Genomic DNA, 72089 nt, shown 5'->3' on the forward strand with positions numbered 1-72089 from the left:
GCAGTTAGGAATGGAAGCTGCTAAAAGGAGTCTAAAGTATTATATTGTTTGTAAGATGTATGTTTTTAGTCTTGCACCATAAGAGTGTGTCAATAAAGAAGATTGCACAAGATATTGTTCTTTCGGTATACTTGTAAGCAAAAATGAGGTCTTAGAAGTGTTTAAACACTATATGAATGATATGCTACATTTTTTAACAAGATGCCTCACTTGAAAAACATACGTCTAAATATTTTACCAATTTATTGACTTTGTCATGAGAAATTGGAAAATGTGGGGGATTATGTATCTCCTTGAATTAATCAATTCAAAATTAGAAATTTGTTTAAGCATTACTCAAAAAACATCAAATGTGGTGTTTTACTCTAGGAGAGATGCATAAATTATTTCAAGGATTTGTGGGTTGTTAGGAACCACAACTCAATTATATTTACACGCACTTTACCAATTACCACAATAGTACAAACCTCTCTCTTATGTACCAAGTACGAAAATTTCAATCCGAGCCTATTGAAGATTCACTGTGTCATTAAGACAGATTTTCCCCCTCACAATGCTTCAAGGTTGGATGGGAAATTGTCTCCCAAGATAGAATGGATCTTTCCTTTTATGGAAAGCAACACGTCAAATCCACAAAATCAGTGAACACAACGTTGTGTTTTGACTAAGAATATAGAGGAGAATAAAGGTTTTTCAAGAGATATCTCTTCATGCAAAAACGTTCAATATTTATATGAGAGTGGTGCCTTTTCGAAACAACACAATGACTTTTCAAACCAACACAGTATCTTTCCGAAACAACACAGTTACTTTTCGAACCAACACAGTGTCTTTTCGAACCGAACCAACACAGTGACTTTTCGAACCAACATAGTGTCTTTTCGAACCAACACAGTGACTGTTCGAGACAACATAGTGACTTTTCAAAAGGATGCACCTTTTTGACATAAAGCAATGTTTCGAACCATTGCCTTTTTCTAAAAGTCGCACATTTTCGGCATAATACAACATTTCGAACCACTGCACTATTTCGGAAAAGGTTTTTCTCTCTTTATTGTTTCAACTCAAGTGGGGTAACTTGGGAGATAAATTTATCATTCATTTCTCAATGGATTTGTGCAATTCCAAGTCCTATATGTTCACAACACTATAGACTTTCAATTGCAGCCCATTTTTCTAACACAAATAACTTATTCAAGAGATTTTATACCTATGAGACTCTGCTAGCCAAGATTATAACACTGTTAAGTATGTTATTTCAAATGTACAAGTATATGCTAAGAATGGTTATAGAAGATTCGTCCCCTCTATTTGTTGCATTTGATAAGGAGGTTGAATACCTAATTCAAAAGCCGGTTAAAGAATTGGTGGACTCCTATAAAAATGTAACAACCAACAGTTTTTCAGATCTTAGTTATTTTTTAAAAAATAATCTAAATCTTGCCAATTATAATAAATTCTTCAAACTTATAGGAAAACGGCCCCTAAATTGTTCAGAGTGAACTGCAACAAGTTGCTTGCAAAGAATGTATTTTCCAAGTGAAAATAAATTACTATGGTTAGAAGAAGGAAACCCAATCTTTTGTTATCTACAAAATTTTCCCAACTAATGTGGATGTTCATGACACAATGACAAGAAATAATTGATAAGGCGTTCCTCTGTTCCCTTTGTTAAAATTAGTATTATTTCAACTTCTTTAAACTAATAGTGGTTAAATATACAAGACAAAAAAGGTGGGAGAGCACTGATTTAGATGCTGCAATTACTGGAAAAGAGGTGCCAAGCCAAGATATGGAATCTGAACTCCACCGAGTAAAAAAATCAAGGGTACTGTAGTGGGTAAGCACTTATTCAACCATTATTGGTTTAACTAATGTGAATGACATTTTTGGTTTATCATTTAAAAATGAATCATCAAAATAACTAATAACTGTCTTCTCCCTAATGTAGGACAAGTGTGCTAGGAAGCTACCCAATCATATGTCATTTTCTTCCTACTCCACGATTTTTTATTTTGTCTGTGCTTGAAACTCCTTTTGTTTATTAAGTAGTATGCATTTCAATTTACTATTTGCTTGAGTCATCTACATTTCAGTTTACTTTGTGTTTTAAGACATTTTGATTATTACATGATCGATAAGACGGAATGTAGTGTTGAAGTTGTCCATTTAACTTAAACAGGAATGAATGTTTAACTATAGATTTTTTTTTCACTTCCAAGCTTACTGCGTAGTTGCCACAAATAGTTTTCCAACTTTAAAAAAAATACAAATAAAATAAAACCATTATTGCACTTCAAATTCAAGTACCTTACATGTGTGTAGAAACAACTTGAGATTGTTTCTTTTGTCTTTTTAACTGCAAAGAATGTCATCACCAGTGCAGTAGAGAAAACATAATTAGTGGGAACTTGGGGGAAAAATATGGATTATTTCTGACTCCACGGTTGTAGTGTAGGACTTTTATTCAAATCAAGTGCAGTGGAGTGACACACAAAGGTGAAACCAATACAAGATCTAGCTAAATGGCTCCCTCTTCCTCACATTAGATTGCACAAACAACAATTTCGCACATAAATAATCGCAAACCACAGGAATGCCAGTACACCACTACCTAATTAAGGCCACTAGCGTGTACTCTTTTTTTGCAGGAAAGTTGTGAATATATTAATATAATACCACTGCGTGTACGGTGGGAAACTTGATTGGAACAACCAGGAATAATTGTTTGCTTTTCGAATAATTTTGTACATTACATTTCCCTACTCTAAATATTAAATGCTATTAACCTACAAACACAAAAAAATCCATGAATTTTTTAAATAATTTATCAAAATTAACTAATCTACATCATTGAATAAATGTTATTTTTTAGCGCATTATACTTTTCCAGTTGCATACTTCTCAAATCTCTTTTTCCATTACAATAAATGTCGGTGTAATTTTAAATCATGCTATCCAGATACCCCCTTATGAAATCTGTGTCGAAGACATATGCATTAACTAGTATATATAAATATAGGGTGGTTTAAGTTTGATGGCAATATCTCCTTTTTGAAATACGGCAAAGAAGGGAAAACGGATGGGTGACCCGATTGGTTCAAGCCCGTTGAAGTAACATTATTGACGAGTGTGGATTAAGTGCTCTGGAAAGCAAACCATAGTTGATAATTTTCAATAACACTAATTACTAAAATTGTTGATGATTTTTCCTTTCTCAAAGCAAACCATCAGAGTTAACACACTATTGTTGTTGGCAAAGGGTTTGTTTCCTCTCCATGCCACCAAATATGTTGGTTCACCTAAATAGGAGTGTGGAGAGATGAATAGGAGTGTGGAGAGATGTGTACTCCCACATGGTAATGGTAAGAGTGTCAATGGTTCGGTTTTTAGTGTTGTAAGAACCAAGAACCATTTAATTTTACGGTTTCGGTTCTGGTTCTGGTTTTTCGCGGTTCCTAAAATTGTGGAACCATACCCATAACTATCGGTTCCAAGCGGGTATTCCTGGTTCCAGTTCTTCATTTCGGTTCGTAAGAGATTCATTATTTACACACAACTTTTTATTGGTCTTATTAAAAAAAAGTATACTAAAAATACAAAAATACCACACGAACGAGTCGTTTTTTAAATATTGATATAAGTAATGATGTTATTCAATAATAAGTTAAATAAAACCATATATTTCAGGTTGTAAACTATATTTTTATATTATTTATTGTAGAGGCCATATTCCTGACATATGAGATTATAGGTGGTAAGTGGGCCAGAGGCAATTTAAGGAGGAGACATGCTGCAGTAGATCAAGTTTGCGGAACCCTAACTGCAAGAAAACCGCCACGACATGTGGGGGGACAGGGGACGCTGGATTAAAAAGAGATCAATGGACAACAAGAGGCGGTTGGGAGAAGTGAAAGAAGAGGAGAGATAAAAGAGTGAGAGAGAGAGGAAAAAAAGAAATGAGAGAGAGAAAAACATTATTACCAGTAAGTTTATAGGTTGTAATCTTTGATAATACATTTGGCGCCGTCTGTGGGGACCTAGCGAAAATGGCCACCATAACGAAAATAGCAGTAGGAAGACCTAGGAAAGAAGTGGTTCGAGAGGCGGAAGAAGAAGCAGCGAGCGTAGAGATAAAAGGAGTAGGGGAAGAAGAGACATCGGATGTGGCGGCGGATGCCACCAGACTCCTTCAAGAGGAGATAGTCAGGTTACATAATGAGAATGATGGGCTGAGAAGAGAAAGGGAGTCCACTGACAAGCTTCTTTTTGTGTTATGAGATGATATATGGATGATGTAGATAGATGATGGTCATTGAACAAAATAGAAGCGTATCAAAACCTAATTATCCCTCAATAAGTAAAGGATGAGTAGGGTATCGTTCCACTTTTAAGTGTATGTTTATATGGAAGACAGGACTGGAAAGGGGGTTTGAGGGATTAAAAACTATGATTATAAATATTATAGATTCTAATGCTAAACTAAACTAAACTAAACTATTGAGAATTTATAAGATAGGGAATTCAAGAGAGTGGAATCCACCAATACTTTTGATCTATGACCTCCTGCTTCATGGTTGTTCTCACAAGTTGACTACAATTAGGCAATCGAGCGAGTGCCGATGCCCTCTTGGACGAAACATTGTTAACAAATAACTCTACTTAAGGTTAATCCTATGTTCATGTTACTAGTATCTTCTTTCCTTTTTTGTGAGCTTGGGCAGCTATTCAATGAATCACCATCTAAGGCAAACACAAGGAATACTTCTCTTACTCTAAAACACTACACAACTAGAAGAAAAGTAGAGAATAATAGTATAATATTTAATTACAATAAATAAAATCCTATTCTAGCATTGTATTCAATTGCAATAAATAAAAGCATGTTACTAACAAATATTCAATTGCAATAAATACAACCCTAAACTAGCATGATATTCGATTGCAATAAATAAAAATCTTAATCTATACTTCCATCCCCTGGTTTGGGCAATGGAACTAAAACTAAAAACATAAAGAACTAACTTGATTGAAGAACACCATGAACCAGAAGAATTATTAAACCTTAAGCACTAGCTTCATCTCCTCCCTTGAAGGAGAAGATTAGCCTTCCATAAAGAAGGAAGAACACGAAGAACGAGAAGAAGAAGAGTCGAAGAACATAAGACTAGAAAGACTAATTTATTAAGACTCAACTAGTTAAAACCGATCTTTTATTATTAATCTCTCTCTACCTCAAGTTCTGGAGACAAGAGTATAAGTGAATTGGCCAATTACATGAGGCACTTAGGTCCTCTATTTATAGAGGTTGCAATGAGCTCTAGAAGCATTCCAAACCGTCATTTGTTTCCTAATACAAATAGACTTCTTTCAAAGTCCAACTTTGTCTCTAAAACTGAGAAGAAATTGGCTACAGTGTCGATCCATGCGTCTGGACTCATGATCCATGCGTCTCAGACGCAATCAATGCATCTGGACGCTCGATCCATGCGTCCTAGATGCGTAAGCCTATTTTGTCTCTTCTGCTCTATCCTTCTATCCTCTTTTGTGGGCTTTGATCCAAACAACGAATCCTTTGGCCTTGGGCTTCCAAATAGGCTTTAAAATAGGTCCAAGTCGCATCTTTAATAGCTTCAATTCCTTGGCCTTCTCCATGATTGTCCACGGGCTTCCCATGTGATCCTTAATGCTCTGAATTACTCCGTTTTACCCCTTTTTCTCTAATATTCCACAAAACTCTCTCTTTCACCTGTAGAATCATAAAACATAACTTACAAACACTATTAGTCCATTAAGATGGCTAAACAAGAGGCATAATCGAGGGTTAAATTGCACTTTTTGAGCACTTATCATCCACCTAGGCAGAAACAGAGCGGAGGGATCTGCAAGGCAGTGAAATGGAGGGGGAGAATGAAGAATTTCCACCCGTGGGCATGGAACAAACAGCGAGCATCACGCTAGAGGTTGTACAGGCGATGATTGAGAAAGATAGGGAAGCGAATCGTGGAGCAGAAAAAGTGAACTAGAGTGCAGCGCAGAAAGAGGTTGCGAGTCTCAATAAGAATCCATTTGCAGATTCAATTTGGAATTCTGAAGTGCCTAAGAAGTTTAGCCAACCACGGTTTGAAAGGTATGATGGGAAAGGAGACCGGACAGATCATCTGCATCACTTTCGGCAACAGATGCCGTTATGGCAGGAAGGCAAGTATGATGGACTCCGATACATGATGTTCCCAGCAAGTCTTAAGGGAGGAGCCTCAAACTGGTATTACAGGTTAGCATTGAGGAGCATCAGCAGATTTGAAGAGTTAGAGCATGCCTTTGTCGATCACTTCATACACAATAAGCGGAGAGTGGTCGATATCGCGGCTCTATTCAATATCAAGCAGAGGTCCACGGAATCATTGAGGGAGTTTTTGTGTAGATTCAAGGAAGAGACACATTAAGAGTGGAAAATTTGGATGAACATACAACGGTCATAGCCTTCCAGCATGGTTTGAGGCAAGGAACTAGAGTCCACGAGTCAGTTTCCAAGATTGAAATCACCACTTTGCATGCTCTGTACCCGAAGGTAGAAAAATACATACGATATGAGAACATAATGCAGAGAAACGCAAAGGAACAGAAAAGATCGGGGAAGGCAATACAGGCTGTGGACAAAGATAACCGGACGGATAAGAATAGTAGAGAGAAAAGAGAAAAGATTTCATACAGAGGGCAGAGCCGGGGACCAGAGAAAACTGGTGATCGTGGTAGGAGGGATATTCGGGAAAGAAAATCGTACCGCGAGATAGAGCAAACTCTGCTTAACAGGCCTCTAGAGGAGATCTTGCTGCTAATTTAGGGGCTGCGGTACTATGAAGGTCCGCGGAACACGCCAGGAGAGATAGAAGGGAAACCATTTTGCGTATATCATCAGATCTAGAACCACGCAACAAATGAATGCTATGCATTGAAGTGGTTGATGGAGAGGATGATTGAAAAAGGAATGCTTAAAGAATTCATCACTGAGGTGCATCAAGCTGAGAGGTTGCCGGCACCTACAAGAATCTTAGGTACTATCAACGTTATTTTTAGCGGGGAAACACTTGGGAGAAATGTACACCGCGAAATGATCAGAAATACAGCAAGTCTGCAGCAGGTCAATGAAGTGGTAAGTATACCGCGGTTAGTCAGTGGAACCGTGAAGGATGATGAAGCCATAATGTTCACCCCAAAGGACCTGGAGTCAGTAATTTCACCGCATGAATGTGCATTGGTAATCACTATAGCAATGGGAAACTATCTGGTAAAGAGGGTGTTGATAGACTGTGGAAGTTCGACGGATATGCTATTCAAAGGAGCCATGGAGGAAATGAACATCGATAGAGACCAGATGAAAGCACCACAAACAAATTTGTTTGGGTTCAACGGCAGTATGACCAAGCCCATGAGGGAACTAGTTTTACCAGTGACTGTTGGTTCGACGACTGTATTTACCAGGTTCATGGTGGTGGACACAAACTCCCAGTATATTGCAATCCTAGGGAGGCGATGGATTCATGAGATGAGGGCAATTCCATCGACATATTACCAGGTAATCCGGTTCCCCACAAATGGAGGGATGTATGAAATAAGAGGGGATCAAGTGGCCACACAAAATATCCACCAGGTGACAGTAAAAAATATGATTCGTGGAATGAAGGGGGAGGGCGCAGCTCAGGAGCTTGGAGCGGCATAGCAATTGCAGGAAGCGACTTTAACGGTAATATACGAGCCTCCACCTGGACCGAAAACTTTAGATGAGATTGAGATAGTGAACCTAGGGGTAGGAGACGAGGAGAAATTTACTTCGGTGGGGTCTGAGTTGCCAGATATATGGAAGAGTAAGCTAGTACAGTTTTTGACAGAGAATAAAGATATATTTGCATGGGTAATTGAGGATATTATGGGGTTAGATCCAGAGTTTGCCTGTCATCGCTTGCATATGAATGAAAATGCTAAGCCAATGAGACAGAAAATGAGAAGCGTGAGGCCGAAGTATGCTGAAGATATTCGCGAAGAGGTTACAAGATTGAAAGGGGCTGGGATAATTAGAGATGCTGAGTTCACGGAATGGTTGTCGAATGTGGTCACGGTACCGAAGAAGAATGGCAAGGTTAGGATGTGTGTTGACTTTACGGACGTCAACAGAGAATGTCCTAAAGATTGTTACCCAATGCCTTGGGTAGATGAGCTAGTAGACAGAACGACATGGTTCAAGATATTCTCTTTTATGGACGCATCCATGGGATACAATTAGGTCGCAACGTACAGGCCAGATTAGGAGAAGACAACCTTCGTGGTGGAAGGTGGTACCTACTGCTAGAAGAGGATGCCATTTGGGTTAAAGAATGCTGGGGCCACATTTCAGCGGTTAGGAGAAAAAATGTTTGAGGGTAAGATTCGAAAGGGGATGGAAATTTGTATTGACGATATGGTGGAAAAAAGCATGTCAGAATAAGAGCACTTAGAGGGACTCCAGGAGATTTTCCATATACTGCGGAGGTATAAACTGAAGCTCAACCCCGAGAAATGCACCATCGGGGTAACTTCTGGAAAATTCTTGGGATACATAGTAACATATCATGGAATAGAAGTGAATCCCGAATAGATTAGATCACTGATAGATATGTCGTCCCCTCAGAACGTGAAAGAAGTGCAACGGCTGGCTGGCAGGGTCGCGACATTGAACATATTTATTTCAAAATCATCGGATAAATGCCGCTGCTTTATCGTTTGTTGAGAAAAACTCCGGATTTCCAGTGGACAACGAAGTGTGAAGAGGCCTTTCAAGAGTTGAAAAGTTATTTGGGAAAACACCTTTACTATCACGGCCAGAACAGAGGGAGAAGCTGTTTTTGTATCTGGGAGTTTTATAGTACGCAGTGAGTTCAGTCATACTCCGAGTGGTGGAAAAGCCAGTTTACTTCCAGAGTAAAACCATGCTGGACGCGGAAACCCGATACAGCAGAATCAAAAAGTATGCTTTGGCCTTGATATTTTCGGCCTTAAAGTTGAAGCCCTACTTTGAGTCCCATTCAGTGGTGGTGATAACTAATTTGTAATTAAAGCAAGCGTTGAAAGCAGACAAATCAGGCAGAATGCTAAATTGGGCGGTGATGCTTAGTTGCTATGAGATTCAATACCAGATTTGAACTGCAGAAAGGGCACAAGCCATGGCAGAATTTCCAGCCGAGGACCCAACTTGGGGAGAGGAAATGGTCATGGAACAGGAAGGGGAGCTGAGCCGCGATCCTTTGGATCCTTGGGACCCAAGGAATGGATGAAGAGTTTTCGCTGATGGATCCGCAACAGATACAGGGAACGGAATTGGAGTCATACTGGTGACGCCGGAGAACAATCGGCTAGAGTTGTCAATTAAATTGGGATTCGTGGCTTCTAATAATGAGTCTGAATATGAGGTAGTGATAGCAGGTTTAGATCTTGCTAAAGATCTGGGGGTGAGTGAATTGTCGGTTTACTCGGATTCAAACTTAGTAATTTGTCAGATGAATGGAGGATTTATGGCTCGTTGCCCAAGGATGGCGAAGTACCTGGAAGTCCTACAAAGAAAAGCAAACAAGTTTGACAAGATCAGGTTTGCACATCTTGCCCGCGGTGAAAACAGACATGCCGATGCATTAGCTTATGTGGCCGCAGTACTTCCTGGAACAGAGGGTCGATCAATTGAAGTGAGGGTGCTAAGCAGACCAAGTACTTCAGAGGAGGAAGGCGTTCGGCTTACTACCAAGAAAGAGTAGGGATGGATGACACCCATTAAAACATTCCGGATGGGAGTACAAATAGAAGACAAACACGAGAGACGAAGGATGGAACAAACGAGTGAAAGATACACATTGCTCGAAGGGGATTTGTATAAAAGGAACTTCAATGGACCGATGTTGAAATGCATAGGGCCGCAGCAGATATAGGAAGTTTTGGCTGAGATACACGAAGGGGACTGTGCAGTCATTCGGCGGGACGTACAACGACCCACAGATTGATATCACAGGGTACTTTTGGCCACATATGAAGAGAGATGCCACAACGTATGCCAAGAAATGTGAGAAGTGCCAGAGATTTGCACCGCTCATACATTCGCCAGCAGAGCCGTTACATAACGTGTTCAGTCCTTAGCCATTCGCCATGTGGGCATTGGATATAGTTGGGCCGCTGCCCATGGCGAGTGGCAAAAGAAGGTTCATGTTGGCCGCTACTGATTATTTCACCAAGTTGGTAGAGGGAGTAGCGTTACAACAAGTTAAGGAAGAAAATGTGAAGAAGTTTCTATGGGAGAACATCATATGTAGGTTCGGGTTGCCGCACACAATCATCGCGGATAATGGAACCCAATTTACTGGGGGAAAGGTGCCAGAGTTCCTTCAAGCATTGAGGGTGAAACAGGGATTCTCAGCACCATATAATCTAGAAGGAAATGGGCAAGGAGAATCTTCAAACAAAATCATAATGGATAATATAAAGAGAAAACTAGAGGAGGGGAAAGGAGCATGGGCTGACGAACTAAATCACGTACTCTAGGCATACCACACCACACTGCGAACCTCGACTAATGAGTCACCGTTTGCAATGACGTATGGGGTAGAGGCATTCATACCAGTGGAAATGATAGTATCTATGACCAGAACCAAAGCTGTAAAATGGGAAAGAATGAGAGGATATTAGCCAGTGAGCTGAATCTCATAGAAGAAAAAAGAGAAATAGCCCGCATACGGTTGGAGGAATATCATCGGAGGTTACAACGACAATATGACAAGAGAGTGAAGTCGCGCACCTTCGAAGTTGGAAAGTTAGTTCTACGGCGCGTTACACCAGCCACAAGAAAGGAGAATGAGGGTAAACTGGGGCCCAACTAGGAAGGACCCTATGTGGTGATGGAAAGGTTTACCTTTGGAACTTATCGATTGCAAACTTCAGCTGGGGTGAAGATTGAGAAACCTTGGAATATTAGAATATTGAAAAAATTCCATGTATGAGATGAGGATTGTTAATTTTGTTTACTTATCATATAATAAAGCGCACTTCTTCCATATGTCTTATGAATATGAACAAAGGAACACAACTAGCTTGGGGGCAAACTGAGCTGCCCCCACAGCGAAGGGGATGAGCCCGTCACGGACGAGGGTCCGAAACAAACTGGGGGAAAACTGAGCTGCCACCACAGGCTTCACAGCGGAGGGGATGATCCTTTCGCAGATGCTGGTCTGAATCAAACTAGGGCAAACTGAGCTGCCCCACAGGCTTCACAGCCATCTAAAGATAGCGGGGGGGATGAGCCCTTCGCGGAATGTAGTCTGAATCAAACTGGGGCAAACTAAGCTGCCCCACAGGCTTCACAGCCATCTAAGGACAGCGAGGGGGATGAGCCCTTCGCGGACTGTAGTCCGAATCAAACTGGGGCAAACTGAGCTGTCCCATAAGCTTCACAGCCATCCAAGGACGGCCGGGGGGATGAGCCCTTCGCGGACTGCGATCTGAATCAAACTGGGGCAAACTGAGCTGCCCCCACAAGGCTTCACAGCTATCAAAGGACAGCGGGCGGGGGGGGGGGTTGAGCCCTTCGCGGACTACGGTCCGAATCAAACTGGGGGCAAACTGAGCTGCCCAACAGGCCTCACAGCCATCCAAGGACAGCAGGGGGGATGCGCCCTTCGCGGACTGCGGTCCGAATCAAACTGGGGGTAAACTGAGCAGTCCCCACAAGGCTTCACAGCCACCCAAAGACAGCGGGGGGGATGAGCCCTTCGCGGAGGGCGAACTAAGCTGCCCTATCAAGCTTCCCAGCCGAACAAAAATGGATAAAATGAAGTAAAAAGATATAGGACATCTTGCACTACTAAGTGAGTTAAAGCTTTCCATTGCGAAATTATGGGAAATATAGTAAAATTTGAAGTTCAAAGGATCATGAGTTGTAACCTGTTGGGCTTACCCAGAAATCCAGGCGAAATTTATATACATAACGCAAAATGAGTAATAGTCAAAGTATATCAAGTGCAAAGAACAAAATTACATGTTCATTCAACATTTTAATCTTCAAGGTCATGCTCATGCTCTCCCATCGGCTGGCCTTCAGACACATCCTTCTGTGAAGAGACCTCAGTCACATCCCCCGCAATTGTAAGATCATCATCCTCAGCAATGGGGGAAGTGACTACGCTGTTAGTAGAGATGGGTAGCACAGGCATAGCAGAATCGGATGGCACCAACGTTTGAGTATCAATGACTGGAGGTGGAATTTCCGGAGGGGGCCAGGGAAGAAGGCGACCAGCAGCAGTAAGCTCTTCAAGTTGCTGCTTCAGTGCACGACCAATCCTTTTCTCCGCTAGGACTCGAAAGCGGTCAGCGGCATCCTTCACAGCTTTGTCCACAACAGCCTGAGTGGAAAGCCTTTCCACCTCCCTTTGACTCTCCATTTTGGAAGCGACCCCCAGTACATAATCGCGGTGCTTATCCTCACTTCTTGTCGGAGCTTCGAGAGCCTAACGCCCGCCATCGCGCGCAGATCATCTCGATCTTTCTCCAGCTTGTTATACTTCATTTTCCAGCCATCAGGACCATAAATCTCCTGCTTCGTGATCTCCAGAGAGTCCAATGTACTAGTCAAGCCGCGCACCACATACCCAATGTCCAGGCTCAGCTGAAAAACAATATTCCTTAGCAACGAATGTAGCGGATTTGAGAGAGAAATAAATAAGAGGAACCTACCTTTTCCCAACCGGTATAAATAGCCGATCTGTGAGAGGCGAAAGAGCCAGAATCGCCATATGCTTGATCTTTGGGAAGATGTGAGTTAAAAAAAGAGACGATGCAACAGCTGGGTCGTCCAAGGCTGAGCCGCGGATAGTTATATCGCGATCTTTAGCCTTAAATCTAGGTTGCCATATTTCAACTGTATCGGAGGGCAGGGAACCCGAGGCAGTAGGTTCCTTCCCATAACGCCACCTTGGAGCTAGTGGACGTGGCGGTGCAATTGGGGGGACAGAGACGCCCAGAGGTGTAGTCCTTTCCTATTTCGCAGGCAGACTCTTGGCCACCACTTCAACAGCCTCGTCACCATCGAAGTCGTTGTCCCACAATTTGAGCTTATTTGTTGCCATAATAGCGGCAGACTTAGTAGAAGGAAGAGGAACAATATCGTCTTCCCAGTCCGCTAACTCAGAATACGAAGAGAGGGCGGTATGGGGAGTAGAGGAGTGGGATTGAGTGGCAGCGGCTTGATAACCGTAAAATATATAGTCTACCTACGAAATGAACGATGAATTCAAATGCGTAAGTAAACTAAAACTATTCTTTTACTATCTCAATTATCAAAGCTTCTACTCTCGATGCGAATTGCACTAAGTGGAGTAGGAAGTTCGTTCCACTCCTAGTTCCCTAGCATGGATTGTCTTCTAACTCTAAGAAATCAGTCTTAAGTCAATGAGAGCTTTACGAAATGTTATGCTAACAAGACACGTTAATTTAAATATCCTAAGATATAATAAATAACAAGATAAAATATAAACTAAAGTTAATCTACGAAGCTACGAAAATACGATTGTTTGAATCTAGATAAATAAATTAGAGGGGAATTGAATCCACCTCGAATCCAACTTAATAACCTAGTATAGATTGTCGATATCTCGATTCTTACGTTTTCCGCGGCAAGAATTTCAAGTCTAATCCCTAGTGTTCATGGCATTTCTACCGGATACTAACTAGCATGTGAGGTCGTCCACCCATTCTCATGGTGAAACACGACCTTCTAGAGTGGAATAGATTCTACAACCAATTCTATACTAACCACTAAGTTTTCATCAAGGCTTCATCAACCCCTCTAATGGAGGTTTTAGCCTTGATTCATCAAACTAACATTTTCCATTGAATCTAAACTAAACATAATGTAAGAAATTGAGATTTACTTAATTAAACAATAATGAATCTAATTTAATGGTTGGAATGGAATAAGAACAAGAATTTAAATTAGATCTAGAATGGAAATGACAAGAGCTTAAATTGAATAATAACTATTTTATTTATCTAATCAATCAAGAACAATCATTCAAGAATTTAATCTAAAACAAGAATTGTAATGGAACTAAAACTTAATTAATTAATTAAAACAGATCTAGAATTCTATATATTAATTTAGGTCTAACTAGCTACCATTAACAAAGAGCTAAGCTTTTGTTTTTATACATCCAGATCCAAAAATCGTGCATGGGCTTGGAGCCATATTTTGGGCCAGAGAATCAGGCCCAAAACCCAATTCTTTCGGTCCAAAAAAACCTCTTCAGCTGCAGTTCGCTTCAACAGACTTTTCGTCCACTTCTGCTCCTCTGATTGGGTCAAGGCTTGGACCATTGGAAATCTCTTTCCGAGCCGGTCGTTTTGACATAAGGTAGGCCTAATTCTGAGGTCTGAGTCTAAAGATATGGTCTTCGGAAGTTTTGTTGACTTTGTGCATTTGTTTACCTTTGCGTGGACTTTGACTTTTCATCTTTTTTGACCAGGCTTTACAAAGGCTTCGCGTCTTCTTGAATCTTGGCCTTTAATCACGAACTCCTTAGTAACCAACCATTGCTCCTTTATCTCATCAAAGTGGCACATTCCCGCATAATTGACTTTGAAGCTGAAATACATAAAAAACACATAATCAAGATTAACTCTTACTTATTACTCACATAATTGGTCTAAAAGTATGACTGCTAAGGGGTTAAAACTAGAGTTTTGGGCTCTTATCAACCACCCCAAACAGCATTTTGCTTGTCCTCAAGCAAATATGAGAAATTAGCATAAGTGACCAAAATGGAGTTCTATCTACTCGTCCTCATTTGAGTGCGACATTGCATTGACCATATGCAACAAGGCCTTAAACCACTAGGAATTCCCTAGTGGACGAGTTATAGCCTCATGAGAGTTTTTCCAGTGAAGGTACTCACAAACTTCATCTATACTACAAAACGACTAAGAAATAAAACTATTTTTTCTCCTTCATGTCTCAACTATCTATACATCTCACTAGCAAATACATAAGAATAACCGGTCAGAACCCTAAGCTAATATATGCATAATAATCAATCATCTAAAATAAACATATAACAATGAGTAATACTATGAAATGTAATAGCAGGTCCATTTTGAAAACTTCGAATAAGCGTCCTTAAGTAGGTCCTCACATAAATGTCAAGACAAAACCACTCGATTTTTCCACTCAAGTTCATTTTGCTCGATTAATGCGGTGGGCACACTTTACCTTACAATCTCAATGACAACAAAGGAAGCGGAGTCGATCAAACACATCTGCCACTTACTATCACACTAACCTATTCCTAATTGAGCTAGAGGTCTTTATTAGGTGTTGCGGGGATTAGGAGATGGTTTAAGAAGGAAGGAAATGGATATACAAAAGGACAAGTCCGAGAGATAATAGAGTCTTCATATTATGTAACTTAGAAAACCTTGTTATTTTCTTTTGCTTCTATACTTTGTTTCCATCCTTAGCCATATTTTTCTTTTTCTTTTTTCTTTGGCTTTTTGACTCCCTTTTATTCTATTTTTAGAGTTTTGATTTATTTCTATTTTTCTTTTTCTTTGGATGGAAACTTCTTTTCTTTATTTCCTGAAGCAACTAACTAATTTTTGTTTACACAGGTTTTTCTCTTTTTCTTTCTTCCTCATTCTATTCTCAGACTTATTCTAAAATGGGTAGGTTGATTTATTCTCTTTTTTTTTTTTTTTTTTATTTTATTTTGTTTTGTTTTTGTAACAGGGTAAAGGAATTGTGGTTTATGGAAGGCTAAAGGAAGGCTCGAGAGGGACTAAGCGGAAAATAATTCATAGGTTTGAATTTCTGGCTATATCGATCCAAAGAGGGCCTAAATTCTCGCTTAGGATATGGCATAGTGATCAAGCAAGTGGACGTGTGATTTCTCTATCCGGATTTTACTTCTCCCTTGTGTCATTTCTCTAATGTTTCGCTCATATACGGCTTTAGGCTATATTCTCACAGGATTTGTAGATTAAGTACTCTAGCCTAGATTTCAGAAACTTACTGCTAACAATCATAGATACTCATGTAATATATTTATAGATAGATGCAAAGATTATTACCTACATATTAACCTAAGTTTCTAACAATTATTCTGATGCGAAAGCTATGTGAGACTTCTAAATTGTTAAGAGCATAGAGAAAGAAAACAATACCAATATTCCTAAGTGTATAGCACACTTTTTTATTTATATTTTTGAATTTTTGAAATTTTAACTAGAAAACAAGTGCATATTATACATATCTATATCCTAACAGATGTCTTAATTACACGTGTTTCTATGCCCCCAAACAAGAAGCATGCTTTGTCCTCAAAGCATTTAAATAAAGAGGGTAGGAAAAATACCATTGAAGCGCGCGGAAATTCAGGGAACATCGCAAAACAAGGTTAAAACATACAAATATAGTAATATAAAAAACCGACGCAACTCTATAAGAGTTCCACCCATTATGGGGTTAACAGAATGAAATTGCTTGGGACATAAGCAGACACTAACTTAACTAAAAACTTACCTGCACCCCAGCATTTACCCGTCATCCTCCTCTTCTATATGAGGTTCTTTCGCATCCTGCCATGCCATAACAACTTGCCACGCCTTCCGTCGTGTATCATCAACTAGTGCTAACCTCTCTAGTGTTACTTGGTCTGATGGGGTGTAAGGGGCAACCAAATGTGGTTGCACCTGCCATCCCGGCCAAGTCATGGCTCGGAATGATCTTACCACGCGATTGGTGGGTCTCATGGTTTCGACCCTTTCCCAATCTGTGGTAATCGCGGTACGAGAATATGGGTAGGCAAAGCGGCGATAATCGCGGCAAACCAAGGCAGGCATAAGAAGGTACTTATGCCTCAAGGTATGGCCTCGCCGAGTAGCAACTAAAACTCGGGAATGTCATACCGACGACGTCCCCGGCCTAAAGCAAGGAAAACGTCATCGGCGATATTATTGGCGTAAAAACCGCCGTTCCCTAGAATGTTCATCATGATGAACAACATGGTTGTGCCTACATTCACCGATAGGCTACTCGTAGGCGATGTTATATTGGTCTTGGTCCATGATCTGAAACACCCTCCCCATAATACTCATGGAAATAGGCATATTCATATAGGTATGAGTTATCTGTCATATATCCCCACGTGTGCATAGGGTTAGGTAATGGCAACCCCGAAACCAAAGCTATCAATTGCTTATTGAATTCCATAGTCGTGCCATGAATAGCAAGGGAAAATTTTTGTTCTCCTTCTTGGGTACAAAAAAAAAGTAATATTATTATAGAAGAATTCAGTTAGTTTAGGTGAAAAAGAATCATCATCACTCACCAGAAGATGCCGCCATCCTAACTGCACGATCCGCTCGCGGAACGATGCTCCATAGGTATCGGTTCCCATCAAGTCTTCAAATGACTGTTCGGGAATCACTATAGGAGGTGTCATCTCAAAACTACTCTGTAGAACAGCTGCGAAAACCTGGAAGAAACCTCAGAAAATTGGAATTTCCTGTGCTTACGGGAGGGAGGGCTGACGCTGGCCAGATAGAGCGCGAAGTCGCCGCTCTTAGGTTTTGGAATTACAAAGTGTTTGGCTGGTCGCGACTCGCTTGGCTTGCTGGCGCTCTGAGATTTTTCGATTTATGTTTTTTAGGGCGAAGTCACGCTCTGCTTGAAGCCTTGGCCTCGACAAAAAAAATTTATGGAAGTGTATAGGCAGCGCAGCGTAAATCTGAAGTGCTTGATGTTTACAAGAAAAACAAGCAGAAAAAGCTTGGAGTGAAAGGTGAGAGATGATTTGTGGGGTGTAGTATGGGTTGTGAGTGTAGATTGATGGAAGTTTAAATAGGTTACGGGTTTCCAAAACGAATCGGCAAGTTGCCAAATTGTTTTAAGGCAATTTCGAAAATAGAAAAACTGCCAAACCCAAAAATGGAAACTAACCATAGTTTTGATTTCCTAACAACCCTGGTATCTTTTAAACTTGGTTTAGAATAGTAACTTCTAAACTCTACTACATATCATGCTACCACTACAAAAAAATCATAGATATGCCGATATCGGCCTAATTTTCAACTTTGACTCCAAGACAACTTTACGAAAGATGATCAAAATAAATTATATTAAAATAATATGAAATCCAAGCAATCGAAAACAAACAACTTAATATTCCAATCTAACTACTGAAATAAAATTCCACTAACAAAATAATAAAAAATAAAAACAATGAAATAACAGGACACAACTGATGGTGAACACCTAAGTGTGAAGAAGATGGTCAGGAGATGGAGACCGGTTCGTGGTGAAGAATGGCTTGAGCCATCGGCTCAAGGGCGACGACGCTCATGCCTCTCAGACTCAGCTGAGACAGACTCATCCATGAGTGGCATGCGTCGTAGCATCTCTATCCTGAACAAGCGATGTGCTTCCATCTCAGTCTTGAGTACTGCATACTGGGCTTGGTGATTCTGGTGCATAATCTCCAAGTTAGACAAGATATCTTCCTGACCCCTTTCGAGCATTTCAACTCTCGTCTGAAAGTTCGTTTGCTTATTTCGATTTACAATTTGTCTATGTCGGATATCTTCACAGATACGATAACCGCATCGCAAACCAGTTTGCAGTATTATCATTCGTTCTAAATTAGAAGTATGACTATCGAAATTATCCTCAACCAACCATGTCATATCTTCGCCTTCATTATCCGACTCAACTTCATTCTCTGCAGACAACGGCCAAGTCTCTTTGATGCATTCCTTATAAATACTTGCATTAGAATGCAATTTGATCTTAATAGGAGCAGATTTAGCGACAGCTCTAAATGAGAGCATAATCTTAGTGATCAATACGGAAGAGGCCATGCTCTTTTCCCACTCCTCTAATCACATTCAAAATTAAATCGAGGATGCAGAAATTACACTCATTCGTTTGCAAAATCCAGAGAACGTGCAGACACTGAAGTCCGATGTCGCTGACTTTGTCTTTCCCGAGGACGTTCCTACCAATCCACTGAGCTACAGCCAGTTGATTGGTTCTCGTGGGTCCGCTTAACGCGAATGAGATATCGTATTGTATTCACCCTCTATGACCGTATCTTTCATCAAAACAGGAACTGCAGTATACTGGGATTCCTGAATGGTCGTATCTAGGTTGGTTACAGGCGTGATTCCTAATAGCTCAGCCAACAACTGTCTCGTTACTTCCCTCCTCGTTCCTGCTATCCTAATGAAAATCCTATTTCCCTCCAATTCGTTTCTTATAAAACTGTTTCTACCAAATCATAGTGATAGAACTCATCCGTCGAATACCACAGTCTGTTCCAATCCCTCTTAATCATATTGGCGTCGTAAAATGGTGTGAAATGGTCGGCCTCAAACGCGTGCTCCGGCAACATTCTTCGTCGTAGCGCCATTGAAGTTTCTTAGATAACTAATGGTTTTGTAGCCTGGGGGGGAGGCGAAGTTTGATAAAACAACGAGAAACAATGGTGGTGGCGGTGGTGGTTACGGTGGCAGGTTTGAAAACTTGAATTGGTGGGTGTTTTCTTGGTGGAAACGGTTGGAGATTGTGTTGGTGTTTCACAAAAGGCGTGGGTGGTCTTTCTATTTTGATGTATTCTATTTTTATTTTTATTTCTTTATTTATTTTTTTTATTTTTGGTTGCTAGGGTTTAATTTGAATTAGTGAAAGGCGGTTGGAGAAGATGAAGTCGCGATTCTGTTTTGGAGGATGGGCGCGGGCGCGCTGTAGGTGAGCGCGAGTTGGCCCAAAGCCCAATTCGATTTTTCGACTTTCGTCGATTTTCAACACAACTTCAAACTAAATTTCCCGCTTCGTTATCGGTCCGATTTTTGCGAATGAGATATGGAAATGATCAGGAGAGAATTTCCAATCCAATGATCCATAAACTACTCTATTCCGACCGTGGGTGACATATAAGATAGTGGAAAACGCCTCGAAGTGCGTGCATGACGTAAGTTATGCGAACAAATGAACACTAAATTAGATGACGTCAACCCCAATGAACTATACTAATGGACCTAAGCAACACAAATAGAAAGTTCGAGCAATCCGGATGGAAAGACTGATTTCCCACCCCCAAACAAATTTTTAAACACAAAATTTGTTTTAACATGGGTCGTTTAAAGTCAGATTCCCAAGACTTGTTGGATTGCTAGTTCTCTGGGTTTAGATATATATCTATATCTAAAAATGAAAACAATTATTATTATTATTTTTATTTTTATTTTTTATTTTTTTTTTTTTTTTTTTTTTTTTTTTGTTTTTTTTTTTTAATAAGCAAATAAAGACATAATTCACACCGTAGAGAAACATGACTCAAAAATCCGAGAAAACATGCAAGAGTGGAAAACGTGAACTATGTGAACCGTGGACTTAGGATCCGGTACTTACAGCCACACGCTCCATAGGGAGGGCCCGGTTACCTTAATGGTGCACTTACCATTAAATGGAAGTGAAAGGAAGTACACCAACGACAAGGGTCATTCCTCATATATGGGGTCCCCGTAAAAGGACTTCCTCTATATCGAGGGGACGAAGTTCGTGAAAATGTTTTAATCGTTGACCGTTAACTTGAAAGGTACTTGTTGTCCTTGGGATTTACCAAGGTAATTGCCCCGTAAGGGGTGACTTGAGAACTTAAAAGGACCGGACCAACGGGTTTTAGTTTCCACAGGAAAATATGTAGGCGGGAGTTGTAAAGCAAAAACTTTTGTCCGACCACAAACTCTTTGCGCAAGATATGCTTATCATGAACACGTTTCATGTTAGCTTTATAATCCTTTGCGAGATCGTAAGAATCGCTACGGATTTCTTCAAGCTCATTTAATTGTAACTTGCGTTTGACACCCGCCTCATCAATATTGAAGTTAAGGCTTTTTATAGCCCACAGAGCACGGTGCTCTAATTCAAAGGGCAAATGACATGGTTTCCCAAATACAAGTCTAAAGGGAGACATACCTATAGGAGTTTTGAAAGCAGTTCTATATGCCCATAAGGCATCCGATAGATGCTTCGACCAGTCTTTCCTATCAGGGTTTACTGTTGTTTCTAAAATCTTTTTGATTTCCCTATTAGAAACTTCTACTTGTCCGCTAGTTTGTGGATGATAAGGAGTTGCTACTTTGTGTGTAACTCCATACTTTTTCACTAGGGATGCAACAACTCTTTGCAAAAATGTGTTCCACCATCACTAATGATGGCTTTAGGAATGCCAAACCGACAGAAAATATATTCTTTAATAAAAAATACAACGGTCTTATGGTCATTGCTACGGCAAGCTAGGGCCTCTATCCATTTAGACACGTAGTCCACGGCAACTAGAATATAAATATAACCGTGGGAAACAGGGAAAGGGCCCATGAAATCAATACCCCAAACATCAAAAATTTCTACTATCAAGATTGGATTTAATGGCATCATATTACGCTTCGTGATTCGCCCAAGTTGTTGGCAACGAATACACGTCTTGCAATGCACTTGGGCATCCTTAAAAAGGGTAGGCCAATAAAATCCACATTGAAGAACTTTAGCGGCTGTTTTCATTCCACTAAAGTGGCCACCACACACTTTGTCATGGCAGAACGATAGAACTTCATTATATTCCCACTGGGGAATGCAACGACGAATAATCTGATCCGCACAATACTTAAAAAGGTAGGGCTCATCCCAGTAGTATAACTTGACTCTGGCCAAGAACTTCTTACGTTCATTTCTTGTCCAATTATAAGGCATAACATCAGCCGCTAAATAATTTACGATGTCCGCATACCATGGTGATGAAAAAATAGCATACAAATGCTCATCAGGAAAAGAGTCCGGTATGGACTCGTAATCACTACTATCGCCATTTGTAAGTCTAGATAAGTGGTCGGCAACTACGTTTTCGACCCCTCTTTTGTCCTTTATTTCTAATGTGAACTCTTGCAGGAGAAGAATCCATCGGATTAATCTCTGCTTAGCATCCTTCTTTGCAAGAAGGTACCTAAGGGCTGCATGGTCCGTGTAAACTAAAGTTTTAGAACCAACCAAATAAGGACGAAATTTATCTAAAGCATAAATGACAGCTAAGAATTCTTTTTCAGTAGTTGTATAATTCCGTTGAGCGTTGTTTAATGTTTTACTAGCATAATAAATAACAATGGACTTATTATCTAGTTTCGTCCCAAGATGACACCAACCGTGATAGTCACTAGCATCACACATGAGTTCGAAAAGGTTTAGACCAATCAGGAGGTCTGTATAATAGGTGCATTGGTTAGGGCTGGCTTTTAAGGTTTCAAAAGCCTGTTTACGATTAAAATTAAAATCAAAGATTGCATCCTTCAAAAGCAGGTTAGTTAAAGGCCTAGCTATTTTGAAAAATCTTTAATGAAACGCCTATAAAAAACCCTGATGGCCTAGAAAGGCCTAATCTACGGAAAGGCTCTGGGTTTAGGTAGGTCGCTATCTTATCTAGTTTGGCTTTATCTACTTCGATGCCATCACTAGATACAATATGACCTAGTACTATGCCCTTTTTGACCATGAAATGACACTTTTCCCAATTTAAAACGAGGCTCTTTTCTTCACACCGTGTCAAGACCTTAGACAGTTAGACAAGCATTCTGTAAAGGAGTCTCCATAGATAGAAAAATCATCCATGAATACTTCCATAAAGCGCTCTACCATGTCACTAAATATATGAAGCATACATCGCTGGAAGGTACCAGGGGCATTACAAAGGCCAAAAGGCATTCGATTATAGGCATATGTTCCGAAGGGACATGTGAAGGTTGTCTTTTCTTGGTCATCAATATCAATAATAATCTGAAAATAGCCAGAGCAGCCATCCGTAAAACAATAAAAGGCATGACCAGCTAGACGTTAGCATCCGATCTATAAATGGTAAGGGAAAGTGATCCTTTCGTGTCATAGCATTTAAACGCGTCAGAATCAATCTGATTCTCCATTTCATAGGACCTTGAGTGACAACATAGTCACCCCTTCCCGCTACGCACCATGGTAACTCCCGATTTCTTAAGAACTACATGAATGGGACTTACCCATTCGCTATCGGAGATTGGGTATATAATACCCGCATCGAGTAATCGCAAGACTTCTTCCCTAACCACCTCTTTCATGGCAGGGTTCAAGCGACGCTGAGGTTCGCGAGAAGTCTTCGCGTTATCCTCCAAATGGATACGATGAGTGCAAACATTAGGTCAATTCCTTTAATGTCGGCTAGGGACCAACCAATCGCAGACCGATGTTCCCTAATCACCCTTATTAAACATGTCTCTTCATCCTTAGTTAACATAGAAGATATAATTATCGGGTGACTACCATCCGGATCAAGTTGAATATATTTTAACTCCGGGGAAGAGGTTTAAGACCGTGTAGACGGAATGTCCGTTGATGTTTCATAAGTGTCCTTATCTTGCGAATGAAGACTTGCTTAGGTAGCAAGTCTTCGTGAATCGATATATGGAGCAACCGATCGGTCTACAATTGGTGTGGACTCGGGATGGTGTTGACTTCCTCTAAGTAGGAGTCATTTACAAAATGTGAAGTTCCAAAAGAAAGGAATTTGTACATATTGTTTTCGTGAAACGTGTTGTTAAAATAATCTTGAGCTAAACTCGATCATGCTAACCTCCCCATCTACGCATCTAATCCGGTAAGCTGTTTCATCATTTTAAAACATTTACCTCGGCGTGAAAAGATGGCCAAAAGATAAGGACATCTTTCCATCGCGACAATTTATAAAGCGCATTGGCAGTTGCCAAGAAGGGCGCCCTAAGATGATCGGGCAGAGTCATTAGCGACTTCTGTATCGAGGATAACAAAATCAGCAGGATAGTAGAAATCCTGAACCTTAACAAGCACGTTTTCCACTACACCTTTAGGATACTTAATTGACCTTGTCCGCTAATTGCAATGTTATTTTTGTAGTTGCATTTCCTGTAGACCTATTTGTTTATACAAGTAATACGGGACTAAGTTAACACTTTCGCCCCGTGTCTAATAAAGCGATCGTCGTGGGAATCTCCTAAGGTGCATTTTACAGTAGGACGACCAGGGTCCTTGTACTTAACAATTCCATTATTTTCGGATAAAGTTGGGAACTGTTCAGTTAAAAAGGCGTCTTTAGGTATGTTGGTCTTACGCCTAGTAGTGCACAACTCTTTAAGAAACTTAGCGTGGTTAGGTAGCTTTTTAATAGCTTCGAGAAAAGGAAGGTTTATCGTTAGATTCTTGAAAACGTTCCTAATTTCCTCAAAGTTTGTATCCCTGGTTAGCATGGCTAATTTTTGAGGGATCGGTGGTTTCGCTCTATATTTCACATATGGCTCTACTTGCTGTGTAACCTTGGCTTTCGGTTTATTTGGTTGTGATTTAACTGGTACCTCTACCGTGGTAGGCTCCTCAGTTTCTATTGCGGTATCTAGTTCGATATCTGGTGTAGGGAGTACTGATGGGGTAACTATAGGCGTAGTTACTTTGTTATCAACCACTCTTCCAGAACGGAGAGTGGTGATGGCATTTAGGTCACCTACGATTGTAGTTTCCGTACTAGAATTACCGTTTACCTCAAAGGTCGTGTTTTTGTTTTAGGGTTTGGTATCGCTTGTCCCGAAACACGCCTTTAGGTTGGGCTTTCGCTTGGGCTAACCGTTGTATGCCCCGATTTATGGATTGTAAAATCTGTTGGTTTGATTGAGTCATTGTGCGGAAAAGTTGTTGGGTAACTTGTATAAAGGCGCCGATACGATCCGGTTGTGTAGGTGTAGTAGTCACGGGTGGTGCGACCGAACTATCTCGTTGATTATTTATGGGTGGGTTGTGATAGTTATTATTATTAACCGAACGATACCTTTATTGGTATTATAATTATTATAATTATTCTCGACCTTGTGCTTGACCTTGTCGTGGTTAGCGCTTGGTTGTTATAATTATTATAATTCCCTTGACCTTGTCCTTGCCTAGGTGGAGCTTGGTTATAATTGTTTGCTTGCCTAACGCGTTTTGATTATTATACCACGGAGGTGTTACTTGTTGATTATTTCTCCAACCTGAAGTTGGGATGTTGTCTCCAAGGGCGTTAGGAATAGGATAGTTATTAATAGAGTAAACATTATCTTGTTCGGTGGTTGTTGTTCATAAGCTAGAGGACAATAATCGTCGTGGTGCTCGGACTCAAACGAAGAAATTACATGGGTTGGAGTTTACATTCATGACGGGATAGGCTTTTGTTGAGCGAAATAGCCTCTACTTTTTAGTTAGAGATTCGATTAGATTTTTAAGTTCGGATCGGTTTTCTTCTCAAACATACCGGGCGGCCTTATTTGAAGAAGAAGAACTAACCGAGCGGGGGATATCGTCACTACCCCCAATTATTATTCCGTTTAGTTTGGTCTTCTAAAAATTTATAAGCCTCCGAGGCTCCTTTACTTAGGAAACTACCCCCATTCATTATGTCAAGGACTTCTTTATGGTGGTGTAGAAGACCTTTGAAAAAGGCACTAACTAACGTGTCTTTCGCTAAGTTATGATGTGGACACTCTATAAGGAGATCGGTGAAACGATTCCATGCCTTTAAAATGATTCATGAGGATTACGCCAGAAAAAATGAATCTTTGAAAGCATCTCATCCGTCTTTAGGGGTGGGTAAAATGTTCCATAAACAGCTGAACAAGTTTAGCCCACGAGTCCACAGAATTAGGCGCTTGGGCAGTTAACCAAGACGCCGCCTTATCGGCTAATGTGAAAGGGAATACCCTCAGTTTAATTTGTTCCGCACCTACCGTAGGATGATGGAATGTTGTAAGGACTTGTTCAATCCCTACGATGTGGCTGATAAGGTTTTTCATGGTCTAACCCATGAAAAACGGGTAACAAATTAAATATGTTTGGGGGGATTCGAAAATCCCCCACTGGGTCTGCTAGAACGATGCACGATTTAGGGCTATCGCTCAAGGCTTTGTAGAAGTCGGAGAGGGGAGTCTCTCTTTCTTCCCCCATTATGTCAGGTGGTGTGTGTGAAATAGTAGCTAGAGGTGGTGTGTGTGAAATAGTAGATAGACTTGTTTGTTACCGTGTAATTACGTTTGTTGTTTTTGTTCGACCAGACCTTAATCTCATGCAAGACTAAGTTGAGCTTAACTAAACATGCAACACTCCAAACAATTCGATAAAATAGGAGAAAACCTCTTACTTGAAATGCGAGGTATTGAAGGAAAGGATAACCTGTTAGCGTCCTTGCTTCGCTTATGAATAGCGTCTTAGGTAATGGCGTGTTCAGTGTATATAAGAAATTAGAACACCGAAAAAATATGAAAGATCAAAGTTTGAATCAAACCGCCGAAAACCAAAAAATTTAACATTGTGGGCCATACAGATAGAAGCGCTGTCGCTCCTAGTAATTGTCAAATTACGGTGTTTTTAGCGGTCGGTCGTGTAAATTAAATTATAGGTGTTTGGAGCTGGTCGGCGCTTTGGTATGTAGCTGGCGTAGCGGTTCGTGGTAGACGAAATTCCAAGTAACTTAGCTGGTCGGTCGCTCTCCTCCGGGGCGCTGGCCCGCGGTATTTTCTCGCGAATTTGTCAACGCTGAAATGGGCAAACCACAAGATGAAACAAACAAGGGGTGGGTGGGTTTAATGGGACTTAAAATGACTACTTCTACTATGAAAACAATGCTAAAGTGCAACTAAGATGGATGGCGCCATTTGATAACCGTAAAATGTATAGTCTACCTACGAAATGAACGATGAATTCAAATGCGTAAGTAAACTAAAACTATTCTTTTACTATCTCAATTATCAAAGCTTCTACTCGATTAATTGCACTAAGTAGAGTAGGAAGTTCGCTCCACTCCTAGTTCCCTAGCATGGATTGTCTTCTAAGTCTAAGAAATCAGTCTTAAGTCAATGAGAGCTTTACTTAAATGTTATGCTAACAAGACACCTTAATTTAAATATCCTAAGATATAATAAATAACAAGATAAAATATAAACTAAAGTTAATCTAATGAAGCTACGGAAATACGATTGTTTGAATCTAGATAAATAAATTAGAGGGAATTGAATCCACCTCGAATCCAACTTAATAACCTAGTATAGATTGTCGATCTCGATTCTTACGTTTCACAAAGTAAAGCAAGAATTTCGAAGTCTAATCCCTAGTGTTCATGGCATTTCTACCGGATACTAACTAGCATGTGAGGTCGCCCACCCATTCTCATGGCTTAAACACGACCTTCTAGAGTGGAATAGATTCTACAACCAATTCTATACTAACCACTAAGTTTTCATCAAGGTTTCATCAACCCCTCTAATGGAGGTTTTAGCCTTGATTCATCAAACTAACATTTTCCATTGAATCTAAACTAAACATAATGTAAGAAATTGAGATTTACTTAATTAAACAATAATGAATCTAATTTAATGGCTGGAATGGAATAAGAACAAGAATTTAAATTAGATCTAGAATGGAAATGACAAGAACGAAATTGAATAATAACTATTTTATTTATCTAATCAATCAAGAACAATCATTCAAGAATTTAATCTAAAACAAGAATTGTAATGGAACTAAAACTTAATTAATTAATTAAAACAGATCTAGAATTCTATATATTAATTTAGGTCTAACTAGCTACCATTAACAAAGAGCTAAGCTTTTGTTTTTATACATCCAGATCCAAAAATCGTGCATGGGCTTGGAGCCATGTTTTGGGCCAGAGAATCAGGCCCAAAACCCAATTCTTTCGGTCCAAAAAAACCTCTTCAGCTGCAGTTCACTTCAACAGACTTTTCGTCCACTTTTGCTCCTCTGATTGGGTCAAGGCTTAGACCATTGGAAAGCTCTTTCCGAGCCGGTCGTTTTGACATAAGGTAGGCCCAATTCTGAGGTCTGAGTCTAAAGATATGGTCTTCGGAAGTTCTGTTGACTTTTGTAATTGTTTTTGCACGCTGCGTGGACTTTGACTTTTCATCTTTTGACCAGGCTTTACAAAGGCTTCGTCTTCTTGAATCTTGGCCTTTAATCACCGAACTCCTTAGTAACCAACCATTGCTCCTTTATCTCATCAAAGTGGCACATTCCTGCACATAATTGACTTTGAAGCCTGAAATACATAAAACACGTAATCAGTATTAACTCTTACTTATTACTCACATAATTGGTCTAAAAGTATGACTGCTAAGGGGTTAAAACTACAGTTTTGGGCTCTTATCGCGGCTCTTTGGGCAACAGCTTAGGGAGTGGTAAATCTTGGTGGTGTAATTGAAGAACTTGTGGGGCTTTCTTTTAGGGAGTGGGGAGGATTTGAGTTTTCTTTCTTTTGGAGGCGGCAAGCGATAGAGGGGACCGTGGTAGTCGCCGATGCTTTTCAAGGATGGATCAAGTAAAAGAGGGTTACCTTTTTCTGGGTCAATACCGAGAAGTTCGCACTGAGCACTTCCCAAGTTGCGGAGGTGCTGAAAAATTGCGGATGAAATGCCGGCATAGAGTTGAGATCGCGAATTAGGTTTCCAGCTTAGATCACAAAATGAAGACAAGTTAGAAACAGGAAAAAGGAGTACTGTGCAGCAAAAGGTTGTATGTACCACTTTTAAGAAAATTGAGATGCCTTAGAGAAACTTCTGATGGAAGGTCCGCGGAGATAAAACCCCCAGACATATATAGCGGATAGTAATGCCACACTTTGTCAGATATGGTGATGTGGAGGACAAAAGACTTCTTCTGTGGACGAGTACAGAAGGATTGGTATCCTACGCTACCGAACTTGGTACTCTTCTTTATATAAAAATGAGCAATTATGTCGCAGAGTTGAATCTTAGAGAACTAGGTTTCATTATAATGGTTCGCGGCATACATGACACGCAAAAAATTACTTATGCCTTGGCATGGCTGAATATTGAAGTGGTTGCATACCTCGACATCTAAAAGAGTTAAAGGAAAATGCAAGCCTGTCGCTATCTGACCTACAGTAGTGATGAGACAACCAGGCTGTGTGATAACCCGTAAAAACTCAATTAGATTACTCTAACCTTTATTCTTACGGTATCAATAATTTATTTCCTACTCTCACATATATATATTCATGCAATATATAGAGTACGGAATCGTTCCACTCTTAACTCTCAAGACTTAAACAAATTCAATTGAACAAACACAAAGAACAATGGTGAGAGTAATGTGTTATGTGAAATTTCTATTCTACGATTATACTACGGATTCAATTTATACTAACAAGACGCGATAATTCAAATAACAAGGTATGAACTAAAATGATTCAATGATAAGGAATTAGAGGGGATTTGAATCCACCTTAACTCGACTTAATTTACTAATCCACGAATCGTCTAATCCGAATTGAACTGCTACGCAGAACAATTGGTTCTTCCTAGCTAATCCCTAGTTTTCATGGTAATCTCTACCAACTAACATCTAGCATGTGAAGTATTCAACCCCATTCTCATGGTGGACTAATTACTTCTAGAGTTGAATGGGAAATTACGACTATTCTACGCTAATCGAAATCAAGCTTCATCAAGGGTTTTCAACCCCCTCTAATGGAGGTTTAGCCGAGAATCATAAGACTATCATTTCTCATGGAATCTAAACAAGACATAATATAAAGATTTGAACTTTACTTAATTTAACTAACAATACTTCAATCTAATTAAACTAAGAAATGATAACAAACAAGAATTTAAACTAGATCTATAAATGTAAAATGACAAAATTGAAATGACTAATAATAACTATTTTATTTATCTAATGAAATGAAGAACAATGATTCAAATGTTTAAACTAAAACAAGAACTTGAAACTAATTAATTAAAACTAATTAAATCTAGATCTACTTTTTCTAACCTAGCTACCATTACAAGGAACTAGTTTTCTAAATAAAACTAGATAACTTAAGAACTAAGTTTTACTTTGTTTTTATATGTTTCAGATCCAAAAATCGTGCATGGGCTTGGAGCCATGTTTTGGGCCAGAGAGTCAGGCCCAAAACCCAATTCTTTCAGTCCAAAAAGGGCTCTTCAGCTGTAGTTGGCTTCGACAGATTTTTCGTCCACTTTTGATCCTCTGATTGGGTCAAGGCTTAGACCATTGGAAAGCTCTTTCCGAGCCGGTCGTTTTGACATAAGGTAGACCCAATTCCGAGGTCTGAGTCCAAAGATATGGTCTTCGGAAGTTCTGCTGACTTTGTGCACTATTTCTACCCGCGTGGACTTTGACTTTTCATCTTTTGACCGAGCTTTACAAAGGCTTTGTCTTCTTGAATCTTGGCCTTTAATCATAGAACTTCTTAGCAACCAACCCTTGCTCCATTATCTCGCTAAAGTGGTACATATCTGCACATAATGGACTTTGAAGCCTGAAATACATAAAAACACGTAATCAGTATTAACTCTTAATTATTACTCACATAATTGGTCTAAAAGTATGATTATTAAGTGGTTAAAACTACAGTTTTGGGCTTTTATCAAACCACCCCCAAACAGCATTTTGCTTGTCCTCAAGCAAATATGAGAAATTAGAATAAGTGACCAAAAATGGAGTTCTAACTACTCTCGTTTCGCTGAGTGCGATTGCATTTACCATATTCAATAAGGCCTTAAACCACTAGGAATTCCCTAGTGGACGAGTTATAGCCTCGTGAGAGTTTTCCAGTGAAGGTACTTACAAACTTCATCTATACTACAATGACTAAGAAATAAAACTATTGTTTCCTCATTCATGTCTCAACTATCTATACATCTCACTAGCAAATGAATAAGAATAACCAAGTCAAAAACCTAAGCTAATATATGCATAATAATCAATCATCTATGATACAAATATATATATTATGAGTAATACTATGAAATGCAATAGCAGGTCCGTTTATGAAAACTCGGAATAGCATCCTTAAGTAGGTCCTCACATAAAAGTCAAGACAAAAATCACTCTGATTTTTCCGCTCAAGTTTTCGCTTACTCCAAAGATTATCACGGTGGGCACACTTTACCTTACAACCTCAATGACACACTAGGAAGCCGGAGTCGATCAAACACATCTGCCACTTACTATCACACTAACCTATTCCTAATTGAGCTAGAGGTCTTTATTAGGTGTTGCGGGGATTAGGAGATGATTTAAGAAGGAAGGAAATGGATATTCAAAAAAAGGACCAGTCCGAGATAATAGAGTCTTCATATTATGTAACTTAGAGAAAACCTTGTTATTTTCTTTTTGCTTATATACTTTGTTTCCATCCTTAGCCATATTTTTTCTTTTTTCTTTTCTTTGGCTTTTGACTCCTTTTTTATTCTATTGTTGGAGTTTTTATTTACTTCTATTTTTCTTTTTCTTTTCCTTGGATGGAAACTTCTTTTCTTTTCCTCAAGCAACTAACTAATTTTTGTTTACATGTGTTTTTCTCTTCTTCTTTTCTTCCTCATTCTATTCTCGGACTTATTCTAAAATGGGTAGGTTGATTTTTTTTTATTTTTTTTTATTTTGTTTTGTTTTTGTAATGGGTAAAGGATTTGTGGTTTATGAAAGGCTAAAGAAAGGCTCGAGGGGCGACTAGCGGAAAATAATTCATAGGTTTGAATTTACGGCTATATCGATCCAAAGAGGGCCTAAATTCTCGCTTAGGATATGGTATAGTGATCAAGCAAGTGGACGTGTGATTTTCTATCCGATTTTACTTCTCCCTTGTGTCATTTCTCAAATGTTTTATTTCATATAAGGCTTTAGGCTATATTCTCACAGGATTTGTAGAATAAGTACTCTAGCCTAGATTTCAGAAACTTATCGCTAACAATCATAGATACTCATGTAATATATTTATAGATAGATGCAAAAATTATTACCTACATATTAACCTAAGTTTCTAATAATTATTCGATGCAAAAGCTACGTGAGACTTCTAGATTGTTAAGAGCATAGAGAAAGAAAACAATACCAATATTCCTAAGTGTATAGCATAAACTTATTTATTTATATTTTTGAAATTTTTAACTTAAAAAAAAATGCATATTATACATATCTATATCCTAATAGATGCCTTAATTACACGTGTTTCTATGCCCACCCCCAAACAAGAAGCATGCTTTGTCCTCAAAGCATTTAAATAAAGAGGGTAGAAAAATACCATGGAAACGCGTGAAATTCTGGAACATCTGCAAAACAAGGTTAAAACATACTAATATAGGAAATAAAAACTGATGCAACTCTATAAGAGTTCCACCCATTATGGGGTTAATAAAAGTCAAATTGCTTGGGACTTAAGCAGACACTACTTGAAACTAAAAACTTACCTCCACTCCAGCGTTTACTTGTCATCCTCCTCTTCTATAAAGAAGTGAGGTTCCTTCGCATCCTACCATGCCATTATAATTTGCCAAGCTTGCCGCCATTTATCATCTACGGATGCTAACCCTGTTAAAACTTGGTCGGGTGGATGGGGTGTAAGGTGCAACTTGATGAGGTTGTATCCTCCACCCTTGCCAAGTCATTGCACGGAAAGATCGAATAATAGAATTGGGGGGTCTCACAATGTCGACCCCAACCCAGTCCGTGAAACGGGCACAACAATAGGGAAGAAACATAGCATAATACGGCAAACTAATATAGGCATAAGAAGATACTTATGCCTCATGCTATGGGCTCATACTAAACTAGACATTAAGGTCTTAGGAAGGTCATATAGCAGGCGTTCCTCAGCTAAAGCAAGAAAAACGCTGCAAGTGGCATCATTCACAGAAGAAAAACGCCATTCCCCTAAAATGTTTAGCATGATCCAAAACATAACAGTTCCTATGTTTATGGACAGGCTACCAAGGGCGACGTTATATTCCCCTTGGTCCTCGATACGGAAAATGCCTGCCCCATACGACTCATACAAAAACTCATAAGTGTAGACATACATATTATCGACCCAATAGCACCATGGGTCTTGTATTTCAGCGGGCATGGCAAGTCCAAGAACAATTTCTAGCAAGAACCATAAGCGGTTCCCAGCCTACGTATGTGATCACCTCGCGAAACCAAACACTATAAGTAGTGCTTTGGAACAAATCTTCGAAAGACTGTTCCGGTATTATTGTAGGAGATGTCATCTCAAAACTACGCCTGAAGAACAACCGCAAATGAACCGGAAACAACCCAGAAAACCGGAATTTTCTTTGGTTTACAAAAAGTCGAGGAGTGCGAGGGCGCTTCCACTTCTGGCTGGTCGCCTCTGTTTACATTAGAATTCCAGTGTTTTTGAGCGAAGTCGCTTACCTTTGCTGGGCTCTCGAACAAAATTTCCGACAAAAGTGTAGAAGCATGAAGCGCCATCCGAGGTCTCGATGGTTTGAAATCGAGATGAAACGGGGAAACGTGGGAGTGAAAGGTGGGTGATGGAAGTTAGGTATAGTGTGGGTTGTGAGTGTAGAATGAATGAAGTTTATATAGGTTTTAAGTTGCTAAAACGGATTATTGAAGTTGCCAAAAAGCTTTTATAAAGCAATTTTTCGAAATAATAAAATTTCCAAACCCGAAAACGGAAACAACTCATTTTCTTGATTCTAAAACAATCCTAATATCTTTTAGGTTGAATTTAGGATAGAACTGTCTAACTCATCGATATTTCATCCTACCACAATATTTATTAATAGATATACCTATATTGGCAATATTCTCAACCCTCACTCCAAAACAACTTCTAGACTGGAGGATCCTACAACAAATCATGCTAGAGTAAATAATACCACCCCCAAACAATTCGGGAAGGTGGGATTAACAATAAAAACAGCGCACAATTTGAAAAGAATCATATTATATTAAAATAGAAATTCAAACAACATTTAACTACCAAATTCAAAGTTAACTACGGAATTTAACAACGTAACATCCTATCTACTAAAAATTAAAAAAAAAACATCAAAATAACAACAAGAAGAAATCTAGCTACTCTTCAAGGGAGCGAGGTAGGGGTAAGAATAGGAATTTGAGTGATCAAGAATGGAAAAACCAAACACCCCCCCCAAACAAATTTTTTGAAAATAGGTTTGTAAAAATTTGTTTTAAAATGTGGGTCTTTTAAAGTCGATTCGAGACTTAATGTGGGGTCATTTTACGCCGATTCCCTAGGATGTGCACACCCCCAAACAAGCATGAAACTGGGGTGGCATAAAGTGGATGATGCGTGGTCAACTATAAACAAATAGTCGGAAGAGTTGGGGGTCTAGCCATAAAAACATGATACTAAATGCACCCCCAAACAGAATAATGTTGTATAATTGGAAGCAAACATATAAGCAAATGAATGAAAACTTATGCATCCTATCAAAGAATATATGCAAACCATCATATGATTGTTGTTTTAAATAGTTGAAATGACCAAAAAGATGAATTAGCGATACTTTAGGTGAGGAGGGAATGAAGTGTGGATCCTGATGTCTTTCATGAAGCTCAGATGAAGAAAAATAAGACAAACTAGGTTTTTCCCTATATTCGGTGAAAGCTTGGCTCTCAATTACCGGAATGGTGTACTCATGGGATTGTGTGCTAAGCAAACACTCTTCATTGTGAGGGTTGAAAAAATTATAGATGGTCTCTGAGGCAATTGGCTCAAGGGCAAAATCGAGGTTCCTTTTAAATGGTGGGTGAATGGATGGCTTAGTTGTGGTAGATGGTTGGATTATAGGAGGTGGTAACTCAGGTGGATGGTGGTTGGTTGGTGGTTCATCGGGTGGTGGATCCTCACATGCTCTTAAGAACTCTACATCTGGGCTTATTTGAATCCACAAGGTTGTGGTTCGTGGCTTTATCTTTAAGATTTTCCTCTATTTCTTTCCTTGTTATTTCCTCAACTGCCAAATTGAATTGAGATTCACATTGCTCTAAAGATGTAACTTCCTCATTTTCTTGCACATTAACTTGTTCATGCCTTAGATTTGAATTGTTAATCTCCATGTCCTCACCCTCTTCCTCTAAAACACTACAAGTATCATCTATGGCCTCATTCGAATGTGTCGAGACATCATCCAGCCGAGTGTAGTTAGCAAACTCAAAGGCCTGGACATGCTCAACAGGAGGGTCCATATTACGAGAATGCCAATAGTTATCAAATTCTTCCTTCGTCACACCTTTATAAATATCTTCTAAAGTGTAATCATTATATTCATCGTCAGGTGGATCAGTGGGAAGTTCCTCGAGCCATCGCTCAAGTTTGAGTGGTCATCGAAACTAGTCCTAAAGAGTCGATCCATAGAAATTTCCTCATCCAGTGGGGTGTGGAGTTAATATCATGGTTAATGGGAGGGTTTTTAGGAAGGTAATGGTTCATGAAATGTAGGGTAGGTGTGAACTAGGTTATTTGGGTTAGTTATGGGAATAGTGTCGATCTCGGCATGGTAGAAGAAATGTCCGGCTTGCAGTGAACCTAGTATCTTTAGGTTTCGGTTTATTTCCTAAATTATTAATTTGTTTTGGGCCATCATTTCATCGAATGTTGTTAATGAGGTGAAGCTTGGTGGTGTGGGTCTGATTGGTATGGTGTTTGATAGTCATAGTTATTGGCGTTTGAATCGACTCACGGTTGATGTAAATCTTGTGATGGGTTAGGTTGATTTGAATGGCTAGTTGATTGTTATTGGTGGAATTACATGAATAGTTTGGATGACTAAAAAACTCTTGATTGTATGAGTCACTATAAAAATTTGAAAATTGAAGCTCATAATTATTATTATATCCTATAGTAGGCTCAGACTCTTGATATGATGGGCATTGAGAAGCCCAATGGTCAGGACTACCACAACATGAACATGGTGAAGGGTTCCCATAATAATTACAAGATTGCTCTTGATATGATGGGCATTGAGAAGCCCAATAATCAGGACTACCACAACATGAACATGGTGAAGGGTTTTCATAATAATTACATGATTGCTCTTGATATGATGGCCATTGAGAAGCCCAATGGTCAGGACTACCACAGCATGAACATAGTGAAGGGTTTGCATAATTATCATATAATTGTTGGTCTACATATTGATATGCCATATTGGTTTTTCAAATATACTATAGGGCAATTAATATGCAACCACAACTCTAAGCATACATTTCTAGATAAGCGTGTGGTATTTCGTTTTAAGAAAACAAGCCTGATTATACTAGAATTAAAAACTCCTCTAACAGAAGAAACAAGGAGTGAAAGAAGGAGTACCTGAATGCCTCCTTGCTTCGCTTACGAATAGCGTCTTGTATACGCGATCTCAGTGTATTTAACAAGTTAGAAACACTGAATAACTTGAAGAAATAAAAATTTGCATTTACCTATGAAAATTGGGCTGTTCACACTGAATTTTCCCTTGAGGGCGCGAGTGCCCTCTGTTTTGTCGAATGTCCAGTGTTTTGGGCGCGGTCGCGCTCGGTTTAGGCGCGGGTCGCGCTCCAGGGTTTTCAAGTTTTAGGCCTTTTATCGTACTCCAAAAAATCTGAAAATTTTACAGTAATTTTATAAGACGTCTATCAAGTAGGCTGTAAAATTTCAGATCAATCGGAGTTGTGAAAGTCCCTCTACAGCCCTTCAAAGTTTGTGAAACGGTTTTCGGACACAATACGAACAACCGAATGGTTAACCCATCAAAACAAATCCAAAAATTGCCAAATTTTTACTGGAGACTCCTGACAGATCCTAATTGTTCCTGTAAAAAATTTAGAGCAATTGAAGTTCTACAACCTCTCCTTATTGGCTGGTGTTCCAGATATTAAGTGTTTGCAACACTGCAGAAACACACTGGAAACACTCTACTATTTAGGAGGTCAAAACAAATCAAAAACTCATCAAATTTTTACTACAAACTCCTGACTTAGGATAGATACTCCTGTAAAAATTATAGAATTTTTAGAACTCTTTAAGTAACCTTACTCGTCTGTTTTTCAAGAACATAAGGTGTGAAAACTGAAATGCATCACTGTAAAGATCGTATTTTTTTCACAAGGTAAACCAACTTTGAAAAATCTGAAAATATTCCAGTAAATCAAAAACACATTAAATAATATGTATGAAAATTTTCAGAATTTTTGAAAATTTAGAAATACCTTCACTGCAGTGTTTTTCTCAGTGAATCTGCAGCCCCTATGCCTGAAACAGTGAACAGTTCCGAAAATTCAAGAAATAAGAATGAAAAATTAAAAGGGTGGGTGGGTAGAGAATGGGGGATTGCCCCTTGGATTCAAGCAATTGAATTCTTGTCTTGAACGAGATTAAGATGGCAGCGGCACCATTTGATAACCCATAAAAACTCAATTAGATTACTCTAACCTTATTCTTACGGTATCAATAATTTATTTCCTACTCTCACATATATATTCATGCAATATATAGAGTACGGAATCATTCCACTCTTAACTCTCAAGACTTAAACAAATTCAATTGAACAAACACAAAGAACAATGGTGAGAGTAATGTGTTATGTGAAATTTCTATTCTACGATTATACTATGGATTCAATTTATACTAACAAGACGCGATAATTCAAATAACAAGGTATGAACTAAAATAATTCAATGATAAGGAATTAGAGGGGATTTGAATCCACCTTAACTCGACTTAATTTACTAACGACGAATCGTCGTAATCCGAATTGAACTGCTACGCAGAACAATTGGTTCTTCCTAGCTAATCCCTAGTGTTCATGGTAATCTCTACCAACTAACATCTAGCATATGAAGTATTCAACCCCATTCTCATGGTAGACTAATTACTTCTAGAGTTGAATGGAAAATTACGACTATTCTACGCTAATCGAAATCAAGCTTCATCAAGGGTTTTCAACCCTCTCTAATGGAGGTTTAGCCGAGAATCATAAGACTATCATTTCTCATGGAATCTAAACAAGACATAATAGAAAGATTTGAACTTTACTTAATTTAACTAACAATACTTCAATCTAATTAAACTAAGAAATGATAACAAACAAGAATTTAAACTAGATCTATAAATGTAAAATGACAAAATCGAAATGACTAATAATAACTATTTTATTTATCTAATGAAATGAAGAACAATGATTCAAATGTTTAAACTAAAACAAGAACTTGAACCTAATTAATTAAAACTAATTAAATCTAGATCTACTTTTTCTAACCTAGCTACCATTACAAGGAACTAGTTTTCTAAATAAAACTAGATAATTTAAGAACTAAGTTTTACTTTGTTTTTATATGTTTCAGATCCAAAAATCGTGCATGGGCTTGGAGCCATGTTTTGGGCCAGAGAATCAGGCCCAAAACCCAATTCTTTCGATCAAAAAAGGCTCTTGTTTGTAGTTGGCTTCGACAGATGTTTCGTCCACTTTTGATCATCTGATTGGGTCAAGGCTTGGACCATTGGAAAGCTCTTTCCGAGCCGGGCGTTTTGACATAAGGTAGACCCAATTCCGAGGTCTGAGTCCAAAGATATGGTCTTCGGAAATTCTAGCGACTGACTTTGCAATTTACGCCCGCGTGGACTTTGACTTTTCATCTTTTGACCGGGCTTTACAAAGGCTTTGTCTTCTTGAATCTTGGCCTTTAATCATAGAACTTCTAAGCAACCAACCCTTGCTCCATTATCTCGCTAAAGCGGTACATATCTGCACATAATGGACTTTGAAGCCTGAAATACATAAAAACACGTAATCAGTATTAACTCTTAATTATTACTCACATAATTGGTCTAAAAATATGATTATTAAGGGGTTAAAACTACAGTTTTGGGCTCTTATCACTGTGGTTTTACCAAATGTGGCAAAATGGGTGACACCGAGCACATGCTCAAGGACCAAGTCAACCGGAATGCCATAGGCAGCTTTGATCACATCTATATTTGGTCTACAGTGATATGACGGTGGGGGAGGAAAAGCAGTCTTCCTTCCTAAGGTAGAGGGTTCAGCGGCAAAGCTGGAAGAGTCAGAATTCGAGGATTCAGATCTGTTCATAGTATGTCTGCTAGATCTGGACTCCGACCCGTCGGATCTAGTGGCCGAGGTATTCGCCGAATCAGATTTCGACATATCAGATTAAAATAAAGGGAGGAAATCGAAAGCAACAATGGGGGAACCAGTTATGAAGGGAAAAGTGAGGGACAGCGACACAAACTAACAAAACAAGATAACGAGAGAAGGGAATAGAAAGGGAGGAGACAAACCTGAAATGCAAGGCAGCAAAAGCCAACGAGATAGTTCAAAAGAAACCCGAACTGAGCTTGGAAATCGCACAAAGGTGAAGAACAGCAAGAAGAAGTTGAAGAGGCTAGAAGAAGATGGAAAGATGTAAGGCTAAAGTGTGGGATTGGGAGTGAAGAGAGGGGTTTAAGCAAGAGTCTAAGCGGTAGGGGCAAAAGAGTAATCACAGAAAAAGGGACCATGGGAAATAAGACACGTGGGGCATCAAAATTCGAAAGGCCAGGCCATATGCGCGTGCGCCTGAGACACGTGGAAGCAATGATGGAGCACGTGCCAATAAAGAATGGGAAGGTAACAGAACCAATCAAATAAAGGCATACCGCGAAAGGAAGAGGGGTTGAGAAGGGGGTTCTCGGTCCCATTGTCTATTCGCGGATCACCAAAGGGTTCACTCGACATCTATGGGGCCGAGAGGGGCATCTGTAAAGGCCATATTCCTGACATATGAGATTATAGGTGGTAAGTGGGCCAGAGGCAATTTAAGAAGGAGGAGACATGCTGCAGTAGATCAGGTTCGCAAAACCCTAACTGCTAGAAAACCACCGCAACATGTGGGGGGACAGGGGACGCTGGATTAAAAAGATATCAATGGACAACAAGAGGTGGTTGGGAGAAGTGAAAGAAGAGGAGAGATAAAAGAGTGAGAGAGAGAGGAAAAAAAATAGGAGAAAAAGAAACGAGAGAGAGAGAGAGAAAAACATTAGTACCAGTAAGTTTATAGGTTGTAATCTTTGATAATACATTTATAATATTAAATACTATGAAAACTACATATTATACTAATAAATAAAATTTAGCAATATATAAATGAATGTTTTGAGTTTTTATATTCTTTCTTTCAATATTTTTTATGTTAAAAGTATGATAACATTCGGTTTCGATCCGATTCCGGTTTTGGTCCGGTTTTTTTGTTTAAAAAACCATTCGGTTCCAGTTCTATGTGGTCCAATTTTTTTAATATCCATTTTAAAATGGTTCCTAAAAATAGGAATTGGAACCATAATTTTTTTTACGGTTCTGGTTCTAGTTCTGGTTAAATGGTTATCCATCGATACCCTTACCACATGGAATATATTAAGTCTTGTATTTGTATTGAAATATATAAATTTCCTGTGACAATGACACATTGAAATATATGTTAAGTCTAAGTCTGTAACTCCATTAATTATATCTCTTGGATGTTCTGATAATATTAGTTGTGTTGTCATTTTCTTGGGTGACCTATACAATGAAATATTGAAATCTACTATTTATATACTAAAGTAGAGACCTCTAAAAAAGTTTTTTCTCTCTCCTAGGTGACATTCTAATATGAGAGATACACTTTTCTCTCTCTTAGGTTGCCTTTCCTAATGGAGTTGTGGTGTCATGGATATCTACTTGGCACTCTCTCATAAGAGTCCATCAATTGATTCCAATTCTTAATTCCTCAAAAATAGGAAAGAATTTCAAAAATAGGAATCATTTTTCAATTTGGAATTTATATCAATTATTCCCTAAAAAAATAGGAAACATAATATTATAAAATTGTGAATTGCTTAAACATTCAAATTCCTAATTCCTCAAAAATAGGAATGAACTTCCAGAAATAGGAATCCTCCTTCAATTTGAAATTTATATCAATTATTTCCTAAAAAATAGGAAACATTATCTTATAATTACCCCCCCCCCCCACACACACACACACACAAATTCTGTACGCATAGATTTTCCTTTAATGTTGGAATTAAATATCAACATAAGCATGTACATTTTTCGTTAGCTGCGAGAAAATAAATATAAAAATTAAAGAATCTAAAGTATTTGCATTGAATCTAATTTACGATCATACTAATTGGTCATGTAATAACCATTACCCGATCGATTTACATTGTTTTGTCATAATACAAAGCATTGGGAAAACCCCTATGCCGCAATAATGTGCAGTGGTGATCTTTTTCTCTTCTCTTGGTTATATTGAAGGCATGGCATGGCATAGCCAGCAGAACTACCTTAATTAGTTGATCAAAGTATAAACAAATTATATTATTTCTTATGACATTTGTATAGTTTTTCTCTTCTCTTGGTTATATTGAAGGCATGACATGACATGGCCAACAGAACTACTTTAATTAGTTGATAAAAGTATAAACAAATTATATTATTTCTTATGGTATTTGTATACTCACTCCCATGAAGGGACATACGCTCAATTTACTTAATTACACTATAGTTTCATTTAATTTAACTACATGTACATGTTTATGGCAGATCATTTTCTATACATGTTTACACGATCGGACCCAAAAATTGTTGGACTCCTTCATGCCACTTCGACCTTGATTAGGAACTTTGAGATTTTACAACAACATTTCTTTGATATTAGTAAACTATCTATAATTACCTCAAGAGTTAACATGGTATGGGCGGTATGCAACTCTTATTTTGAGACTTGATTGAAGATGGAAACATTATAGATAACTCTATTTTAATAAGGTATTCACCAAAATATATATAGAAGATTTATATCTTCTCACGTCTAAATAATCCTTTCACGTTCTCATTAAATGATGACTTGAGTGGTGACTTCATATCATTAAACAAAACCACATTGTCCTAGGATTTTCATCCAATTGTTTTTTTTTTTAATTTTTTTTTTTTTTTTTTGGCTGAGAATAATTAGACGATGCTAAGCTATAACAGTTGGCGTTGGATACCAAAAAACAATAGTAATAATATGGTCGACTCTCCTAGAATTATTAACATATTGAATGGTATTAAGCAAGCACCCACCCTAGCTTTAGCTTGGTACTCTTTCAAACACCTTGGTACGCTATGAGAAACTAGACGGAGATGTTCGGCAAGAGTTAAAAGCCCAGAAGCTGAAGCCATTTCTGGAGCCATTTAAGGGAAATGGTCGAGTCAGTGACGCAAGCTGACCGATCTTACACCCTTAACAGTTACCATTGCACCATCAACTAAGAATTATGGAGAAAACTACTAGAGTATAAGAATATCGATCGTACTACTGACTTTCGAGTTTCTTTGTCTCTGTAAATATCGATAAGTTTTGAAACTGGGTTCGTTGAGTTCGCTCCCGTTTCTCCACCTCTCTGCATATTTACAGCCCACCAAGAGGCTTGTCCGTGTTTTATAGGCTACAAGAATGTGGTGACTCAATGGGGTGTTAGTCACCTTCTTGGCAAGACTCATAGGGATTTGCTGAAGGTAGCATGTATTGGTGCTGACACATCTAGCTAGAGTTTCATTCTCTATAGCTAGGGTAGAGAAGAATGGGTATCACTATTATACGTATATGAACAAAAAAAGATATACAAGTTTAGAAAGGCTTATCATGGGTCACATGCATACTATTGACAGTGAGTACGATAGGACTAAGAAGGACATCATTACTCAGATGGGAGCTTTAGTTTTCCCCAAACTTAACAATAAAAGGCTATTGTGAGGGACTAAAGAAGCATGTTGTTACTCTGAGACAATTACTGTTGAAGCAGACTTCAAGACTGGCCATGGAGGAAATCAAGCTCAAATTTATACACTTAAAGTTTGACCATGGTGGAGAAGTCCAACTTTTATGGGCAAGTCAAAGCTTAGAAATCACAAAATGTTGGTTGTCGTTCCGTTTAATTCTAGCAGCAGTTCTATTTAGTTTGTTTTCTGTTCTATGCTTGGGCTTTGATCTTCAGTGAACTTCTTTACTTTTTTCGTCATTTCTATAAGGATCTAAATTTTTTAGCATAATATGACTTATGAACAATGGTATCCAGAAAACCTAATATCGAAAAGTTACATGTTCTAACTCTAATTAAGAGATATCTAAATTCTAAACTACTAGAAATCTTTTTTGAATTGACTTTGTCTTTCTATATACAACAATTATAGAAATGCTACTGTCAACTCTAGATTTCTACATATAGAACAATCATAATCATATCAAAGGATTTATTAAGAAGGATCCGTGGAGATATTGTTCTATACGTTGAGTAAGCACCGCACCATTAGTAAAAAGATTAAGTAGTTCTATCACAGGTTACAATATAATGAAAAGCTTATAATGCATCCCCATCATCTCCCTAATCAAATTTAGAGGTTACATTACCATGTTTCTAATGATAGAGATATGGGACGACATGAATTTGATTTGGTATGAACACAAGAAGGCCAAGATTAAGAGAATTATGCAAAAAGGCGGTGCAATATAAACTTCTTTAGTATTGAGGCTTACATGAAGGATGAAGAAACGATGAAGGGGAATGAAACAAATGAAAATGAAAAATTGATTGTTAAACGATAGGTCGAGCAATAGTGGTGTACTTAGAGCTGCTCAAAGGAGTTATTTTGTAATGGATGGTGAGTAATCAAGATTAAGTCTGCAATTTTCTCATGTTTTATCATAATTGATTAGTTTAATATTTATCAATTGATTTTCAAAATGTTCAAAAACTTGTGCATAAAAAAGAAAAAACTTTTTACTTCAAGCGAAATATCTTAAAGATCCCGGTCAAAATCTAGTCTAAAGACTAAATTAGCAACTGGACGACTTTTTGTCATGTCATGGAAGAAGATGCGCTGCTCGATCGTTGCAGTAATATAACAATATTTACTTGTGCGACATCTCTACCTGCTGAGTTACTGAGTGCTATGTGACAGTGACACATTGACGCCTGAAGTTTGCCGTGTCGGTAACGCATGTTAAACTTCCAAACAGTTGCAGTCTCAAGTCTCAACTCTTAAACAGATTGTTGGGCATGGATCGGTAGATGTCTAGCCCCCAGGCACAGATCTATGCCGGATGGTCTTATCTATCAGTTATTATACATAGGTTCATATTTAAAAAAAGAGTAAGACATTCATTTTAATTAACTTGGTCAACTAACAAATTTGCACACAAGATACCAGAGTTAAAAGATCAGTTACATGATAGTTTCCGCTCTAGATTATTTTTACAAAATTCCTGAACTAAAACCACAGCCGGACTTTGAACTCTCTGGTGTTATGTGTTCTGAGGTTAATCAAGCTGGTCAAATGTTCTCTTGTGTGAAGACTTCCTCAACTTGTGTAGTCTCCCAGCTAATTCTTGCAATCTTGTTTTCAGTAAACCAGGAGATATTTCCAATCCATCAGATATCTGTGATCAAAACAATAAATAAACAAAAACTAATATTAGTTATACATATTAATGAAGCAATTAAGCTGGGCTTGTAAAATAAAAGAGACAAAGGAGTGTTCGTGCTACTCTCATGTCATGCATGATGCATACACTCTATAAAAATATATAAGATGCAAATGTGAGTATGAACACTCGTTGTCCCCTCGTGGTGATCAAATATATGCACCACAATTAATAAGAAAGCAAGTGCAACATTACCAAAAAAAGAATGAACAAAGAAACAAAACTACAAAAGGAAAAATATAATAAATAACTAAAAACACCAACCTTGCTCTCAGAATGATGTAGTATTTTACTTCCATCGCGACAATGAGTAGAACGAACCAACTCCAGATTATGAGCGTCAAGTTCATCAAATATAGCAGACAAGAACAAAGTTTGGGCTGTACCCTTTGTATCCGTCAAAGAAACATTAACTCTATCACCTCTAACTCGAATAGCAACAGAAGCAGAAGGTTCAGGAGCAACTCTAATATCACAATCAGTTGAATTTGAAGAACCTGATGACTTCCTATCCGAAATTTGAATCGAAGGAGAAGCTACTTTAGGCCGGGTTGATAAAGGGGTAGTCGTAGACTCCTTTCGGTTCTGAAGTGATTTAAGTCGAGCTGAAGCTAATGGAATGTACTTGATAATTTCATCTAGAATAGAGGATTGCTCTTTTCTAACTGTATTGCCACGAGGAAGTAAAGCATGAAGTGATAAAAACAGCTCTCGCATAGACTTTCTGCGCTCTCGTTCTGCTAACTTATGTCGCTCTCGTGCATCTATTGGTGCTCCTGATGATTTTCCTTCTGATGCCACTGTTTCCCAATCGTTGAGATTTTCTATTGGCATGGTTTCTTGAATCTTTCTTTCAATGGAGTTGTTCTGTTCAATGTTTATAGAAAAGATAGCAACAAAGGGAGCAGAGTGCTTTGTTTGACTGTTTGTATATAGGGAAATTATTATAATAATAACAGAGTAAAGCAGACTACTAACCCCATGTTCCCTTTCTTGCTTTGCAGACGCATTTAAAGAAAATTCAAGAGAGTGAGTGACGTAATCATTGGTTGTTCTAATTTCTACAACACCTCATAATACCATATAAGACCCTAGTACAAAATATCAGGATATGGGTATTTATCGATATTCAATTTCTAGATATGTATCGTGGATATATTCTCTTCTTTGGGGATATTTGACATTGTTTCACATGCAAATATCGTAGATATATCCAAAATATCGACAAATATCGTGGATATTGTGGATATTTCTTGATATATCATGATACATTATTTATATTTATTTGAAATATAATGGTAAATATTAAATAAAATTATTATATATACAAAATATCTCCAAATATCACAAAATATCCCTAAATATCACAAATATCGCAAATATTATCGAAATATAACTGATATTTGCAGTCGTATATATCCCTAAACATATCGTGATATTTAAATATCTTTTTTTGAAATATAGATAGATATTTCTAAATATCGCGATATATCGGGATATTTTGTAATATACATAAGACTACTTGACTTAAAATATGAATTCTTCATTCTGTTTTAGAAAAATGGGGTGCAGAATTGCACGTGGAAAGAAACTAATAAAGTTGATATGTTAGTGGTCTTTGATTATTGTATGGAGACAATTTCGGGGATGGTGAATATATTGGACCTTTTTCTGATACACCACTGTGGACCAAGATTGTCTAAGTTCATTCAATGCAATTACGCAGTATATTTCCTTCCACATGTTCTCAACAAGACCAGGAGCGGAACCACGACTTCACGTATAAAAACTACAGTTTTCTAGCTTTACAAAGAAAATTCAAGAGAGTGAGTGACGTAATCATTGGTTGTTCTAATTTCTACAACACCTCATAATACCATATAAGACCCTAGTACAAAATATCAGGATATGGGTATTTATCGATATTCAATTTCTAGATATGTATCGTGGATATATTCTCTTCTTTGGGGATATTTGACATTGTTTCACATGCAAATATCGTAGATATATCCAAAATATCGACAAATATCGTGGATATTGTGGATATTTCTTGATATATCATGATACATTATTTATATTTATTTGAAATATAATGGTAAATATTAAATAAAATTATTATATATACAAAATATCGCCAAATATCACAAAATATCCCTAAATATCACAAATATCGCAAATATTATCGAAATATAACTGATATTTGCAGTCGTATATATCCCTAAACATATCGTGATATTTAAATATCTTTTTTTGAAATATAGATAGATATCTCTAAATATCGCGATATATCGGGATATTTTGTACTATACATAAGACTACTTGACTTAAAATATGAATTCTTCATTCTGTTTTAGAAAAATGGGGTGCAGAATTGCACGTGGAAAGAAACTAATAAAGTTGATATGTTAGTGGTCTTTGATTATTGTATGGAGACAATTTCGGGGATGGTGAATATATTGGACCTTTTCCGGCGTACTATGACTAAGAATTTTGGACCTTTTTCTGATACACCACTGTGGACCAAGATTGTCTAAGTTCATTCAATGCAATTACGCAGTATATTTCCTTCCACATGTTCTCAACAAGACCAGGAGCGGAACCACGACTTCACGTATAAAAACTACAGTTTTCTAGCTTTACAAAAAAAAATTAATAATAATAAACCTTTCTTTCATTTAGAGGTTTACCCCCTTCCAAGACCACAACACAACTAAGTCAATTGAGTTTGACCGTGATGTTTTTTTTGTCAAGACAAATGAAAAGACTTTAATGCCCTTTTCTAGGTATAATTACATAAATACCCTGTGACTTTAGCAAAGACAAAATTGGAATTCAAATCATCTAAGATAGATGTCATGATCTTGTGAATTTTATCCGACGGCTATCACCAATCCTTATTAATTATCAAATGACATCCACACCTTTAACATTATGAAATACACCACTACCATCACTATAGCATTATCTTCTCCAAGCCATATACCACTACCATATAAAAAGACTTCACTGCCCTTTCACGGTTGGTTTTCTCCTAGCATACATGTAGCTTTTAATAACTGTGAGGGTAATTATGTAATTTCATAATGTTAAGGGTGTGGATGTCATTTGATAATGATTGGTGCTATCGGATAGAGTTCACAAGATCATGACATGTGTCCTAGATGATTTGAATTCCAATTTTGTATTTGTCAAAGTCACAGGATATTTATGTAATTATACCTAGAAAAAGACATTAGAGTCTTTTCATTTGTCTTGATAAAAATATCACGGTCAAACTCAGTTGACTTGGATGTGTTGTGGTCTTTGGGGGGGGGGTAAACTCTTACCCCCTCTAGATGAAAGAACTGGGGGGTAAAGCTAATTGGCCTAACGAGGTAAACTTCTAGATGAAAGAACTAGGGTGGTAAAGCTAATTGGCCTAAGTTATTTTTGGAGGGGATAAAGCTAGAAAACTATTAAAAGGACAAAGGGCAATAAAGTATTTTTACATGCATTGACCAAAAAGATAATAGTCAAGCATGGTTTACTGGGGGGGGGGGGTGTAAAGCTAGAAAACTATACAGTACTAGTCTATTGCACATGCCACACGCCATGCGTGTATTATCCCAGATATGAAGTTATGAACCAAGACCCAATATTTCCATGTCTGGCGAGATATCGAAAACCCCCAACCACCCTCCCCCCAAACCGATATATATCGGAGATATTTCTCTTTTTGGTAAATCAGTCAAAATACCAATTTATATCAGTAAATATCGGAAATATCACCAATATACAATGATATATATTGAAAATATTAGTCAAATGGTCAAACAGTCAAAAGTCAAAAGATTTATATCAGATATATCGAATATATCGAAAAATATCGTTGATATTAAGATATATATCAGAAATTGCAATATATATCGGTTTAAATACTATTTAATATTCGAACCCAAAATATCAAAAGTATCCATATTGGGTACCCTGATTTTTGAAATATATCGCCGATATATCGATCGATATTTTCGGCCCTATTATGAGCAACAATATTTCCTAAGTATCACGTTTTTTTATACAATTAATGCTCAACCTAATTTTACCTTTTTTGCAAATCAATATATCAATATCTATCTGTCTATATATCACCTCTCTCTATATTAAAGCAGAGTACATTTGATGTGGCAGTCCCTATCCTAGGTGGCACTCATCTCCCAACAAAGAGTGAAACCATGTGGATGGTTAGTTTCTTTCATGGAAAAAACTCAATTAAAAATTTCACGTACCCTTTCTCAATTCTCAAAATCCTTCACACTCGAGGGAATCTACTATGTTCCTATCTCAATTCTCATAACCCTTCACACGCGAGATAATCTACTATGTTCTTCATGAAGACGAGGCCCTAGCAAAAGCAAGCCTTCGGTTCAAGTGATAAACCTTCTTCCCAATTTGAACTAAAAGAAAGTAGTTGAAACCCAAGACCAAAGGAGGTGTATTTAACTAGGGGTTGTAGAGAAGTTTGGCACAAAGGTAAGATCACTTGTTTATTTTCTTTTTAGTATTTTTCTTAATTTCAGTATCTCATTAAATTGTTAAGCTTTATAATGAACTAGAACCAGTACTTGCAAGAATTTGATTCAATTATCTATTACTTGCATCAAAAAATTGGAGTATATATTTGATACCCCCTGTGTAGTGATCAAGAGAACTCACTACTTATTAATGAACTGATGAAGATTTATAATTGAAGTGATAAAGAAATGGTTATTGATCAATAATGGCGGTTACAATATTTTCTCTATCTCTCTCTATCTTGCTCTGTGTTTATAGTTTTTCTAGAATGAATCCAATGACTTGATCCCCCTCTCTCTGGTCTTTATATAGTGCTTCTGATGTAGTCTTGCCCAATCATTTCATGTCACATGTCCATTTTCTACTTCTAGCTTCCTTATTTTCCAGCTTTGAACCTGCAACATATAAACTTATGTGCAAAATATCGACAGTCATGTTGATATTTCTAGTTAATCACAATATTTGGGCTGAAATATTGGGCTGACGATATTTGCCCACGACATCGCCCCCTCTCGAACCTTTCAAATTTCTATCTCAAAAATTTAAATGTTTCGAGAAAAACCTAGGAAAAAACCCAAAATTCAAACTCAAATAATTCAAAATCAAAAATTCCAAGCGGTTACTATTGAAATGTCAGATCAAAATATCAACTACAAAAAATTTCTTTTGCTTTCTCTCTCTTCTTTATTTCGCAAAAAAGCTTGAGACATTCAAACCACCCCACCACCATTAACGTCCTGAAAAGCTTCACTTTGGACTTACTCGCTATCCTCTTCATCAGATCATTCTACAAACTTGACAGGTTAGTTAGAATAAACTTTAATATACTTATTTGCTATCATAATTTTTTTTGCTTCACTCTATTATTTCTTAATATCGTGTCTGTTTCTTTTCTTGATTTTAAGAGGGTTAGGGTTAGGGTTAGGGATTAAACTTGATTATTTTATTTGCACAACCATTTATACTAACTAGACTTTTGAATCATATATTTTGATCTGTTTTAGTATGGCTAGGAGAAAAACTTGTGTTAATTTTAGGTGAACACTCTCGAAATAATCCTGGCTTCGACGACAAGAACGTATGCTTTTGAGACACATATCCTCACCTCGAAACCCGACATTGTTACTACAAAACCTCGATATGAGTATAACAAATAAAATATTATACAATTATACTGAGTATAGTGATAGTAGTACCGATGAAGAATATAATTTTAATAAAAAATTTATTGTTTCTAGTGATTCTAATATGTCGAATGATGATATCGAGTCTGCAGCTCGAACCAGCTCTTCTTTGTCAACCTCAACATCGCAAAGGACTGAGACTGATGAACCAGCTTGGCGCCCATCGTATCTTGTTAATGGCTTATTATGCCATCCTTTCGAGACTGTGGCCTCGGAGTCAAAGCGTGAAATCATGGAAAATCACAGCATATGGAGCGGTGGTTTGAATCCATACTTTCCAAAAAGACCCAACTTAGACATAATTAGGGTTGCATATCAGATACCAGATAATATCACTCCTCGACACTATGCTGGATGTAGAAAAGGAACCAAATGCCAAAGTGGCAAAGCCTAGACAATCATCATCACTGTTGGGCAACTAGTTGCTGGTTTGCGACTCCCCTTAAATGACATCGATCGAGAGGTACTGAACTACCTGACCATTTCTCCTGGCTAAGGCACTGGCAATTTTTTGAGACTATTGTATATTTATAACTATTATAATTCTCATTTTGAACCCAATGTGCGGAGATCCCAAAGAATTCGGCTTATCGACATTCAAAACCACTATACCTTTGTCAAACGTACCAAAAAAATCAAAAACGGTATATTTGAGCCAAGTGGATATTTTTATCCCAAGAAACAAAGCAACCGACCAGGTATCATCAGAGTAAATCGAGATAGTGACTTTAGATGGCCTCTATATCCTGTCATTATATTTGGTCAATGAGAGTCATCTGCTTCTATTGTTGTTCCCTCCTTGGTATACCGCGTTTTTAATCTTAGAGGTATGTAATCTATGATCCCAACTCTTGCCAAAAAACTTCGACACTCGATCTCGGATCTTTCATTTGACTGGCCTATCCTTATCCCCTTGTTTTAGCACTAAAACCTGCAACTTCGAGAAGTTGTGGAGAATCTTCTAGAGTTATGGATCTTCTAAGAGGCACTGATGAAGAAATAACTGCTCGAACTGGTGTTGATAAATATGGGAATCCAACTTCAGATGTTGATTTACAAGATGTTTACAATTATGTTACTCTTTTGTATACCTTAAAAGAGTAATGTGCTTCGAGGTCAAGATCCTTCACCTTCCCAACCTGGTATACCTTCTAAAGCTGCTCCATTTTCATGACAACCTTGTTCATTTGAAAAAGGATTTAGAAAAAAAATTTGATTCTTCTGAATTGCCTGTTAACACTCCTCGATGTTATTTTGATTATATGATAAATGGTTTTAAAATGACTAAAGATCTCTTTCCCTTAATCAAACAAGAAGTTCCGGACTTCTATAATTATCCACTTTTGTAAGATATGTTTGATCACCACTACTTATTGTACACAGATATGGAATCTCGCATTCCTCATGTGCAAGAAAAATCAACCAAATCCCTGAACAAGTTTCTGAAAGCGAAAAAATCAACAGGTGGCAGTTCCTCCCAGGCTCCTACCTCTTCTAAAGAAAAAAAATGTTGATACTGGTTTTCATCAAAAGAAGAGAAAAGAACCTTGTTCCACTGAAGCACCACCAACCTTGAAGGTGACTAAGTGATAAGCACCCAAAACTGTAATACTAAACCCCGTAGAGACATAGCATTTTGGTTAATTATGTGTTTAATAATCATGAAATAATTATATTTTCGTATTTTTGCAGGTTTCCGCAGTTAACATGAATTTGATGATAAAACATGCATCAAAGTACGAGAATATTGTGCATACTTGAAGTCTTCCCACTCAACCCCAGTGAAGCACAACAAAGCCTGACTAAAGCCGAAGTTTCCAAAGGGACAAAACTAGTGCACAACGGGTCCACGTGTAAAGAAGCAACAAACTTCCGAAGCTCACATCTTTCAAACCTGGACGCTGATTTCGACTAGTGATCTGCCAGAGCAACTAGGGCGACGAGATCTACAAAAAGACAGAAAGTTCTAAAAATGCCAAAATCCGAGCCGCCACTGGACACAGCACGTGAACCCACTCTGTGGGGCCACAAGGCATGTGAGTCAGTATAGGTAAGTGGCAAGTGATGGTCACAATGTTGTGACACCTTGCACATAAGAAAGGACTAAACAAATTAATGTTTGAATTGATTTGAGGAAAACAACAAAAAAACATAAAAAGTTTGAATTATTATGGGACAAAAGGACAAAAACCTTTAAAACAAGGTTTGGGTTGTTTGAAATGAGAAAAGGACAAACCATAAATGAAGGGGCTTTATGGAGACCAGGCTATATATATGAGAGGGGGACCTTACCTTTGTTAGACTGGAGTTTTCAGTTTTAGTTTTAGACTTTTATTTTAGTTTTGGTTTTTAGTTTTAGCTTTTCATTTCCTGCTTTCATTTCCAGTACGTTGTCTTGCTTTCCCTTCCAGTAGCTTTCATACCAGCATCAGTACTGTAAGTCCTTTTACTTAATAAAAGTCAGTTCTTTTTCAGTTAAATTCCTATTCTTTATTTGCTTGTTTAGTGTATACAATAAGATCAATCCATCCATCATGACCATGAGCTAAAATCCTCCCAAGGGGAGGGTTAATGATGTTCATGTGAGGATCCGGATTGACACCTTAATGTTCCAGAATCACTACTTAGGAATTAGGTGTAGATTATGCATTCGGTCCCAAAATAATTGAGACTGTCCAAGTTTGGAGTGCTGATGCTCCAGAACAGTCTCGTGAGAGACCCAAAATGTCTCGCGCGAGACTCTATGGTGTCAGATAGCTCTCTGATTTGTCCAGCTAATGTAGAATCGAACCAGGAGCTGAAATGATATTCCAGTGATGGAATATTAATTCAACTCCTTATGCTAGTAAGATGAGCTCATAGATGCGTGCATTTCACTAGGGATTGATACTCGACGCCGTATCGGGTTTGTCTATGAACTCGAGACGGATTAGAGCTGTAGTGATGTGGTATTATAACTTTTGAAACTGATTCTTTCATGAGTACGGTTAACCCTTCTCATGTATCTTTATCCCTATTTATTTTACGTAGAAATCAATCGTTATTATTTTATGTTACTTGCATTACCGTTAATTTCTCTAAAACCTAAGAAATAACCTAAAATCCTACTCACTAAAAGTTGTAAATCCAGTTGTGAACCTTGCTAATCCCTAAGGTATGGGCGATCCCTTATTCGACCTATCCTACCAACTCACGTGAGTAAGGTAACTTGACTAAACGGACGTTTACGGACTTTGGACTTTGGACTTTGGACTACGGACTACGGACTTCGAACTTAAAAGAATCAAAACTTGAAATTACTATTTATCAAATGGCGCCGCTACACGCCTAAGGACTCTGGACATTTAACTTAATAACATGAATATATCACGGAATAATCCCCCTCTCATACCCCCTCATCTTTTCAATTTTCATTTGTTTTGTGATACTAACGTGTTACGTACCTATTTGCCCCAAATTTTCTTTTTCTACTAATATATATCTGTGAACCAGATTTTGTTTATCATTATTAGTACAGTCTAAGTATTCCGTAGGAAGTTGAAGTACTGAATTGATATTACAGTCTCGGACGAGACTGTAGTAGTAGAGCGCGAGACTAACCTGGAGTATCAACACTCCAGTTTTCAGGTACAAACCACTTTCCTTCTCAGTACTATTTTGGACTCTCTAGACCTGTTAATCCACCATCTAGTAAGTTCACGAGCTCAGGAGTTAATTCAATTGTTATACAATGAATCGCGGGACGCCAGGTTTCGAATTCTTAAACTCCTCAAACTTTGTCGAGGATATTATTTGGTTGATTGCTATAACCTATTTTACATCGCATATTCGTATGTTGGCATGAGATCTCGTTACATATATAGAATTTTTTTTGGGTATGTGTGGTTCGTCATTACACATTAATACGGTTAATATGATTCGAATATATTTGGGATGTCAACGTAATTTCAAACCACCTGCTTAGATTATTTTTGTATGTGTATATTACATCCATTCACGTACGCAATATTACTTTGCATGAGTTCATTTTTGACATTCCCCTAGCTCGCATCTAGTCGCACGTATTTTTCGCTATATATTATTGTATGCGTAGGACGTGCTTCCATTCACGTATAAGTAATATAGAGTTGCATGTGTAGACTTCCTGTGTAAAACTAGAATGTGTAAATTGCATGTTTAGTCTTCTATTTTCGCATCTCTTGTCTTTAATTGCATGTTTTGTAATCACGTCTCCATAATACATTAATTATGTAAACACAAAACACAAAAAAAAATTTAAAAATTTAAAAAATAATAAATAAAAAAAATAATAAACCCCGACCTCCACCTTCTCCCCTAAAAAAAAAACCCCGACCTCCACCTTCTTCATAAACCCCGCAACAGACCCCAACCACCACCTTCCGCCACCATCAAAACCATACCCCGACCACCACCACTACCATCGGCTGCTAGCATCACCTTACACCATCATCTGTCATCCCCCATCCATCATCTCCACCATCGCCCTTCATAATCTCCACCACGTCAGTCCAAAATGCCATCCCCATCCATCATCTCCCATCGACCACTAACACCTCCTATGTTGCACCACTAATGTAACACCACCACCACCTTGTCTTATTTGAACAGGAAGTAATTCCATTGCCACCAACACACCTTCGGTTATCATTTCACTTACTCTACAAACACGCCCCAACATAACCCACAGCTAGATTTAAATTACCGCATCCCGCTTTTTCTTCACCACTATTTAACAGCAACAACACTGCCCCATTCACCTACCACCCGAGCCCTTCCACCCTTGTAGCACCCAACAACATCTTTTTTTCTCTAGCTATTTCTGCTCACACCAGTAGCAGCAGAGACGATATATAAACCCAAGTCATTCTCTGTTTCTGCTCAAACCAGCAGTGATTTGGGGTAGGAAATGACTTGTATTAGGTTCGTTAGGTTTGGGTTGGTTTGGTGAACTCATTTGTTTGGTTTTTGTGGCTATCGGAGATAAACTTTTTTGGGCTGGTTTGTTCTGCCGGAAAGGTTTTGGTTTAGGTTTTGTGTGTTGGTTAGATGAGGTTTGGGATTTGTAGTTTTGCTGATAGGATTTGGGTTTTGCTTGTTTTGGGTTTTGTTTGATGGGGTTGGGGTTTCGTTGAGTCATTGACAGGATTTGGATATGAGAAAGAAGAAAGTTGTTTCTTCTGGTTCCATTGCCTTACCTCTTAAGAAACGTGTTCATTGCCCTTTCCGAGATCGTCATGGATGCACTAATGGGGTAAACGGTAATGGTTTTACTATTCCCTACTTTCTCACACATTTTGATAAACAACACGTAGGTTGTCAGTTGAGTATTGATAGGGTACGGGATGAACTTAAGGATGATTGTGATTTGTATTTGTTATTGGAGAATTCCTTAAAGTCTATAGACAAATGGATGTGTGGTCGTTGTCTTGGTATCCATGCACTTGATATACCGTGTCGTCATCCAGATGCTATCATATCGCCACCCGTTTTGATGGAGAATGGGGAATCCCCATGTTTCATTGTGGGCATACCACAACCACCTCCTAAGCCCAACACTATAGATCTTGCATCCACGACATAGACGGGTGGTGGTGATACCCCTGATCTGCTTGTTGTTCCTTCTTATCTTAATGAGAAATTACTGGATAATGCATTTCGTATGCCTTTTCGAACTGTGAAAAGTATACCACGTTCTTGTCGATTAGCATTTTCTGGTGCACTGAAATCGGCTCTCTGGGATATTACAACTGATCCTAGTTCAGTTATGCCTTGGGTTCGTCTCATCCTGTTGCTGTGTTGCACTCTGCAAGTTTTCCGACCACAGAATCGCCAGGAACGTCATTCTGGAACTAGGAAAAACTTTCAACAAAAACAGATTCTCCATGCTTTGATGACATGGAATGAGCCTGGCGAGATGTTTCGTCTTTTAAAGTCTATAATAGAGCCTCCTTCAATCCAGCCAACTAGGAAATCTGCCTCCACTCAGAATGTGCGTCGCTACTTACAGAAAGTTGTTGATGGACATTTTGCAGTAGCGGTTAAAGTGTTATCATCATCAGGAGTTGCCTCTAATACTGCGGAGACTATATGTGCATTAGAGGAGAAACACCCGATACGACAACCACCTGTGAGACCGACTGTTCCTTTTGCTGAGCCTCCTTTAGTGGTAGAGAGAGATGCCTTATTATCATGTATTAGGTCATTTCTGAAAGGTACTTCTTGTGGTCGTGATGGTCTTCGAGCTCAGCATTTGTTGGACGCCATGAGTGGTGTTGCAGCAGCTATATCATTTGATTTGCTAGATGCATTGACTCCTGTAGTGAATCTTTGGTTACGGGGACGATGTCCACAGCCGTTAGCGGAATTCATTGTGAGTGCTCGCTTACTCCACTTCTCAAGCCGGATAATAGTATTCGTCCTATAGCTGTGGGGATGGTTTGGCGTCGTCTGGTCCCCAAGATTGCAATGAAAGGAGTTTCCCAAGATGTGGTAGGATACTTACAGGATTTTCAGTATGGGGTTTGTGTTTCTGGTGGAGCGTAGCGATTTTTACCGCCGGCCAACCGCGATAGTGTATGCTAACAGTGACAATACCTCTCTTTCGATGCTGCTTGTTGATTTTCAGAATGCTTTTAACATGGTTGATCGGACCACCATGTTGAGAGAGGTTCGTATCTGTTGCCCAACTATTGCCCCTTAGGTTAAGTACTTGTATTGTCAACCTGCGAGGTTATATATGGGGGATGGCTACATATGGTTTGCTACTGGGGTCCAGCAAGGTGACCCTTTGGGTCCCCTTCAATTTGCACTGGTGTTGTATCCCTTGATTCTGCGGATCCAGTCCAGTTGTCAGTTGTTGCTATAGGCTTGGTATCTAGATGATGGGACTCTGATCGGAGATACATAATAGGTGGTGACAACTTTGGGTATGATTCAGGACGAAGGACCTTCTTACGGGCTGGTTCTTAATATGGCTAAAACTGAGATATTTTGGCCATCACTGGATCCATGTCGCTCCACTCCTGATCTCTTTCCGTCAGATTTGCCCCGTCTTCAGCAGGGAGTCAAGTTAGTTGGAGGTGCGGTCAGCACTGATTCATCCTTTATCATGGGGCTTGCTCGCAATCGTGTTGAAAAGGTTGTGACTTTGATGGACCGTTTAGCTATATTCGAAGATCCACAGTGTGAGTTAGCTCTCTTACGTGCTTGTGCTGGGCTCTCTAAGTTGGTCTTTGCGATTCGTACTTATTCACCATCCTTTTTTAGAGAGGTAGCTAAAACTTTTGATCAACATCTCTGCAGTGTTCTCTAGAGTATTGTGGTTTCTGATGGTCCTAACTTCGGTGATTTGCAGTGGCGTTTATCGACACTCCCATTATGTCTGGGTGGGTTAGGTATTTATTGTGCCACTTATGTCTCTACTTTTGCGTTTGTGGCCTCCCGTTGTCAGACGTCTGAGCTTCAGAACCACATTCTTAGGAGTTGTGGGCCAGTGCCTTTGGATGAGATTCTTGATGTTGCTAGCAGTGCATTGAGTCTTTGTCTACCCGATTTTGACCTCAATTCTATGGCTGTGAATGCTACCGTCCCCTCAAAACCACAAAAAGTTTTGGCGGAAGCGTTCTATGGTAATATTGTTGCTGGTCTTGAGAGGGAGTTTGTGTTATCTGCTCGTCAGAAAGCAGTCATTGGATGCTTGCAGTCAGAACATGCAAAGGATTTTCAACTTGCTATTCCGATGGAGGGACTTGGACAGCGTATGTCACCGGTGGAGTATCGTTCTATTCTCCGGTACCGTCTCATGATTCCTTTGTACTCTGATGGTGGTCTATGCCTTATTTGCAAAAAGAGTAGACTAGATGCTTTCGGGGACCATGCAGCACATTGTAGATATTTTCCAGGTTTCAAATACCGACATGATCATGTCAGAGATATTTTATGTGATGCATTTTGGAAGGCTGGGGTATAAGTGAAGAAGGAGGCTCCCGTGAATTTTCTCACTGATCCGAATGAGGGAAGATCTATACTTCGGCCTGTGGATGTATTGATATACAGTTGGTCTGAAAGGGGAGACATGCATGTATTGATATGGCGGCCTCTCTCCGTTGGTAGGGCTTGGGAATGGAGTCTTTGAGGTGGGAGAAGCAGCTAAGAGAGTAGCGACAATGAAGATGGAGAAACATGAGGAAGTTTGCACGGCTAACCAGCATTGTTTCATTCCGTTTAGTTTCGACACTTTCGGTTTCTTGGAACAACAGGCTGTTGAGCTTCTCAAGAGACTTCAGAAAGTTATGGACAGTAACGTTATGACAGAGGTTCTAACGAGTTTGTTTTTAGAAGAATAGGATTTGCCATTCAGAAAGGACTTGCGGCGCAGCTTGTTGCACGCTTGTCCTAATTAATTGTAAAATTCCTCATCAGTATCAATAAAAATTCCACTTTAAAAAAAAAATAAAAAAAAAATAAAAAAAATTCTAATAAAAAAAATTTCAATATAATCATCTTAATAATACCCCGCATAATACACCATCATAAATCATCATCCTATTCCATCAGTGTCTAGCAAACATGAAAGATTGAGGTTGCCTAATTAAGGAACGTGCTAGCACGGACAACCTCCCTCAATTCTCTCATGTGACCTGGCTGCTGGAATATTCACACGTTATCCTAGCAACGGCTCAGGAAGACGTGGTTCCAGTCCCTCCTTCCGTAATAGCTAATCGCCATGTCATAATTTGCTCCTTATGAGCCTAAAATTAAAATTTGTGTTTGTATGAGATTACGGTCTGGTACTAATAAGGAATTAGAACTTACATATCGTCATCAAAAATACAATAAACAACTGTATAAATTATCCCCTAAACATAGTTCTTCCTCCGTAAACCAACCTCGTCAAGTATCTTCATTACCATTATCTCCCATAGTTATGGCCCATGAAAATCCCACAGTCGAGAAACCCCTTTCAGACTTCTATACTGCCTTACAGGAAGGACCTGCTTCCTGCATTAAACTCGATGAGATTGCAGGTGATTTTGCATTCTGCCAAACGTTTTTGGTTTGTTACCTGTTTACCATGGTCTAGACCATGAAAAATCGTACAATCACCTTCGTCGGATGCAACAAGTAGCTACGACTTTCCACCATCTAACCGTTACCAACGAACAAGTCTTGCTTAGGTTGTTTCCCTTCACCTTAGCTGATAAAGCTTCAGTTTGGCTTGCGGGCGAAGCACCGTAATCCTTTAACATATGGGCCAAGCTCGTATAAGCATTCATGATAAAGTTCTATTCTCAGAAGAAAACTACAGAGATGCTTTAGAAGATTCAATTCTTTCGCCGGCATCCCCAGGAATCCTTTACGGAAGCATGGAGCAGATTTACTGATCTACTTCTCGAATGTCCCCATCATCAACTCGACACCGCTGTCTTAGTCTGGTCATTATTTAATGGTCTCTCTGACCATCAAAAGGAAACATTAGATATCATGAACAACGGTTGTTTCATGGACAAAGGTGCTACTGAAGCCTACACTTTTCTTGAGAAACAGGCTTCACGAAACACCCATTGGGGTAACATTGATTCTTCTAGATCTTCTAAAGACACTCCTACCAAAGTTATGTCTATGTTCGAGGTCAAACCCGATCCAGAATTAAAAATTTTGATCGAGTCCCTAACCAAAAAGGTCAATGCTCTTTCAGTTCAAGTAAATGATCAAAAACCCAAACAAGTCATGGCTGCCAATGCTTCCCCATGTCTTCTTTGCTTAAGTCCTGAGCACTCCAATTTTTATTGTCTTTTGGCATACAAGTGCCCTCCCCAACCATCTAAAGAGGCTTGTGCTTTCAACATCCCTAATGCACCTTGGTGACAACATCCGAATTTGGCTTGGCGTCCCCCTGCTCAACAGCCAGCTCCTCCAGGTTTCAACAACGCTCTTGTACGACCACCCACGAACTGCAATTCCTACCATCAAGGAAATCCTCCACATTTCCAGCAAGGGCAAAGTCAGTCTCCCAACACTACTAATAAGGGTACCAAAACAACCGCAGCCTTGTTCCCGCTAATCAAGATTATGGCTACCAAAATCAACCAGTAAACAATAACCGTGAACTTGTTCCTAATGCTCCACTGGGACAATCCACTGCCGATAAAATAGCTAAAATTTTTTGGACTTACATGCATCAACATAATCAATTCCTAACATCTATCCAACAGTTTCATCAGCTGTTAGCACAGGATAAAAGTCAAAAGGGAGTGTTTCCTGGCCAAGCAGTTCCAAACCCTAAGCCTACAAACACTACTTTTGAACTCACTAATGCACCAGGATCTAGTAATCCCAGCTAGGGTGAGGTGAATGCCATCACCACTCTTTGTTCTGGCCGAACTGTCGACAATCACATACGTATGCCAGACATTCAACCAACGAAAGTCGTGGCTGACGTACTTCCAACTCCTACCTCATAACCTATAGCGGACGAAGTTGTTCCTTCCAAATCTACAACCACGTCCCCAAATAAAGATGTCACTTAACCATATGCAAAATTTTTCCCAAAAGCTCCATTCCCTGCCCGTTTGGCAAAGAAAAAACCTGATGAGAATTTTGATGAGATCCAAGAAACCTTCAAAAATTTGACCATAAACCTACCTTTTCTAGATGCACTTAAGCATTTACCCAAGCATGCCAAGTTTTTGGAGGACATGTGTGCAAATAAACGGCGAACGAATGTTCCTCAACAAGCATTCCTCACTTAGCAGTTTCCTTCCATTACTACTACCAATGGTATGGTTAAATACAAAAACCCAGGTCGACTAACTATCCCATGCACATTGGGCGACAAGTATACCGCTACCCCACTTTTAGACCTAGGTGCAAGTGTTAACCTACTTCCCTACTACTTATTTAAGCAGTTAGGTCTTCATGAATTAAAACCTACCAACATGACCCTACAACTTGCGGATCGCTCCATCAAGTACCCAAAGGGCATCATAGAAAATGTCTTAGTCAAGGTCCAAGATTTTTACTACCCCATCGATTTTGTAATTCTAGATACCAAAGTTGCCTGTGACTCCATTCCTATCATTTTAGGACGTCCATTTCTTGAAACTGCTAACGCTCTTATCAATTGTCGGGATAGTTCAATGACAATGTCTTTCGGGAACCTTTCTATAGAAGTCAATGTATTCAACTTAATGAAACAACTTCCCGATCCTGATATTGAGGGTGAGATTAGCCTGGTTGATAGTCTGGCACAAGAATATTTTGCAAACTCTTTTCCCCCAGACGAGGTACACCAATTCCTTTCTTTTGATAATCCTGAGTTTTACGATGACTCGTACATTAAAGATGTTTATGCATTATTAGAGTCAGTACCACTGTTTGACCCAATTGTTGCATTGCCAACTGATTCAGAAGAACTGGACTCGCTATTTTCCATTGAAGAGACGACCCCTCACGAATCCTTGATCCTTAATCCTCTAACTCTGGATTTAAAATCTCTACCCTTTGATTTGAAGTACATACATCTCGTTTCCGATGGTAGTCACCCTACAATAATTTCTTCTCACTTGACTACCGACGAAGAAGCACATTTGATTCGTGTCACTCGTGAACATCGCTCCGCTATTGGATGGTCCTTAGCTGATATCAAAGGAATAGACCCTAGTGTATGCACACATTGCATACATCTGGATGATGGCACAAAGACATCGTGAGAACCGCAACATCGCCTTAACCCTGCCATAAAAGAGGTGGTGAGGGAGGAAGTTTTACGTTTACTTGATGCGGGTATCATATACCCTATCTCTGATAGTGACCGGGTTAGTCATGTCCATGTTGTTCCCAAAAAGTCTGGCATTACAGTTGTGCAAAATGAAAATGATGAATGCATCTCCACTTGTATTCCAGTGAAATGGAGAATTTGCATTTACTGTCGCAAACTTAATGCCAGAAAATGTAAAGACCACTTCCATCTTCCATTCATTGAGCAGATGCTAGAACGTTTAGCCGGTCATGCTTACTATTGTTTCTTGATGGCTATTCCGGCTACTTCCAAATTGTCATCAATCCGTTGATCAAGAAAAGACAACTTTCACATGTCCCTTTGGAACTTTTGTATACAAACGAATGCCTTTTGGTCTTTGCAATGCCCCAGGAACTTTCCAATGCTACGTGCTTCACATTTTCAGTGATATGGTGGAACGTTATATGGAAGTCTTCATGGATGACTTTTCCATTTATGGAAATTCCTTTAACGACTGCCTATCCAACCTTTCTAAAGTGTTAACGCATTGCGAAAAGAAAAATCTGGTACTTAATTGGGAGAAGTGTCATTTCATGGTGACCAAAGGAATTGTTCTAGGTCACATCGTTTTGAAAGATGGGATAGAGGTTGATAAAGCTAAAATTGTTAAAATTGCTTCTCTACCTATCCCCCGAACAGTTCGCGATATCCGTGTTTTTTAGGCCACGCTGGGTTTTATAGGCAATTCATTCAGGATTTTTCTAAAGTTGCTCGACCCTTAACCAATCTCCTGCTTAAAGATGCGGTCTTCGATTTCAATTTCAATTGCAAACAAGCTTTTGAAACTCCAAAACCGCCCTGACTACCACTCCTATCATTCAACCCCTTGATTGGTCTCAACCATTCGAACTGATGTGTGACATTAGCGATTTTGCTATTGGCACCGTATTAGGCCAACGACGTTATGACAAACCTGTTGCCATTTACTATGCTAGTAAAACTCTTAATGACGCTCAACGTAATTACACGACAACTGAGAAAGAGTTCCTAGTTGTTGTCTATGCTTTGGATAAGTTTCACCCTTACCTGGTTGGATCATCCACCATCGTATATACTGACCATGCTGCACTTCGGTACCTACTCGCGAAAAAGGACGTGAAGTAGCGATTGTTTTGCTGGATCCTTCTCTTGCAAGAATTTACCCTGGAAATCAAAGATAAGAAAGGAACCGAAAATTTCATGACCGACCATTTATCAAGGCTGGTTGGTGACGTTGATAGTGATTCGGAAGCAATCTGTGATTCCTTCCCAGATGAATATTTGTACTCCATTTTCTCCTCTCCATGGTACGCGGATATCATTAACTACCTAGTTACTGAGGAAGTTCCTTCCTCTTAGTCACGTCCCAATCATAAAAAGTTCTTATCCACTGTAAAATATTATTTCTGGGATGACCCCTACCTCTTTAAGTATTGTTTCGACTAACTCATTTGTCGCTGCATTCCCGACTGGGAACACACCGACGTGTTATCTTTTTTCCATGAACAATCTTACGGTGGTCATTTCAGTGGGAAGAAAATTATGGCAAAGGTTTTATAATGTGGTTTTTACTGGCCTACCCTTTTTTGTGATGCACACGAACATTGCAAAGCTTGCATTCGTTGTCAGCACCTAGGTCTCATTACCCAACGCAATATGATGCCCCTGAAATTTTTGATGTTTGGAGCATTGATTTTATGGGACCCTTCCCTATTTCTCATGGTTTTCTCTACATTCTAGTTGTTGTAGACTATGTGTCCAAATGGATTGAGGCACTCGCATGTCGCTCAAATGACTATAAGACTGTCTTGAAATTTGTAAAAGAAAACATTTTCTCTTATTTTGGTGTCCCCAAAGCTATCATCAGTGATGGGGGTACACATTTTTGTAATAAAATTTTGGGTTTTTAATGAAGAAATATGGAGTCACTCACAAAGTTGTTACTCCATATCACTCACAGACGAGTGGCCAAGTGGAAGTCTCCAACAGAGAGATAAAGTCCATTCTAAAGAAAATTGTCAATCCACCAAGAAAAAACTGGTCTCTCCGCTTATCAGATGCCTTGTGGGCATACCGAACGGCATTTAAGACACCTATAGGGATGTCTCCTTACCACATCGTTTTTAGAAAACCTTGTCATCTGCCAGTTAAACTTGAGCATCGTACCCTATGGGCCATCAAAAGCCTTAATTACAATATTAACGCGGCAGGAGAGAAGCAAAAACTATAATTAAATGAGCTTGAGGAGATTCGGAGTGATGCTTATGATCTCTCGAAATCCTACAAAGCTAATATGAAAAGAGTGCACGATAAGCACATTTTGCGTAAAGATTTCAAAATTGGCCAAAAAGTTTTACTTTACAACTCCAGATTACACATTTTTCCTAGTAAATTGAAAACACGATGATCTGGTCCTTTCATTGTGTCAGCTGTGACCCATTATGAGGCAATCTCTTTGCTTAATCCACAAGATAACATCGAATTTCAAGGAAATGGCCAGCACCTCAAACATTACCACGAGTTACGCTCTCCAACTGTTGAACAGACTCTTTTCCAAGATCCAATTTACATAGACTAGATGTTTTCTTTGGCATACTCAATCTTGTTTCTGTTGAGGGTACGCCATTTTGGTAGCCGGGCCATCTTCTATTTTATGATCTCAAAAGTTCTTTGAAGTGTGTGGTTGCAAACACCGGAGCCGTAGTCCATAAAAACTCTATTTCAGAAGTATAAATGTCTTCTGCAACGCGAGCAAACGTTCCTGCTGGTAAACGATGGGTACCAAAAAATTTCCATCATTCCTTCTTTTCCCTTTTCTACTCTTTGCCTCGCGAACTTCAATTAATCATTTGGTGTAAGTCTCACTCATCACAAATAGGTAATGGTTGTAGTACTTTTGCTCTAAACGACGTGCGTGAAGGATGGGATGGTGTATGCATTGTCAAACACCTTTCTGTCCAGGTCTTGACTTCCTATCCAATACTAGCCGGTATTAAGGTTTACTTTTGTCTGACACCAGCTGAGCAGGATAAGCTTCGCGTTGTGCTGTTTCTCCCACGGGTTGGGAATCATCTTGAGGATTTGACATTAAAAGACTCGTAAACGTCTTGAGGATCTGACGTTAAAAGACTTACCTTGTATATATGTATATATTGTTATGAACATAGAGATTCGTGTTCAAACTCGGATGTTGCTTACTTGGATGCTCACGGGCAATGGATTCCACCAGGCCAACCCCTAGAATTGGTTACTATAAGTTCCCTTTGGGACGGTTCTAGGATAGCCTTATGTAATAAGGGAAATATTAATATACCGTTGCGCACATGGTCTAGGATGGTACCGTCCTGCCCCTAACCCCATAATACATAAAGGTGAAGCCACAGTCTGGCTGGATTTGGGTTCGCTCTAAGAGCCGACATGACAGTTGCTTAAGAATTTAGATAGTGAGTCTTCTGGACATCCAGTGTTGTTCATGTTAATCTCCCTTGTATAGAAATAAAACAATACAAAAAATAAAAAAACATTGTTTATAAATAAAACACCCCTCCTTCTTTTCAAAATCTTATGGCCTCTAAGAATGACTCATATAATTGGATGGAACTTTTAGTGTCGATCATTTTGGTAGCTCATTTATCCAATTCGGAGTCCGAACGAGTCATGTGTGCGTGTTTACATTTTTTAGGCTCGATTTGGGCTTTAGGCTTGAATTGGGCTTGGAAAATTTTTGGGCCCGACCAAATCTCGTTATTCTCAGCCCGTGTATAAACCAAGACAACCCTCCAACGCGTCACCATTTCCTCCTTTCTTCTTCCCAATAATCCGGATCTCGTCCCCTCCCATTTCAGTCTCGCACGAGACATCTCCTAGCCAAAATAGAGTCTCGCGCGCAACCACAACCGCTCATAATCTAATTTCCTTCCGTCAGCAACTTCCAATTCTTATCCTCATCTCAAATTAATACTCCAGTCCTACATTTTCCAAAACTTCTGCCTTGTCAAATATTATATTAGTTATTATATATCTCCAATATTATATTATATATAGGTAGAAACATATATATATATATATAATATATATATATATATATATATATATATATATATATATATATATATATATATATTTTTTTTTTTTTGACGTCACACTTAACGGCGAGCTTTAGCATCCACTAACGATTGCCATAACGGTCAGAAAATGGTCATGAAATCGTACAAAAAAACTGTCAAAAAACGGTCATGAAATCGCACCCAAACGGTCAGAAAACGGCTTCATTTCCTTTCTATAAATAGAAAGTTCACCACATCCTTCACATTCACTCCTTTCATCTTCTTCCCTATACACTTCTTCTTTAATTCTAATATCATTTTTTTAGTTCTTACCAAATTTCAAGCTTCATGGATGCACTAGAAAAGTTTGAGTAGCGGCAAATTGAATATGCTACTGAAGTCTTCATGCTCATTAGTTTTATTATAGTAATGTTGTTAATGTGGCATATAGTCCTATCTAATATATAGATTTGTATTTTGTTTTCCCATTGTTATTATGTTGTGTTTTCACATCCCTGTACATTGTTACAACTTATTGTGAGATTACATTTACGTATTCCTTGTCCTTCAACTAAAAAAAAAAAAAAAAAAAGGAAGAGTGCGCCACTCCTTGTAGTCACATGCCCTATTCTTCCCATCCACACTACACCCACTTTTGCGCTTTGTTTGAGAAGATACACGTGGTCTAACTACCCTGTGACACCTTGATTCGTATTTTCTGCATCTTTGGATTGGTGCCTATTTATAGCTAGGCTAGACACCTCTAAACTCCAATCTTCCCTCTTCCACTAAATTATCTTCACCACTCCATTATTTCCATCATTAATGGCCCTCACTCGAATTTTCATGCCCGAGCAAAATTTTATGGAAAATTTCCAGAGTGATCTATTTCACCTATATTTTGATACTTAAATTTTACGTCAAGGATGGTTCCCTCTATTACATCATAAGGAAGCACTATATTCCAGAGAATTGGTCTTGCTATTCTATAAATACGGTTATTTCCAAAACGGGCAATTCTTTGTCCGTGCAAACGGATGTGAGTGTGAATTGACTCTGGAAATCATCTCTAAGGTCCTTCAAATTCCCATATCGAACCCGGGGGTACACCTTCAGAATTCACCATTCGACAATATAAGGCATTTGATGTTTGCAACCATCCTTTACGGCGAATACAACCGGAAAAACCGCATTGTTTATCAACGATCGTTGCAAAGAAACCAATTATCTGTGATCCAATGGCTAGCTCATAATGTGCTCGGCACATCTAAGACTTCCGAAATAACAAAACCCTCCTCCATCTACTCTGGGTACTGCAGACTAAATGCAATGATTTTTGCATAATTTAATTTCTCTGGAACGCGATCGCACGTGCCAGGAAAAAGTCAGCTCCTTTACCAACCATTGTGACACTTATCATGGTGCGTTGGGGTTTTCCTATTACTTATCCTACTACGTACCTCAGAACAGCTAATATTCTCTCTATTCACTTTGTCTGCAAGAACGGTTTTTGGACTCCTGATGTTGCAAAGAAACATGCCGGTGCAGAAACCGACGAAGCTTGTTCCGCTGTCAACATCTTCACTGAAAATGCAATACACAACATATTTAATCCTATGGAAGGCCTTTGTTTAATTCACCAAGGACTAATGACATTATACATACGTCAGAACATCATCATCACTAGTCTTCTTGAATTTCACGACCTGCGGACCATACAAGACGAGAAACAAGCACAATTCTTGCACAGCCACAACCAGTTCTTGGCAAATAACACTATCATAATGGCGAACCAAGCCGAGATTTACCAGACATAGAACGCCCAGTTGCAACTGGTTGTTGCACGGATTAACTGCATCGAGAATTTTATAAATGGATTTCTCTCACCAATGGATCCTCGCCGTTACTTGGGCCCATGACCCATATTAAATTTCGCAAATTTCTGGTCGTCGCCCCCACTGAACCTTTCATTAACCCTTTCTATTTCACCAAAAATTTATTACCCATCTATTAACCACAAATAAATAAGGCCACCTAGATGATAAGTATGAGAAATAGGATGAAGTGCGGAAAAATGAAGAGAAAAACTTGTCACAAATCAAAATCAGTTACCTGCTTCAGAAGAAAAGAAAAAGAAAAATAGAAATATGTTTCCAAAAAAAAAAAAAAAAAAAAATCAAAAGAAAAATCAAAGTTAGAATTTCCCCAAAATCAAATCAAAAGGGAATACAAAAGCTTAAAAAAGCTAAGTATTGAAACTCATGTTAGAAGCATGAAAGAAAATAAGGATTTCTCTGGTGTAAATATCTCGAAGACCTTATTCTCTCATACTTATCATTTTTGAATTTTCCATTCTATTTTCTTCTACACTACCACCTAAGCCCCATAACACCTAATAAAGACTTTTAGCTCAATTAGGAGTAAGCTGGTGTGATAATAAGTAGTAGATATGAATTCTCGACATCGGCTCCTCTGACTGTCATTGAGTATGTGAGGAAACATGTGCCCACTACACACTGGAGTTAGCAAAACTTGAGTGGAAAATGAGAGAGAAATTGTGTTTCGACACATACTTGTGAGAACCTAATTAAGGATGCTATCCAAAGGATCCAGAAACGGCCCTGCTTGTACCTTTCATTGTTAAGATCACTGCATGCATACTCATATGTAGATGTTTTGATTATTGTATGTATATTAACTTGAATTTCAAAAGAATTAATCATTGTTTCCCCCCGCTAGTGAGATGTATAGATATCTGAGATTAATTAAGGGAACAAGCCTTTGTTACTAAGTCGTTGTAGTATAAATGAAGTTTGTGAGTATCTTCTCTAGAAAACTCTCACGAGACTATAACTCGTCCACTAGGGAATTCCTAGTGGTTCAAGGCCTTGTTGCATACGGTCAATGCAACCACACTCTGCGGAATGAGACTTAGTTTAGGACAACACATTTTTGGCCACTTATCATTTTAATGTTTCTTCTTTGCTTGAGGACAAACAAAGTGCTATTTAGGGGTGGTGTGATAAGCACCCAAAACTATAATACTAAACCCCGTAGAGACATAGTATTTTGGTTAATTATGTATTTAATAATCATGAAATAATTATATTCTCGTACTTTTGTAGGTTTCCGCAGTTAACGTGAATATGATGATAAAGCATGTATCAAAGTACGAGAATACTGTGCATACTTGAAATCTTCCCACTCAACCTCAGTGAAGCCCACCAAAGCCTGACTAGAGCCGAAGTTTCCAAAAGGACAAAACCAGTGTAGAACGGGTCCACATGTAAAGAAGCATCAAACTTCCGACGCTCACATCTTTCAAACCTGGACGCCGATTTCGGCTAGTGAACTACCAGAGCAACCAGGGCGACGAGATCTACGAAAAGACAGAAAGTTGTAAAAATGCCAAAATCCGAGCCGCCATTGGACACAACATGTGGACCCACTTTGTGGGGCCACAAGGCATGACGAGTCAGCATAGGCAGGTGGCAAGTGATGGTCACAATGGTGTGACACCTTGCACATAGGAAAGGACGAAACAAATCAACGTTTAAATTGATTTGAGGAAAACAACAAAAAAACATAAAAAGTTTGGATTATTATGGGACAAAAGGACAAAAACCTTTAAAACAAGGTTTGGATTGTTTGGAATGAGAAAAAGACAAAACATAAATGAATGGGCTTTATGGAGACCAGGCTATATATATGAGAGGGGGACCTTACCTTTGTTAGACTGGAGTTTTCAATTTTAGGTTTAGACTTTAGTTTTAGTTTTGGTTTTTAGTTTTAGCTTTTCATTTCCTGCTTTCATTTCCAGTACGTTGCCTTGCTTTCCCTTCCAGTAGCTTTCATACCAGCATCAGTACTGTAAGTCCTTTTACTTAATAAAATTCAGTTCTTTTTCAGTTAAATTCCTGTCTTTATTTACTTGTTTACTGTATACAATAAGATCAATCCATCTATCATGACCATGAGCTAAAATCCTCATAAGGGGAAGGTTAATGATGCTCATGTGAGGATCCGGATTGACACCTTAATGTTCTAGAATCACTACTTAGGAATTAGGTGTAGATTATGCATCCGTTCCCAAAATGATTGAGACTGTCCAAGTTTGGAGTGTTGATGCTCCAGAACAGTCTCGCGAGAGACCCAAAATGTCTCGCACGAGACTCTATGGTGTTAGATAGCTCTCTGATTTGTCCAACTGATGTAGAATCGAACCAGGAGCTGAAATGAAATTCCAGAGATGGAATATTAGTTCAACTCCTTATGATAGTTAGATGAGCTTAGAGATGCGTGCATCTCACTATGGATCGATACTCAATGCCTTCTCGGATTTGTATATGAACTCGAGACGGATTAGAGCTGTAGTGATGTGGTATTATAACTGTTGAAACTGATTCTTGCATGAATAAGGTTAACCCTTCTCCTGTATCTTTATCCCTATTTATTTTACGTAGAAATCAATCATTATTATTTTACGTTACTTGCATTACTGTTAATTTCTCTAAAACCTAAGAAATAACCTAAAATCCTACTCACTAAAAGCTGTAAATCCAGTTGTGAACCTTGCCGATCCCTAAGGTATGGACAATCTCTTACTCGACCTATCCTACCAACCCACGCGAGTAAGGTAACTTGACTAAACGGACGTTTACGGACTTTGGACTTTGGACTGCGGACTGTGGACTTTGGACTTAAAAGAATCAAAACCTGAAATTACCATTTATCACTAAGTCTGCCAAAACTACCACCACTATTGCACCTATCCTTGTGCCCTCCAAATCATCAACTATTCCAGCCACTAATAAACCCACTGCTTCTGGCTCTTCTTCTCCATCTGAAGTTTTTGTAGTTGATTTTGTCCTTTGAAACCAGAAAAGGGTTATGAAATCTGCTTATCTATTTTCTGATCCTCCGACACCTGGACTCGGAGAAGCTCTTGTTATGAATACAAATCTTCCTCGAGATAGATCAGCGATGGCTGAAATCGCCACAACTGAACGATTTCAAATTTTTTGTTCTTTTCTTGAAAAAGTAAGTATATACCTTTGGCCTTACTCTTATCTTAATTTGCCCATTATTTATAATGTACTCATCTACTATATTTTGATTCCAGGCTAAAGTTGCTGCTATCAGTCAATTTGAGCATGATATGAGTAACTTTCTCCTTCTCCGGGTTGATAATGACAAATTGAGAAAAGAGATAGAAAAACTCCAACATTTTTTTGAAAAAGAAAAGAAACAACATGCTTTCACCCGCTCCCAACTCAATGCTGCTGAAACTGCTCGTGATGCTATGCATGCCGATATGAAGAGATTTGTTGATGAGAATACCGAGTTGATTAAGAAAATGAATAACTCTTATGCTGATATGGATAAGACACTCGAACAAGGAAAAACAAAGAAAGCTGGTCTTGAGGCAGAACTTAAAAAAGCTAATCTCGAGCTGGTTACTGCTGAAGAGAATATGAAATAATGTGTTTCCACTATGAAGAATTTTAGATCATATCTTCCTGCTGATGTTATCACTAAACACAACCTTGATTCTGATGATGAGAGCGATATGCCGTCCAAAACTGCTGCTCCTGATCTTAAGAAAGATGTTGTTAAATCTTCTATCACTGTCACTGAGGCTATCGATATTAAGAAAATGAATTGTAGGAACCGTTATGGTCGCAGTTAATGATTTACAAACTGCGAAAACCCATGCGCAGCAGAATAAATGGTTCTCATGATTTGGTTAGGAACATACCTTTGATCAGCTGTGAGAACTCTGAGAATCCGAGCTCTACGAATCAGCAACCTCTTGATCTTCTGTTATATTCCTATCTTATAATGGACGTTGTGTAGGCAACGATATACCAGCCCCTTCTTTCTCTCTTGGCCTCTCTCACTTACAAGATCATAACCGAATTTGGAACTAGTCTTTCTTGAGCAAAACCTGAGTTTCTCTTTGTGTTAAAAAATGGCCAGGAAGAAGGGTTTCTTTTTATAGGCTATAACAGGGACCACGAGGAGAAATTAGGGTTGGGCCTCCTGACAGGCTT

The 72089-nt window shown here is 38.6% G+C and overlaps 2 protein-coding genes across 2 annotated transcripts; one reads left to right on the forward strand and one right to left on the reverse strand.

Moving 5' to 3' along the window:
* The first annotated feature begins 6964 nt into the window (after window positions 1–6964).
* On the forward strand, window positions 6965–7720 carry LOC147504480 (uncharacterized). Its single transcript, XM_086605236.1, has one exon. The coding sequence runs from the start codon at window positions 6965–6967 to the stop codon at window positions 7718–7720; it is 756 nt and encodes a 251-aa protein (XP_086461362.1).
* A 36391-nt stretch (window positions 7721–44111) lies between these two features.
* LOC147504481 (uncharacterized) lies at window positions 44112–45432 on the reverse strand. The gene is made up of 2 exons (XM_086557349.1): window positions 44720–45432; window positions 44112–44410 (listed from the first exon to the last, which is right to left on the reverse strand). The coding sequence occupies exons 1-2, from the start codon at window positions 45287–45289 to the stop codon at window positions 44291–44293; spliced, it is 690 nt and encodes a 229-aa protein (XP_086413475.1). The 5' UTR covers window positions 45290–45432; the 3' UTR covers window positions 44112–44290.
* Window positions 45433–72089: the final 26657 nt, after the last annotated feature.

This window comes from Coptis chinensis, chromosome 4 (assembly GCF_015680905.1).
Source record: "Coptis chinensis isolate HL-2020 chromosome 4, ASM1568090v1, whole genome shotgun sequence".
Lineage (NCBI taxonomy): Eukaryota > Viridiplantae > Streptophyta > Magnoliopsida > Ranunculales > Ranunculaceae > Coptis > Coptis chinensis.

Coding starts and splice junctions, on each gene's coding strand:
- LOC147504480 (XM_086605236.1), top strand. CDS start 6,965: ATGGAGAGGATGATTGAAAAAGGAATGCTTAAAGAATTCATCACTGAG.
- LOC147504481 (XM_086557349.1), bottom strand. CDS start 45,289: ATGCCAATAGAAAATCTCAACGATTGGGAAACAGTGGCATCAGAAGGA. Junction 44,411..44,719: donor TACATCATTCTGAGAGCAAG/GTTGGTGTTTTT, acceptor TTTTGATCACAG/ATATCTGATGGATTGGAAAT.